Below are 72,089 nucleotides of genomic sequence, written 5' to 3'. Positions count from 1 at the left end.
GACCAAGATAGGGTGAGATACTACTCCAACCTTATGGGTAACAGATAGGGGTGATACCCTATTGTCCAGAGTTCCCTCAACGCCAGGAGCCCTCTATTTCAATTCCACACTCTGGGAGCTCAGACAAGGGAGGAAGAGTTGGCTTATTGTTCTCAATCAGTCCTACTCTCTATAGATCACAAACATATCATCGTGATCATATATGGTAATCATTATGTCTCAATAGAAAATGTCTCCTGTTCATACATGACATCAAATCAAATATCATATTAGAACATAAATCATATATATCACAAAAGGGATACCATAGTCATCATCCCTCTCAAGGAGGTGCCAACCACAAGCTTGAGCTTGTTTCTTACAACAACACTGATTCAATATATGAAGATATCTCAGTCCCATCTATATGCAGGATTCTATGCCAATCGGTTCCCATTCTTTTTCATCATAATTTCATATTCAGATCCTGCTTGGATGACTCTCTAAGGAGCTTCTTAATCCCGCCACATATCTATCCATGCTAGAAACATCATATTCAACCTCGGTCATGCTATGGACTTCTCATTCAAGATATCATGGAAGATCTCATATTAAGGCAACACTCATTTGTGCTCATTTTCGTCAATAATGATCCCAATCATCATCAGTATATCAAAGTAGTCACATATCATAGGAACATTGTCCCGTGCGACTAATTTTAAGGATGCTAGGCAACATATCAATGTGGATGAGGCGGCTCAATCATGAATTGACTCAATTTCTCCGTACTTCATGTATATATACGGATGGATGTTCAAAACAGAACATCAATGCTTCAATAAAATGTCGGTTTCCAAGCAAAGTTCAACAATATCTCTTCACAACTTCTTGTAATTCAATCAGAGTGTCCAAGTATTTTCATTTCCACTTTTCAATACTTCTTAAATAGATTCACAATATATATTTTCTTTTCCCAACTTTATAAATTGATTCATCATGCCGTGATTCATCATTTCAACCTTCAGAAGCCATCTCCCTCTTACTTTGATCATCATAGGCTCATATTTTGTCAAGATTATACCATTAGTATAAAACCAAATTCAAAATCAAAGTTGTACCTTGGAACACTTATGAATTAGACGTTTGGATCAACACATCATCTTGGCTTCACCAGATAACTGTCAATGTAGATATATCTAGATCTAGGAGCTTTCTTAATATAGTGCTCTCTGCAAAAATAATACTTTTCCGAACCATTATGATTATACTCACAATATTGTACAATCAAATCAACTAAGTTAGCTTATCAAAGTTTAGATGCCAGATCAGAACCAATATCAAGATCATCACATATCATAATATCATATTATTTAGACCAGGTGATAGGTAGAGATCTATTATCATGCCAATAAGTTGTCATTATAAATATCAATCCAAATTTCATCAAGCCATCATCATGATCATAATATAAGTCACTAGATGCAAATGCATACACCAAGGATAAGTCATGCAAGTTCCAACCATTCATGGAGATAGCTTCATACTGAATCTAAACTACCAATACTTCAACCAATGTGCTAAGAACGAGGAGGCAAATATAAAACCATTATTGAATATCAATATTAGTCATTGGAAGACCATATATCATTCTCATCAAGGCAAATAATTAGTTGTCAAATCAAATCATTATTCATCACAACAAATCCCAAATTTTCTATCATAGTGAGGTCTATAGTCCAGAACATATCTCAACATCAAGTCAAAGTTCTAAGTCATTATCAAGAATCATGCCAAAACTCCAAACACTGCTCATTTATATCAATAAACCAAATCATGTCAAACTCTTGTAGCACAAACTTCAAATGTAATGATATATCTATATGCATGTCTTGGTCACCTACAAACACAAGATCAATCTATATATATTCATATTATAGAAAATATTAAAACTTTCTTGCTCTTAGATCTCTCTATTGCTTGCTCCACATTTTTAAGACTGTCATTCTTCAGTTCTATTTCTAATTTCATGCACAAAAATTCATTTTGTGAGTAACATGCATAGTCAAACCCATAAGCCTTTCCTACAAGTGGTTGGGAGACTATAGTTGCACCCTTGGGCTTACTTCCGTGCAGCTGAGAAGCTACAGTCACACCTTTGAACCTAATTCCATGCGACTGAGGTTTAGGATAAGGGGAAACTCTCTCTTCTCATATCATAACTTTGTTTCCGATCAACAGCGTAAGATATTTTTCTATTCATGCCCATAAATCATACTTCAACAGTACTGGCATGCATCAACATATTTGTTAGATCATAAGGTAAAACATGTTCATCATTATCATATATGTTTGTAGTAACTACTTCACCATGACATCAATCTATCATAAAGGGTTAGTGTCAAAGAGCTAATAGGAGTAGATTTCAAAAATCATGGTCACATGCATTACTTCTTTGTCATGTAACTCAATACATCAAGTTAGGAAATTTAATTTTACCATATGTCATAATTACTAAGCACATCATGGTCAACAAAATATCCTGAATACCAATCTCATTGTTAGACTTCTATCATCATGGTTATCATGCTTTCCACAAAACAATCAGTAGCATCAAGTTACCATCTATTATAATCAAGGAGCTAGCCTTCTTCATGGGATCAAGATATCAAAAAAATGATAGATGATAGCCAAACATAAAGTATACCAATATATCAAAGATCAACATTAAGTAGCCTCATAGAATCAAGAAGTTCATTATGTAAGATACTTGTTCAACATCAAGTGCACCATTTCATCATAAAAATCATGAAATCAAATCACTTTCATATGCATGCATGAGCAATTTGAGAAGGAGATATTCTCATAATACCTTGGGGCTTACCTTTCCATCCAACATTATAGTTGAAACATAACATTGAAACAATATACCATGCATACCTTGTAGTATTCAAATACTTGTGCATCCTTTTGACATAGGCATTGTTGTAGCTTCCATTGTTATTTTCTTCTTATTTTCAGTTTTATCACAAAAAGAAATAAAAATCAAAAGAGAAGAAAAATCAAACCTTTGTTTAAAGGCCATGCAGGTTTAAGAGGCATGATCAAGCGATAGCTTGATGAGGATGATGAGGTGTAAGATTGAATGTTAATTAAGGCTCAATCCCTGCAGTTGACTGCAACGTGAGCATGGTTAACCACAACGTGTGGCTTAGAATCATTGCGGGGGTTCATTCTCAATGTAGTTCCCTTATATGCTTTACCCCCGTAAAGTCTGAAAGAATTGAATTATTTGTTTGATTTCGCACAAGTTAACTTGAATGGGTTTTGTTTCGGAGATCCGATGCGACGGTGTACCTGCAAGAAGATCTGGGCCGTTGATTGACAAGCCATAGATCCAATGGTAATCGCACAAGTTAGCTATAATGGTTTTGTTTCAGAAATCCAATGCGATGGTATACTTGCAAGAAGATCTGGGCCGTTGATCGACAAGCCACAAATCCAATGGCAATTGGGTGATAACTTATCAGATGCGACGGTATATCAAATGTAGTTCAAGCTTGCTGAAGTCCAGGTCAATCTCAACCATCCATCCAAAAAGATGGGATCCAACAGATATCGAGCGAAGAAATGATTAGGTTTTAGTGCTAAAGTCGGACCCGATAGATTATTAACTGGTGATATATATTTCCCATCAGGTCCGTATGGGAGTCAACAGAGCGTTGAATAGGCAGACTCAATAAGATTTATTTCAAACGAGTTTAAAATCTCATGAGTTCCGAAGGATCAGACCGTTGATTGAATGAATGATCAGACGGCTCACACACAACTAAGGCGGACCCGATGGGTTTATGAATCAAAATGTTAAATCTTTTCAGTTCCGTGGCAAACTAATGTTTCGCGTAAAATAGCCAATTCCACTGTTTAAGTGAGACAATCAGAATTAGCGGTGAATGACTAAAACATCAAACGAAGGTGATTGGCGGGGTTTTCTTGTATTTTGGCCAATCAAAACGTGCCCAATACATACATAAGCCCAGGTTCACGCACGAGATTTTGTCAAAGTTTATTATAATTAAAATGGTTTAATCATTATTAAAGCTTTTACAAAGAAACTCAGTAGCCAAAAAACAAAGCCGAAAAGCTAGTAGTTATCATTATTTTCTAACTTCCGTTACTTCTTGTTATTCTATATTCTTTAGAATGAGGTGTCTTTTAGCCTCTTTGTAATGTTTTGTAATAATTTTTACTCTAGACAGTTAGGAAAATAATTAAGCATTTTGATAGTTTTGGTGATCACCAACTCTCTTGTAATGTATAAAAAGAGGTAAATTTAGAAAGAAGAGGTTCCAATTTTGAAGAACCTGGAGACTAAGCTACTGAATTCCCGATACAACTTTTGACTAATGAAGAATCAGAAGTTTTCCTTATGTTGTTGGATATGATTTTGTGTCTTCTCTGTTATGTGTTATCTTATGTTTTCTTCCTTTGAGTATAGTAATTGAAGCTGGAGGTCTTTATTTTCCTATGTAAATAAAGTTAAATTCCTTAAAGAGCGCTCCTATACTTGAAGCTTCCGTCTCTGCAATTCTTCTAAGTTACAGATAGTATTTTCTGTATAAAACATCATATTATCTATAACTTCTCCCAGTGTCATAGATAATAGATCTTGTGTTAAACAACACATTTCCTATGACTTATTCAATCTTTCTTCATTCATCATTTATATTCAACAATCAAATGGCATTCTGATGTTATCTTGTCACCTAAGTATTGAGGATCAAGAACCATATTTCCTAGGTCCTTCATTTGAGAACACAATATATAATTGAGTGACAAAAAAGTGACAAACAAGTGACAATCTTTGTAATCATTAATGTCTTAAGCACAATTTCTATACATCCAGGAAATTGGTTTCTTAAGGTACAACATTAATTGGCGTCATTTCCAGGGAGAGAAGACAAGAGCACTTTTCCCTAGGTTTTCAATATTTTCCTCTGGTTGTTCAGTGAGGAGGAAATATTTGGCTGTTTTGAACAAAAGCAATAACTATGGCTCCAAGGAGACCCCATACAAGGTTAGATACCTCACAGCAAAAAGTTCAAGCCCTTTTAGACCCTGAAAGGCTAGTTTCCAAGAGGGTTAGAAGGCCTAAAACTCCACTTACACCAAGTCCTACATTGTCTACACCAGGCAGCAGTTCATCACATCTTTCACATTCATTTTTTATTGACCAAGAGTCACCTTTTATATCTAATTCATTTCAAGAGCCCAGTTGTCAAGAACTGTCTTTAGAGTCTATTTATTTTCAGTATTTTCTATAGTTATTCAACCTGAACCTATAAATGTATTAACAACTTTGCACACTCCATTTACTCCTCAGTCAATTTCCACATCTGCTGGTAATCAAGGTTCAATAAATTTGGGAGAAAACATGGCAGCTCCTGCATTCTTGATGAATAGATATGCACCTCTTCAACTGCCACAACCATTGAATCAAATGCCATAAGAATACCTCAAGATTCTTCCTTGCTTTACAGGGGAAGATGAACAAGCATCGGAGAATGATATATCAACATTTTGTAACTTTGCAGAAAACCTAAATGTTGAACATCTAGATGTTGTTCTAAGACTTTTTGTTCAATCCTTGGATGGAGAAGCGAGAAAATGTTTTAGGTCCCTATAATATTAGTGATTACACCATTAATATTGTAGTTGTATCCCTTATTAATATTGTTGTGCCTTTATATTATTATTGTTAGGTCGGCTTGGTTATATTGTGACCCCTTAGACTCCTATATATAGAAAGGAGGTTTTGTCATTTGTATCATCAAAGAATTGTTCATTTATGTAATGTAAAGGAGGTTGCCCCCTCTAAGAGGCTGAATTATAAGGCATTCATCTATCTTTTCTATCTTTTTGTGAGCTGGTTTCATAACATTTGGTATCAGAGCTTTGGATTCAGAGTTTCGCTGCTCCAAACAGGTCATCGTGGCATTTGCGCTATAACTTTTTTTTGCGACGTTTCAGATGATAAAACAAAAACCCATTTGGCTTAAATCATTCTAAACCTCGGGTCCAAAATTCAAATATTTTCAGGCTATATTTGTGGAGATATGATATGAGGAATTGCTCTTTTTGCAGACTCTCGAATTACATTCCAAACAGGTGACTTGGGGAAAATAGTAATAAATTTTATTTTGAGCATCGGATTAAAATTTCGTAAGAGGTTATAGAAAGAGGATAGACTGTAGTTTCCTGTGTATATTTTTCAGATCCTAAAGTCAAAAAAGTGACACGTGGCACTTCATACAAGTTCGCTCTTCTGAAAATGTATATAATCAGATCATCTTGGGAGATTGCTCATAACTCTTTCTTGGAGAATCTAAGTTTGATCAGGGTGATGGCACTGGAAAGAGGACGTAGAGGGCTACTGTAGGTTGCAATTTCAGAACCAGAAGATAAGCAATTACAGAGATACATAAGATGCAATATCGATATCCTACAAAGTGAAAAAAGGTGTGTAGATTTTTTAACTTTTTGCATAAGCTTGGTTTGAAAAATTAGTTTGAAGAAATTCAAAGGGCATAGTGAAGCATTATTATCGGTAACTAATGCCCCAAGGAAAGAAAATGCAAACACCTAGTAAGCAACCTAAAAGCTTTAGCATGACTCATGAAGAAGAGGAAGAAATGCAACATGATATATCAAAATTACGAGACCAAGTGCAACAAATGTCACTCGCACAAAAAGTAACAAAAGCTAAGATGTATGGCATGGAAGCTAAGATGAATGACATGGAAGCTAAGATGGATGATTTGAAGATGGATTTGAAGATAGATTTGAAGACAAGCATGGAAGATTTGAAGACAAATTTGACAAAGTTTCTACAAGAAATGCTTACTAATGGTGAAAGGGTAGTAAAGGAAACTCATGATGAGAAAAAAATAAATGTTAATCATGATTTCATATACTCTAACGTTGGATCGAAGAACCACCATATTCCAAAAATCGATATGAGGAAGTTTGATGGCAAGGATCCTGCAACATGGATACTACAGATGGAGCAATTTTTCGATCTCCATAATGTGCAAAACACACAAAAGGTACGTATTGCGACTTTATGTTTGGAACCAAATCAGTTTGTATGGCATCAATGGCTTCGCTCTCGTAAAAAAATTGTCACTTGGGCAATTTTTACGGAAGAAATGATAGCACATTATGAGGATACAAAAAGCAACACTTTTTTTAGCCAACTAATAAGTCTCAAACAAAAGGGTTCAATGATGAATCACATTGAGGACTTCCAAAAATTGAACATAAGGGTAAAATATATTCTAGAGGAGCATAGGATTGATGTGTTCATAGGGACTTTAAAGGATAATATCCAACATGAGGTTCACCTTTGGGAACCTGATTCATTGGAGAAGGCATTCAGGTTAGCAAGAAAAATGGAAAGCAAAATTATGGCAACTAGGAAGCCTACCATCACAACTATAAAGATGGAAGTGTTGTTGCCCCTAGCCTTCCACAACCTATAAGTTTGACACCACAAAAATTGGAAGAAAAAAGAGCAAAAGGGCTTTGTTACAGTTGTGATAGAAAATACACTAAAGGTCATAAGCGTGCTGAGAAGAAATTATTCTACATAGATTGTGAAGAGGAGGAAGGAATGGAACAAGAAATGTCAAAAGAAGAGGATATACTTCAGGAACAAACCCTAGATAAAGAAGTAATGAATCTGACCATATCTTGTAATGCATTGGCTAGAATTACCACTCCTCAAACTATCAAGATAGAAGGACATATCAAGAAGAAAAAGGTAATAGTGTTGATTGATTCAGGAAGTACCCATAATTTTATTCATTGTAAGATAGCAAAAGAATTGAATTGCTTCCTATATCTAGCACCAGAGTGTCAAGTAATGGTTGCAAGTGGAGGAACCATAAATTGCTCTAGAAAGTGCCATAATATCAAGCTATCCATGGGAGAATATGTATTGAATGGCCCAATGCTTTCCATTCCAATGGGAGGTGCTGATGTTGTACTAGGAGTCCAATGGCTACAATCCTTGGGTACAATAGCTTTTAATTTTCAAGAACTTTTCATGAAATTTTCTACGGAAGGAAAATAAGTTGAATTAAGGGGTATTGCAGAGAAACTGGGAAAGATAATCAGCTCCAACGGCATGACAAAGCTTCTAAAAAAGGAACAACGAGGTGTAATTGCACAATTATGTTCACTAGATGTTTCCACATCGAAATCATCTATTTCTCCAGATCTCCAAAAAGTCTTGGACAATCATTCCAAGGTATTTGAGACTCCCAAAGGTCTCCCACCTATTCGTGATCATGATCATGATATTCATTTGATTCCAAGAAGTGTTCCTCCAAACATTAGGCCATACAGATATCCTTATGCCCAAAAGAGTGAAATTGAACGTATGGTTGCAGAAATGCTAGAGGCTGGTATAATTCAACCTGGTCAAACTTCTTTCTCTGCTCCAGTAGTATTAGTGCACAAGAAGGATGGATCATGGTGCATGTGTCCGGATTGTAGGGAGCTCAGCAAGCTCACTATTAAAGATAAGTTTCCCGTTCCTGTCATTGATGAATTATTGGATGAATTGCATGGATCAATTTACTTCACCAAGTTATATCTTCATTCAGGATATCATCAAATCATAATGAAGACTGAAGACATTCCGAAAACAACATTTAGAACTCATGAGGGTCATTATGAATTTTTGGTCATGCCTTTTGGCCTTACTAATGCACCTTCTACATTTCAAGGTTTGATGAATTCCATTTTCAAACCCTTCCTTAGAAAATTTGTGTTATAATTTTTTGATGATATACTAATCTATAGCAAGTCTTGGAAGGATCATGTTGAACATGTTGACAGGGTGCTACAACTATTGGAGGAGAAACAATTATATGCAAAAAGATCCAAATGTTTCTTTGGAGTACAAGAGGTGGAATATCTGGGTCATATTGTATCTCATGAAGGAGTTAAAGTAGATCCTAGCAAAATTAAAGCCATTAAGGAATGGAAAATCCCCACATCCATAAAGCATCTACAAGGATTTCTCGGGTTGACAGGGTATTATCACAAGTTTGTTAAGAATTATGGGAGAATAGCAACACCTCTAACAACATCATTGAAGAAAGATGCATTTTCATGGACTCTAGAAGCAACAAAGGCCTTCGAGCATCTTAAAGAGGCAATGTGCCAAGCACTGGTCTTAGCTACACCAGACTTCACAAAAACCTTTATTTTGGAATGTGATGCTTCAGGAAATGGAATTGGTGCTATTTTAATGCAAGATGAAAGACCCATTGCTTTCGAAATTCGTCCAATCAAGGGAAAGTTTTTACACAAAGCTATTTATGAGAAGGAAATGTTGGCAATACTACATGCATTTAAGAAATGGTGACCCTACCTAATGGGAAGACACTTCAAGGTAAAAACGGATCATGATAGCCTTAAATGCTTTTTAGAACAAATATTATCCTCTGAAGAGCAACAAAAATGGGTCACGAAGATGTTGGGTTATGAATTTGAAATCATCTACAAAAAAGGGAAGCAAAATGTTGTGGCAGATGCACTCTTAAGAAAGGATGAGGATGTGGAAGCATTGTTGTGCGCCATTTCTATTATCCAACCAGATTGGATAAATGAAGCAAGGGAGGAATGGAAGAATGATGAAGAAGTGTGGGCACTTATTCGAAAGTTACAACAAGATTCCAGTACATTTGATACATTTAGTTGGAAAAATAATTCGTTATGGTACAAAGATCGCTTATATCTTTGTAAGAATTCCCAACTCAAACAAAATATTCTTATGGAATTGCACACTTCTCCCTTAGGAGGGCAGTCAAGATTTTTAAAAACTTACCACAGGGTTAAGAAGGAATTTTTTTGGGATGGCCTTAAATCAAACATTCAAAAGTTTGTGGCGGAATGTTTGGTTTGCCAACAAAATAAAGTTGAAACAATTAAGACCCCAGGTCTATTACAACCTTTATCCATTCCAATCCAACGTTGAGAGGAGGTTTCAATGGATTTTATCACATGTTTACCCAAGTCTGAGGGAAAGAGTGTCATCATGGTGGTAGTTGACAGACTTAGCAAGTATGCACACTTTTGTGTATTATCACATCCATTTAAAGCTAGTACAGTTTCTACTGCATTTATGGAAACAATTCAAAAGCTACATGGAAACCCAAAGATTATTGTAAGTGACAAAGATCCCATTTTCACTGGAAATTTTTGGACAAAATTGTTTTCTTGTTTTGGTACTCAGTTAGCTCATAGCTTATCTTATCATCCTCAATATGATGGGAAAACTGAGATAGTAAACAAATGTTTGGAAGGATATCTTCGTTGCTTTGTATCTGATAAACAAACACAATGGGTCAAATGGTTGCCTCTGGCTTAATGGTGGTATAACACTTCCTACCATACTACAACAAAAATGACCCCATTTATGGCACTTTATGGATATCAGCCACCATCCATCACATCATATTTAAGAGAAAATTCTAAGTCTCAAGCAGTGGAACATCAGAGCATCAACAACAAGTTCTCCAACTCTTAAAGGATAACCTCGTGTTGGTGCAAAATAGAATGAAACAACAGGCAGATCAACATCGCAGCGAAATATGTTTTGATGTAGGTGACTGAGTATTCCTACAGCTACAACCATATAAACAAATGTCCCTCAAGCAAGCTAAGAAGGATAATAAATTATCACCAAAGTCTTATGGTCCATACAAGGTGTTGCAAAAGATTGGTACTATGGCATACAAATTGGAGCTTCCTGCAGCTTATCGAGTGCACCTAGTTTTCCATGTTTCATGTTTAAATAAGGTTATAGGCGACAAGCTCCCAGTTCAAACAATATTTCTAGAACTTGACGAGGAAGGAAAATTTATATTGGAACCGGAAGCAGTCACAGAAACAAGAACTCGACAGCTACGAAATCGATCAATTTCTGAGTATCTTATCAAGTGGAAGAACTTATCTACTGAAGATTCCACATGGGAGGATGAGAATTTTATACAGAAGCATCCAAAACTACTCAAGCGTTGAGGACAACACTTTTTTTAAAGGAGAGGGGCATGTTAGGTCCCTATAATATTAGTGATTCCACCATTAATATTGTAGTTGTATCCCTTATTAATATTGTTGTGCCCCTGTTGTCCCCATATTGTTATTACTGTGCCCCATACAATCCCTCTATTGTTATTTTTGTGCCTTTATATTATTATTGTTAGGTCGACTTGGTTATATTGTGACCCCTTAGACTCCTATATATAGAAAGGAGGTTTTGTCATTTGTATCATCAAAGAATTGTTCATTTATGTAATGTAGAGGAGGTTGCCCCCTTGAAGAGGATGAATTCTAAGACGTTCATCTATCTTTTGTATCTTTTTGTGAGCTAGTTTCATAAAAAAATGGTTTAAAGGGCTTCCTAATAACTCTATTCCTTCTTGGGAAGAGATGGAGTGCCTATTCACCCAGAGATGGGGAGAAAAAAGAGACCATGTCTATTCATTAACGGAGTTTAATGCTATAAAGAAGAAGTCTGATGAAACTATAGTTGAATTTGTCAGAAGATTTAATAAATTGTACAATAGTGTTCCAGTGGAGATTAAGCCCCCTACTGCTGGTGCCAAAATAACTTTACAGGGGATTTTGAGCCAGATTTTGGATTTACATTGAGGGAAAGGAGATCCCCAACCCTTGATCAGATCCAAACAGATGCATTAGAGATTGAAGAAAATTTGGTGGCTGCAAGCAAAACACCAGAGACACGACCTATCCAAGACAAGGGAAAGGCAAAGACAAAATCCTCTCAAAGTCAAACACTAGAGGATATGAGTAATGTAATTAAAGCTTTGTCAGATAAATTGAATAAGTTAGAGTTGGAAAATAAGAATTCTCAGAGACAAACACAGTATAATAAGAAATTTAATCCCCCATGCAGAAGACAACCTTTGCAACTCTTGCAAAAGGAGAGAGGATCAGATCATATTCAAGCACAGTTGTATATAGAGGTAAATCTTAGTGAAGTACTTGAGCACCCTAGGGACCATGAAGATCAAATTTCTACATTATATGCAGTAGATGAAGATGAGCTTGGTGTTGAAGGAGAAAAGTATGAATATGTTGAAACAAATGCTATTTATGATGAAAATGAAATTGATGAATATTGGAAGCAATTCTCTGATTTTATGCAGGCAGAACTACACAAGAAATATGACTTGAGATCAAGGAAAAGATCAAGAAGTCAAGAAAATGAAGGTGAGCAGCAAGTTCCAGCTTCCTCACCAAAGGCGACTCCACAAGAATCTCAGCCTACAAAACCAGTAAATAAAGGAAAGCAACAACATAATGCAAATGGTAAGACACAAATACTTCAAGGTGAGTCTTCTCAAGACCAAAGTGGAAAAATTCCTTTGGAGAAGCTTGTTTCAATTCCCTTAGTAATTACAATCATGAAGAAAGGATAAGATGATAATGAAAAGAATGCTAAACAGGGCCATTTGTTCAGTCTTACTAAAGAGTTGGAGAAGGTAAGAATTCAATTTCCCCTTACAGAATTAGAAAAAACGCCATCTTATCAGAGGGAGATTGCTGAGTTTATTAATTTAAAAGAAAATATGAATATAAATGACACTGTAAATTTGTAGGAAGATAAAATAGTAGTGGTTTTTGGCCCACATGTAGAGGAAGTAGATCCTTCAACACCTCCATTTTATATTTCCTTATTGATCCATGATTCCTCTTGCATAATTGTATGTTTGATTCAGGAGCTTCACACAATCTTATGCCATTGTTAGTGATGAAGCAACTAAATCTACAAGTTACCAAACCCTATAGAGACCTGTACTATTTTGATTCAAACAAAGTCAAGTGTCTGGGGGTCATTAAGGATATGGTTGTCATTAGCCCAGATTCCAGCTAGAAGCTTGGTCATGGATGTCATAGTAGCAGATATCCTTGCTAGATTTGGAATGCTACTATCTAGGTCATGGGGGGCTAAATTGGGTGGTGTCCTGAAACTAGATTTTACATATGCTGTTATACCGACTTTTGGTGGGGATGAGAGGAGATTGTACAGAGAAACTAGATTTGTAAAAACAATTACAAAAAATGGAGCAAGTAATTCACCTGTATATAGCCAAGAGAAAGATGAATTTGCTTGCTTCATGCTGCATGATAATGCAGAGTTGGCTGAAGATAACCAGAGGTAGCTTACTTCAGCCTGTGTAAATACAGAGCTGCAAACTGAAGGAATGTGGAAATGCTTCTTTGATGGAGCCTATTCCAAGGAAGGAACAGGTGCTGGTTTTCTTCTGATTGCACCTAGAGGTAATATGTTCCCTTTTTCCTTTAAATTAGAGTTCAAAGCAACAAACAATGTGGCAAAATATGAGTCCTTGATTATTTCTTTGCAAACAACTAAACAGATGGGAATTAAGTCAATTTCTTCTTTTGGAGATTCGGAGTTGATTATCAAACAAATAAAAAATCACTGTCAGACAAAACACCCTAGGCTTAGGGCATACAAGAATGAAGTCTGGGATTTGGTTGAGAATTTTTTCGAAGCTTTTAATATTCAATTCATTCCAAGGGATGGGAATAGATTAGCAGATTCATTGGTTGTGGCTATTAGTACTTGCAGGCCTCCTATTAATCCAAAACTAAGATATGAGGTAGAAATGAGGTGCAAACCTTCTCTCCTTGATAATATTAAACATTGGAAATTTATTGAAGATGATCAATAGATTAAAGAATTTTTTACTATGGTTGAGGAATTTCAGGGCACAAAAATTGATCAGGATGAAGATGAAACAACAAAAGTTGCAGAAGTTAGTGGTTTAAAAGATTCAATAGCTAATCAAAAAGTTTTTCAGTTGAAAGATAATATTTTGCCAAAGGGTCTTGTCCCTCTTGAAAGGCTTTTTAACCCTAATGATGTGGTTGTTGACTCAGGAAAAATTTCACAGGATGAACACATTCAAGATCATAATATTGGAACTCAGGCGAAACCTAGGCTAGTTAAATTATTCAGTGGAGAGATATATTAAACTTTTCAAGGACTATGTTGATGTCCTTGGATGGTCCTATGAGGATCTAAAAACCTATGATGTAAATATTATTCAACACAAGATCCCCTTGAAGGAGGGAATTAATCCCTTTAAACAGAAGCTTAGACATATAAGTCCTATACTTCTACCATCAATTGAAAATGAGGTAAAAAATTGCTTGATGCCAAAATAATAATTCCACTCAGGTACTCTAATTGGGTGGCTAATTTAGTGCCTGTAAGAAAGAAAAATGGAGAGATAAGGTTATCTGTGGACTTTAGAAATCTCAATAGGGCTTCCTTGAAAGTTAATTATTTGTTGCCTAAGATGGATCATGTGCTGCAGAAGGGAACAGGATCTTTTAGAATGTCAATGCTGGATGGATTCTCTGGGTATAATCAGGGGGCGGTGGATAGAGAACATCAGAAGAAGACAACATTCACAACTCCCTGGGGGACCTTTATGTATGCCAGAATGCCTTTTGGGTTGATGAACGCAGGTGCTACATTTCAGAGGGCTATGGACATTGCTTTTGTGGGAGATAAATTTGTAGTAATATGTTTGGATGATGTTACTGTTTTCTCAAAGTCTGATGAAGAACATTTGGACCATCTGAAAAATACTTTTGAAAAATATAGAAGATTTGGGCTTTCCTTAAACCCTAAGAAATCCATCTTTGCTCTGGAAGAGGGAAAACTATTGGGGCATATTATTTATAGAGATGGAGTGAAGATAGGCCCAACAAGAGTAGAAGATGTGAAAAAAATACCATTTCCAAGGAGTAAAAAGGATATTCAAAAGTTCCTGGGAAAAATAAACTTCTTAAGGAGATTTGTGTCCAATTATGCAGAAATTGTAAAAGAAATTACTAATATGCTGAAGAAAGAGAATGAAGTGCATTGGACCAGGGAAGCTAGAGAATCATTTTCTAGGATTAAAGAAGCATTGCAGACAACTCCAGTCCTAATCAGCCCTGATTATCAAAATCCTTTCCAAGTTTTTTCATTCGCATCACCGACTTCAATAGCTGTTGTCTTACTGCAGAAGAATGATGAAGAGAAGGAGCAGCCTGTTGCATTCTTCAGTAAGATTCTTAGGGATGCTGAGCTGAAGTATAATATTCTTGAGAAGCAGGTGTATGCTTTGGTAAAAGCCCTAAAAGCCTTTAGAACTTATGTGCTGCAGTCACAGATCATTGCCTATGTGCCAAATGCTGTAGTAAAAGATGTACTAGTACAGGGAGATGTAGAAGGAAAAAGAGGAAAGTGGATAGCCAAGATCCAAGAGTATGACTTGGACATAAAACCCACAAAGTTGGTGAAAGGGAAAGGATTGGAAAAAATGATGACAGAGTCAAAATTTTAGGCATTGGGTATCAACTTGCTAACACCTGTGGATGAAGGAACAACTAAAGAAAATGAAGAAAAGCCAGATCCAGGTATGAAGATCAGGTATAAATTTTTATGTTCAGAATGGTACAAGCATATAATTCATTATTTGTGTTATCTCTCCTGTCCCCAATCCTTGGATAGAACAAAGTATAGAGCATTAAAGATCAAAGCACAACCATATGTGATTGTGGAAGGCAGATTATACTGGAAGGATCATGTAGGAATGTTGTTGCTATGTTTAATAGAGGATGAGTTTACAGAGGCAATCAAAGATCATCATGAAGGGTTATGTGGAGGACATTACAATTGGAAAGTTACTGCACATAAAATCCTTCAGACAGGATTTTATTGGCTTACTTTATTTGGTGGTACATTCAAGTTTGTCATAAGTAGTCAGAAGTGTTAGTTTTTTACTGAGAAGAAGAGGTTAGCTCCCTTGCCTCTGATCCTAGTCCTCATAGAGGAATCATTCAGACAATGGGGATTGGAATTTGTTGCAGAGATCAACCCACCTTCAAGTGGACATCACAAGTTAGTTCTCACAGCTACTGATTACTTCACTAAGTGGGTAGAAGCTATACCTACTAAGAGGGAAAATGATTAGGTGGTGATGAAATTCTTAGAGGAGAACATTTTCAACAGATTTGGATGCCCCATCAAAATCATAACAGATAATTCTCAAGTCTTTAATTCAAGTAAGTTTATTGATTTTTGTCAAAAGTATAATGTTATTTTGTCTCATTCAACAGCTTATCATCCACAGGAAAATGGATTAGCTGAATCCACTAACAAAACTTTGATGAAGATCCTTAAGAAAACTATTGTGGAGAACCAAAAAGACTGGGATTCTAAGTTAAAGTTTTCTTTATGGGCTGCTAAAGTGACTACAAAAATATCTACAGGCAAATCACCTTTTGAATTAGTATATGGAACTCAGGCTCTATTTCCAAGTCAACTCGTGAAGCCTGTGATTGCAATGATTCAGGAGGCGAAAGAAGAACCCAATGCTTTGATAAGAAGAATGAATAAAGTAGTGGAGCTAAGTGAGAACAGGGACAAGGTAAGAGACAACTTGATTATGTATCAATCGAAGATGAAAAGTATTTTTGACAGAAAAGCCAAGGAGATTGATTTTAAAGTTGCAGATCTAGTACTAAGATGGGATACCAGAAGAGAAGATAAAGGTAAGCATGGGAAGTTTGATCCTCTCTAGTATGGTCCTTTTAGAATTGTTGAAGCAAGGTCCAATAACACTTTCCTTCTTGAGAATCTTGATGGAGAAACTCTACAACTGCTTGTCAATGGGCAGTACCTCAAGCATTACTTCCAGTTCTAAATCATAAGCATTTTATCATTGTAAATATTGGAGTGCATTCAGTGTACAAATGCCATAGAATTTGAATTGGTTGCAATATATGACTCCATGCCCGAGGTGAAGGCACTGATCTGTGGTTCTTAGTGCTTCTGTGGCAAAAGCACTATCCCCAGGTGGAGCCAGATGTTGTAGCTTCCATTGTTATTTTCTTCTTATTTTCAGTTTTATCACAAAAAGAAATAAAAATCAAAAGAGAAGAAAAATCAAACCTTTGTTTAAAGGCCATGCAGGTTTAAGAGGCGTGATCAAGCGATAGCTTGATGAGTATGACGAGGTATGCTACGAGAAAACAAGAAACCTGAAGGTTAATTAATGCTCAATCCCTGTAGTTGACCGCGACGTGAGCATGGTTGACCACAATGTGTGGCCTAGAATCATATCACGGGGGTTCGTTCTCAATGTAGTTCCCTTATATGCTTTACCCCCACAAAGTCTAAGAGAATTGAAGTATTTTGTTTGATTTCACACAAGTTAACTTGAATGGGTTTTGTTTCAGAAATCTGATGTGATGGTGTACCTGTGAGAAGATCTAGGCCGTTGATCGACAAGCCACAGATCCAACGATAATCACACAAGTTAGCTAGAATGGTTTTGTTTCAGAAATCTGATGCGATGGTATACTTGTGAGAAGATCTAGGCCGTTGATCGATAAGCCACAGATCCAACGGCAATCGGGCGACAACTTATCAGACACAGCAGATATCAAATGTAGTTCAAGCTTGCTGAAGTCTAGGTCAATCTCAACTGTCCATCCAAAAAGACGGGATCCAACGGATATCGGGTGAAGAAATGATCGGGTTTTAGCACTAAAGTCGGACCCAATAGATTATTAACTGGTGATATATATTTCCCATCGGGTCCATATGGGAGTCAATGGAGTGTTGAACAAGCGGACTCGATAAGATTTATTTCAAACGAGTTTAAAATCTCATGAGTTCCAGAGGATTAGACCGTTGATTGAATGAATGATAGAATGGGTCATGCACAGCTAAGGTAGACCCAATAGGTTTATGAATCAAAATGTTAAATCTTTTCAGTTCCGTGGAAAACTAATGTTTTGTGTAAAATAGCCAATTCCACTGTTTAAGTGAGACAATCAGAATTAGTAGTGAATGACTAAAACTTCAAAGGAAGGTGATTGGTTGGGTTTTCTTGTGTTTTGGCCAATCAAAACGTGCCCAATACATACGTAAGCCTAGGTTCACGCATGAAATTTTATCAAAGTTTATTATAATTAAAATGGTTTAATCATTATTAAAGATTCTACAAAGAAACTTAGTAGCCGAACAACAGAGCCGAAAAGCTAGCAGTTATCATTATTTTCTAACTTTCGTTACTTCCTGTTATTCTATATTCTTTAGAATGAGGTGTCTTTTACCCTCTGTGTAATGTTTTGTAATAATTTTTACTCTAGACAGTTAGGAAAATAATTAAGCAGTTTGACAGCTTTGGTGATCACCAACTATCTTGTAATGTATAAAAAGAGGTAAATTTAGAAAGAAGAGGTTTGAATTTTGAATAACCTGGAGACTAAGCTACTGAATTCCTAATACAACTGTTGATTAATGAAGAATCAGAAGTTTTCCATACGTTGTTGGGTATGATTTTGTGTCTTCTTTGTTATGTGTCATCTTATGTTTTCTTCCTTTGAGTATAGTAATTGAAGTTGCAGGTCTTTATTTGCCTATGTAAATAAAGTTAAATTCCTTAAAGAGCGCTCCTATACTTGAAGTTTCCATCTCTGCAATTATTCTAAGTTACAGATAGTAGTTTCTGTATAAAACAACATATTATCTATAACTTCTCCCAGTGTCACAGATAGTAGATCCTGTGTTAAACAACATATTGTCTATGACTTATTCAATCTTTCTTCATTCATCATTTATATTCAACAATCAAATGGCATTCTGATGTTATCTTGTCACCTAAGTATTGAGGATCAAGGACCATATTTCCCACATCCTTCATTTGAGAACACAATATATAATTGAGTGACAAACAAGTGAAAATCTTTGTAATCATTAATGTCTTAAGCACAATTTCTATACAGCCAAGAAATTGGTTTCTTAAGGTACAATAGGCATCATGTAGCACGTACTCATCTTTTCATCAGGTGCCTCCTTATATTTTTCTAGCTCTAGATTTTCTTTCCTGCATCTAAAATTATACTCAAGAAGGATCCACTTATCATATCTCATTAAGGAGGTTAGAAACATCCATATACTTAAATAAACACATAGGAAGTATAAGTAATGATCAAAATAATAATAAGAGCTATAAGTATAAAACTAAAGACATAAAGGACCATCACAAGTCAAGAGATGCTTATCTTCAATGAGAGGTGATCCTTTCCCTCTTGAACCAACCTTCAAGAGAAACCACTATCCATTGTCCATATACCAATGTTGCCTTCAATATTTCAACCAACTTTATTTACACCGAGGCCTACTAGAGACTATCCCTTCTAGGGCTTCACCAAATCTGTCACAAGTGGTTCAACATCCTCATGTTGGCCATGTTAGATTTCATATCTCATATCTTTTCCATAAACCAGGGTTTCTCTCAAACGCTAACCTCATAATATCCATCAACCCTAATACACAAAATTTCTAAGGTTATCTTCAAACCCTAGAATTCTTTTAGGACTCCTCCATCTTCTCTTGCTTCCATTAAAGATGTCTCCATGGGGGTGATCTCCATGACTTTTCTTCAGCCCAGCTCTGATACCATGTTAATTTTCCTTAGGCTATATTTTTCTTTGCTTTGATAATTTCATTTATTCATTGTCACATTAAGTTCACCCCATAAAATCATAACATTATTCATATTTACATCATTATTCATCAACATATGAAACTATGTAGAAAGAACAATATCATCATCATCAATGCAGCAGAGCATAAAGAAATAATAGAAGAAAAAAATTCACACATAGAGACACTAAGATTGGTTGGAGACCAGGGAAAAACCCACGATGGGGAAAACCATTGCAAATTCTTCTTCTTATATTGTCATCAAATAATTCAGCAACATAGAGTACAATGATCCATATCTTCATCAATGAAACTAACTATCAAAGTAACTATAACATCCATGAAATGAACCTAACAATGTATATGTTCAAAACTCTAATTTTGAAGATTGTAATGAATGGTCACTGTCTGTAGTCAGCTGTCGAATCCTGTGGTCACTAAGAGAAATCTTCAAAAGCCTGATATTTCATCTTTTAGATCCTAGTCATATAAAGGAGGTGTCATGCGAGCAGCTATAACTGTCCTAGTCGCTCCCTTAAGCATGGCATACGAGCAAATGGGGTCATATCTGGACTGCAAAAACCCTTAACCTCCAGTCGCATGGATGGAGAGTTGTCCGTGTAGATGGGAGGCTCTAGTCACATGTATAAACTTCCATGTGTGCGACTATAGTTGAATCCTTCATATTTTGTGCCTGCAACTAGGGTCCAAAACTCTAAATCAAAGATGTGTGCTTTGGACCCTGTAGTTTCACCTCAGAGCGAACCTGATCCTCTGCGGACAAGCCTCAAACTTGTGCGAGCCAAAAAAAAGTTAGAAGTGTGTCTCATCATTGTGTCCAAATGAGGTAGAGGGAACTTGTATTTTTAGCCTTTCAAGGTGGTCCACTTCTCTTTAGGGTCGACCTTATCAAATGTGCACATGTGGGCTTTTCTTCATAAGTACAATTTCCCTTATCCATTTTGAGTGATCTTTAGGTCAATTTTGGTCCTCTCAAAAGGAGAAATTCAATGCAATATCTATATCCATCAAGCGATTTTTCCAAAGTGAAATTTGACCGTAGTTGCATATTTTAGCGCCTCCAAATTTCAAGAAATTCTAATGGTGGTATCTTGATATATAGAAAGCCCTAGATCAAGGACCATTTCTTGCCCTAGGTTTCCCTTGGCTAGTGTCTTCATTGGGATCATTTCACTCAATTATCAAAGAAAAGTAGTCCTTTGATCCTCTTCTCTTCCATAATTAGGTCAAGCCTCTGCTTGGTTGATCAACTCCATATCCTTGACCTAATTTTGGGTCCACTTGGTTTTTTGTTGTCCCGCAACTTTATAACTCTAATTTAACAAAGATCACTTAAAGGCCAATTCTCCATAAGGATTTCTAAGCCTAGAAATCATCTTTGTAAGATATATTCCCAAACCCTAGCCTTGAGCATCCTCTTAGTCCTTCCTAGATTGCATATCACCTTGCTTCTCGAGCAAGAAAGCCATATAATTAAGTCTCTCTTGTGAATGAGCCTTAGGAATCACTTCTTGTCCTCTTACCGATCCATTCATCTAGTGATTCCCCATATACTGGGTCTCCTCCCATTGGTGAAAGTCTGTAAAAATTAGGGAGCTTTAGTTAAGGTGAGAGTGGGCTATCGCTCCATATTTTCCCTTGAACTAAACAATGTAAAATTTGAAACGGGAATTGATACTGTTACCCGTTTCGTAGAGGTAGCAAAAAATTGACACGATTTTGAAAAGGGGCAATGCAGAACACACATATTTTTTTAGAGCATAGTTTTTGGCACTTTAAATAACCGATACGATTACCCGTTTTGTAGGGTTAGTAAAAACGTGACCCGATTTTGAAAAGTGGTAATGCAGAATACAATTCTTTTTTTTGGGAGCATATTTTTGACAATTTAAATTTTCTTATGTATCAAATATAAATATTTTCTTTTAAAGGTTAGTGATTTTCATGCTGATTTTGAAACGTGCTGATGCAATGTGTTGATGCAGCATACCTTTTTTTAGAGGACTTATTTTTCACACTCTAAAATTTATTATGTCCAATTTTTTTTTTAAATTATGATTACTTAACGAATTTCTAGTTGTTTTATTTTTCTTTTTTTAAATGTTGATTACTTAAAAAAACAAATATAAAAATATATATGAAAAAGACAAAAAACAAATTAAAAAATGTTAAAAAAAATTATCTCATAAGCTATAAAAGAAATTGGAAAAATAAAAAATAATATATATATATATATATATATATATATATATATATATATATATATATATATATATATAGTAAGTAAAAATAAAAAAAAATAAAAAAAATAAAACATTAACAAAAATTAGAAAAAATAAAATAAAATAAAAACAAACTAGATTAAAAAAGAAATAGAAAATTAACAAAAAAAAAAAACTAAAAAACTAGTAAAATTAATATTAAAAACATTTAAGAAAAAATAAAGAAAAACAAAAGAAAAAACTAAAATTATAACCAAAAAAAAAAACCAAAGAGATATGAAAATTTTAAAAATATATATTTCTTTTCCCAAAAAAAAATGAAGTTTTAAAGAAATATGTATTTTTAATTAAAAAAATCTTTTCTATTAAGCTTACATTCTGTATTTAGAAACAAAAAAATTAAACACTAAATATTATTATTATTATTATTATTTTTAATTTAAAAAAACAATTATTTAAAAAAACAAAAAAAAACTTTTATGGTTTATGATATATATATATATGTTTTTAAGTAATTAATATTTTAATCTTAATTTTAGTAGTTTTAATTTTTTTTTTTTTAATTTTCTATTTTTTTTTAAATCTAGTTTGTTTTTAATTTTCTTTTTCTTTTTTTTAGTTTTTTGTTAAAGTTTTTTAAATTTTTCTATTTTTACCTTCTTAATTTTATAGTTAATTTTAATGTTTATTTTTTTATCTTTTCGATATTTTTGTTTTGTTTTTGTTTTTTTCCTTTTTCTTTTGCCATTTTTTTTAATGGTTTACAAGAAATATTTTTATTTTTTTCCATTTTTTTAAATATGTTTTTTTTTTTACTATTTATTTGTTTATAATTTTTATTTTTAGTTTTAGTTTTTAATTTTTATCGTTAATTTTGTTTTTTGTTTTTTTTTTTTTTACATTTTTATGATTGATATTTTTTTTAGTATATATTTTAATTTATGTTTTGTTAGTTTTCTAACCTTTTTATTGTTTTAATTTTCTAATTTTTGTATTTTATTTTATGTTTTCATTATTGTTTTTAAATTTTAATGTTTTTCGGGGTGATGATAAAATATTTTATGCCATTATTTCGAAATGTTGAAATTTTACCCTTGAAAAAAAAGTGTTATCCCATCGTCAACACTTTTCGTTTTGAGGGTGTGTTTTGGACATTTTTTTCACAAAAAATTAGTACTCGCCGCCATTTTTAAAACATGTTGAAAATTTATCCTAGAAAAAAAAGGTGTTATTCCAGCATCAACACTTTTCATTTTTAGCATTGTTTTTGATGTTTTTATGGGGTGTTTTGGCCAGAGTTCTAGTTTCAGAGTTTACATTGTTACTAGTAGTTGTTCCATAGGATCCCTTACTAGGCCCCCCTGCTAGTTTGAGAGGTAACAAGGCCAACCCAAGTCAGTACACAACTTCATTTGTGAACTAAATGAAACAAGTCCAAGAGAGCTGCTATCATGTCACTATTATACGTGCATAGTATACATCACTTTCATTATCATAGGGCACTACACACCTTACTGTCATAGAGTCAAGTCGTACATCAGAGTGTCCTTGTCATACTACCATGTCAAGATCACTGCCATACATCAAAGATCACTGCCATACATCAGAGGTCATTGAAATGTATATCTTTGGCACATATCACTCTCTCAAATCTATAACATTTCCATGAAGATCACAGTCTCATAAGATCATTGTCATTAAGATCGCTATCACATAAGAGCGCTTACATGAATATCAATGTCACTTAACAATACATTCCTTGAAGATCCCTGTCTCATAAGAGAATTGTCATTAAGATCACCATCGTTCATCACATTTATATCTATTCATAATATTCTTTTCATATACAATACTATCATACATATCACTGCCATATTGCTATAAATATTGTTACAAGAATATGCCATGCATTATTCTCATAGAGGGACTGTTGTGTCATATCATTGTTATATAAGAATTTTCAAGTCATACCATTGCCAAGTAATATCTTTAGAACAATTATTAAGAATCTATGTTGTACATTTTAAGGATTAATGCTATTCATCTTTGTCATAGACTCCAATACTATTTCCATTCACCATGGTTATAGGAACAAATACTTATTACAATACTTCTATTTATTAATGTTATAGGCACAAGTCTTAGGGTACAATACTCTACCCTAAGTCTCCCAAAAAGAGTAGACCCTACCGCTTAGAAAATCTACAACTTCATAAAGACACATTGATTACCTTTTCAAGATCTCTCACTGGCAACCTAGAGATCAAATGAATTTGAGTACGAGTTCCTTGACTAAATTGCAGCTAGAGTTTATTCAGAGATAACAAACTTTCGTTAACCTTCTTGTAGCCTGTTACACACCATTTTGTGGGTGATATCCCTATGATAATTTTTTTCTTGAAGATGGTCTTAAGTCGACATCCAGTGGCCCCTTACAGCGACCATCTAGCTCATTGTTCCATTTCTCTTCCACTTGATATGACCATGTGGTCCCTCACCCATCTGCCATGATCGTATGTTTGAAGGTGGGCCTCCCTAACCTAAAGGTGTGCCTTGTAATTTGGTAATGGAGTATTGTAGTTTTCTTATCATGGACACTTCTGGGCATGAATTAATGGGGGGATTCAGCAGAAAAAATGGGCTAGGTCTGTGCTCTTGTCCCCTATACCCCTTTTGGATATTAACCTTGGATTCTAGTCTTGTGGGATCTCTTTTACTGACCATTTGGCTTTAGGGATGGTATTTCATGGGAAACCCTAATTTTGGTTGTATGGTCTCACTTCCTTATCCGCATATATTACCCCCTTTCCACTCATTACATACCCATTCCTCATTTCTCCCACTTGGGTCCACATTCCTCCACTGGGTCGATATAGAGCTAGCTCACCCCTTCCCCTTGCCCACACCTTGGGTCAAGCTTGGAATGATGTTCGGGAGGCTGATGCAGATATAAATAAAAGTAAAAGCATATTTGGCCACATTCAATAGGAAAATGTAGCATAAAATGCAAAATATGGTCAAGAAAAACGCATTTAGCATGTGGAAAAAAGCCAACACATGAGCTCTACCCCATCATCATGGCCATCACCCTGGTTCCTACAGGTTCTATGAGCCTCCTTCATCATATAGGAAACCATGATTGTCCTAACCCCTGGTGGGTAATGAACCGTCCTACCTTGAAAAGGGGTATTCACTGCTATATCTCATACATCATGCTCTTACCTCGTGAGTCCTGAGCAATTAATGAAAGAAAAATAATAAAAAAGAAGAAGGCCTGCGTGAAGACCCTCCGCCCAGGGCTGTGCCACCACGGGTGATAGGCGAGAGGAGGGGCCATGATTGTTTTTTTTTTTTTGTAAATAAAAAAATAGTTGTTCAAAAAAAATCAAATTATTTTAATAATTCTTTTAATTTTTTTTTTAAATAAGTTTTTTAAATTTTAAATAAAAGAATTAAATTTGTTCAAAAAAAATTTAAATTTTTTAATGATTTTTTTTTTTCTTTTATATAAGGAAAAAAATTGTTTAAATATATATATATATATATATATATATATATATATATATATATATATATATATATATAATTATTATTATTATTATTTCTTTTTTTTAAATGAAAAATGTAAGTTTAATAAAAATAATAATAATTATTATTTTTTTTAAATCAAAAATACATATTTCTTTATAAACTGGAAATGTTTTTTATTTTTATTTTTATTATTTTGAAAAGACACATATTTTACGCCATTTTCATATCTTTTGGTTTTTTTTTTTATAATTTGAGTTTATTTTTGTTTTTATAATTTTTTTTAAATGTTTTTAATATTGATTTGTTTAGTTTTTTATTTTTTTATTTTTGTTAATTTTCTATTTTTTTTAATCTACTTTGTTTTTAATGTTTTTTTTCCTAGTTTTTGATAGTGTTTTTTTTTAATTTTTCTATTTTCACTTAATTAATCTTTTTATATATATTTTTTATTTTATTTTTTTTCCAAATTCTTTTATGGTTTATGAGTTTTTTTTTTGGAACATTTTTTATTTTTATTCTTTGTCCTTATATATATATATATTAAGTAATCAAAATTTTAATCTTAATTTTAGTAGTTTTTATTTTTTTTGTTAATTTTCTATTTTTTTTTTTTAGTTTTTGGTTAATGTTTTTTCTTTTCTTTTTTTCTTTTTTTATATCATTTCCATATTTTTGTTTTTTTTTTCTTTTGCCAATTTTCATTTTTTATTTTTTATTTTTTATTTTTATTTTTTTTTATGGTTTACAAGATTTTTTTTTTTTTTTTTCTATTTTTTTAAATATGTTTTTTTTACTATTTATTTGTTTATAATTTTTATTTTTATTTAATTTTTTAATTCTTATCGTTAATTTATTTATTTATTTTTTATACATTTTTATGATTAACTAATTTTTTGATATTTGATCTCTTTTTGTCTTCTTTCTCTTCTTCTTCTTTTTTTCCGTTTTTTTTTTTTTTTTTTTAGTATATATTTTAATTTATGTTTTGCTAATTTTTTTAACTTCTTTTTCTTTTGTGTTTTTTCATTATTTTATTTTATTTTATGTTTTCATTATTTTTTTAAAATTTTAATGTTTTTCGGGGTCGTGATAAAATATTTTACGCTATTATCTTGAAATGTTGAAATTTTACCTTGAAAAAAAAAGTGTTATCCCAACGTCAACACTTTTCGTTTTGAGGGTGTTTTTTGGATAACTTTTGCACAAAAAATTGGTACTCACCGCCATTTTTAAAACATGTTGAAAATTTACTAAAAAAAAAAAAAACGGGGGGGTTTTATTTCAGCATCAACACTTTTCGTTTTTAGCACTGTTTTTGATGTTTTTATGGGGTTTTTTGGCTAGAGTTCCCATTTTGAGTTTATAGTTCCCATTTCAAAGTTTACATTGTTACTAGTAGTTGTTCCATAGGATCCCTTACTAGCCCCCCTGCTAGCTTGAGAGGTAACAAGGCCAACCCAAGTCAGTTCACAACTTCATTTGTGAACTGAATGAAACAAGTCCGAGAGAGCTTCTATCATGTCACTATCATACATGCATGGTATACATCACTTTCACTGTCATAGGGCACTAAACACTTTACTGTCATAGAGTCAAGTCATACATCAGAGTGTCCCTTTCATACTACCATGTCAAGGTCACTGCCATACATCAGAGGTCATTGTAAGTAGATCTTTGACACATATCACCCTCTCAAATCTATAACATTTCCATGAAGATCACTGTTGCATAAGTGCATTATCACATATGAACACTTTTCATGAAGATCACTGTCTCATAAGATCATTGTCATTAAGATCACTGTCACATAAGAGCACTTACATGAATATCAATGTCAATTAACAACACTTTCCTTGAAGATCCATGTCTCATAAGAGAATTGTCATTAAGATCATTATCGTTTATCACATTTATATCTATTCATAATATTCTTGTCATATACAATACTATCATACATATCACTGCCATATTGCTATAAATATTGTTACAAGAATATGCCATGCATTATTGTCATAGGGGGAATGTTGTGTCATATCATTGTTATATAATAATTTTCAAGTCTTACCATTGCCAAGTTATATCTTTAGAACAATTATTAAGAACCTATGTTGTACATTTGAAGGATTAACACTATTCATCTTTGTCATAGACTCCAATACTATTTCCATTCACCATGGTTATAGGAACAAAGACTTCTTAAAATACTTCTATTTATTACTGTTATAGGCACAACTCTTAGGGTACAATACTCTACCCTAAGTCTCCCAAAAAGAGTAGACCCTATCGCTTAGCAAATCTACAACTTCAAAAAGACAAATTGATTACCTTTTCAAGATCTCTCACTGGCAACCTATAGATCAAATGAATTTGAGTATGAGTTCCTTAACTAAATTGCAGCTAGAGTTTATTCATAGATAACAAACTTTCTTTAACCTTCTTGTAGCCTGTTACCCACCATTTTGTGGGTGATATCCCTATGATAAATTTTTTCTCCAAGATGGTCCTAAGACGACATCCAGCAGCCCCTTACAGCCACTAGCTAGCTCATTGTTCCATTTATCTTCCACTTGAGAAGGCCATGTGGTTCCTCACCCTTCTGCCATGATCGTATGTTTGAAGGTGGGCCTCCCTAACCTAAAGGTGTGCCTTGTAATTTGGTAATTGAGTATTGTAGTTTTCTTATCATGGACACTTCTGGGCACGAATTAATGGGGGGATTCAGCAGAAAAAATGGGCTCGATCTGTGCTCTTCTCCCCTAGACCCCTTTTGGATATAAACTTGGATTATAGTCTTATGGGATCTCTTTTACTGACCATTTGAATTTAGGGATGGTCCTTCACGGGAAACCCTGATTTTGGTTGTATGATCTCACTTCCTTATCTGCATATATTACCCCCTTTCCACTCATTACATCCCCATTCATCATTTCTCCCATCTGAGCCCACATTCCTCCACTAGGTCCATATAGGTCTAGCCCACCCCTTCCCCTTGCCCACACCTTGGGTCAAGCCTGGAATGATTTCTGGGAGGTTGATGCAGATAAAAAGAAAAGTAAAAGCATATTTGGCCACATTCAACAGGAAAATGTAGCACAAAATGCAAAATATGGTCAGGAAAAACACATTTGGCATGTGGAATAAAGCTAACATGTGAGCTCTGCCGCATCATCATGACCGTCACCCTGGTTCCTATAGGTTCTATGAGCCTCCTTCTTCATATAGGAACCCATAATTGTCCCAACCCCTGGTGGGTAATGAACCGTCCTACCCTGAAAAGGGGTATTCACTGCTATATCTCGTTCATCATGCTCTTACCCCTTGAGTCCTAAGTAGTTAATCAAAGAAAAATAATAAAAAGGAAAAATGCCTATGTGCAGACCCTCCTCCTAGGGCCACGCCACCACGGGCAGCGGGTGAGCGGAGGGGCCACTAATATATATATATATATATATATATATATATATATATATATATATATATATATATATATATATATATATATATTAAATAAAAAAATTGTCAAAAAAAAATCAAATTTTTTTAATAATTCTTTTAATTTTTTTTTTAAATAATCTTTTAAATTTTAAATAAATTAATTAAATTTGTTCAAAAAAAAAACTTAATGAATTTTTTTTTTAATTTTTTTTTTAATAAAAAAATTATTTAGAAAAATTTAAAAGAAGCAAGGCCTCTATACCCCGTTGCCTACCCCTAGTCGACCTTGGGAATCCATCTCCATGGATTACATGTCAGGCCTTCCTTCCACTAAGCATGGAAATGACTGTGTTTTTGTGGTCGTCGACAGGTTCTCAAAGATGGCCATTATGATGGCCTGCAAGAAGAATATCACAGCAGAAGCCACTGCTAAACTCTTCTTTGAACGAGTGTGGGTGCACTTTGGGATCCCACAGTCTATCATCTCAGATCGGGACAGTCGGTTCCTCAGCACCTTTTGGTCCAGTCTCTGGTCAATGCTGGACACCAAACTCACGAAGTCCACAGCCTTCCATCCTCAAACTGATGGCCAGACGGAGGTTGTCAATAGGATGATTGTGCACATTCTGCGCATGTATAACTCAAAGCATCCACGCACATGGGACGAGAGCCTCCCCTACGTTCAGCACAGCTACAACCGAGCTCTTCACAGCTCCACTGGCCATAGCCCTTTTCAGGTGGGTTTGGGATTCCAGCCACTATGCCCCATTGATGTGGCCATGCCACTTGCAGCTACTCACATGAATTCAGCTCATGTCCAGTCCGAAACAGATAAGGCCACCAGCTTCATTGAGCGAATCCAACATATTCGCCAGCAGGTCCATGACATTCTTGAGAAATCGAATGCCAAGTACAAGCAGCGACATGATCAACATCGGGTGCCACACAAGTTTCAGGTGGGCGACAAAGTCTGGTTGCATTTGCAAAAGGAACGCCTTACTGGAGCCTATCGAAAATTGAGACCACTCCGATATGGTCCTTACACCATTACTAAGGCTATGGGAGACAATGCATTTGAGCTCAGCATTCCCCCATTCCTTGGCCTGCACCCAGTATTTAATGTGGACCGCCTTCGGCCATACTTTCCACCATTGTTAGACACATCCGACATTGCAGAACAGCTCAAACCCACAGAATTAAATCCAGATTGCATGGAACAAGCTGCAACTGATCGGATCATGGACACACAGATCAAGAACACTCGCCAACAGAATATCCAACTGTATCGAGTTGTCAAAGCGGGCCAACTCCTTCAGCAGGGCAAGTGGCTCACCAGGGAACAAGTTCAGCAGAAGTTTCCTCATCTCATGGAGGAGCTCAACGCAATGGGGACCATTGCTTCCTAAGGGGGGAGGAATGATCCAGGTGGATATTGGTGGCCACCTGCCAAGTCCACCTGGACCCCCACCATTGTCTTTCTCAGCATTTTCAGTTTCCTTAATTGTAGCACAACTTACTATTTTTAGCAGTTTTTCGGGTCCTGAACTTCCGGAGCCGTTTTGAGGCCCTAAACGACGTTTTTTGGGAAATCTGGGGGCAACATGGGTCCATGGACCTATGTTGCCCTTCCCAAAGTGGTAGTGCTCGGATAGATCTTTCTAACGAGCTATTGTACGCGTCAAACAGAGATCGTATGCCAAAGTTACGACCCCGGGAAGTTGATGTACCAATTTACCCAAACGGGGCCCACAGTTTGGCGTTTCATCTCCTAGGGTTAGGTTTTGGAATGTTAAGGGTTGTCCATTGTTTCTCAACAATAAATAGGCCTTCGAGCCTCATTGTAACACAGTTCAGAGGCATGTAGCCATCACATCTCTTCTCAGAGATAAGCTACCATCGCCCTAGCTAGTTTATTGCCATTTCTGTTTGTAAGCATATTTCAGTATTTTCCATTAATGAAATGAAGTATTATTTCCGCTGCATCTTTGTGTATATGGTTATCTCTGTAATTTGTTGCGTTCCTGTTTAAATCCGGATCATGGGTCCACTTGTTGATTTATCCTTCACTTGTGACTCCATATATACTGGGTCTCCTCTCATCGGTGAAAGTCCATAAACAGTAGGGAGCTTTAGTTGAGGCGACAATTGTCTAAGCTTCCATTTGTTGTCATTGGTGTGGCATTTGATCCTTTAGGAATCCCCTTTAGGTCCCTTGCTAGTTTGAGTGGTAACATTTTGGCATCATTTCCGGGGACACAAAACTTGTGTTTTGTTCCCTATACGACATATTGGCATATCATTATTGGTGACTCCATTCAAAGAACAAAGCCCTAGTTCTTCATTGAGTTTCAAAGTTAATGCTTGTGGGGTGAAGTAGGGATTTATCAAGACACTTTAATTCACCCCGGTGACTTCATTATAACCCTGATATGCAAAATCATAGAAAATGGAGTTTTCTCTTGGTCATATATTTACAAAACTCAATAACCAAGAGATTCAAGAACTACAAAAAAAGCGGTGGAATATGTAAAATCTTATCAAAATGTATTAGAAGGTAGGGATATGGAATTCATGCTCAAGCTTTATAGGTCGCAAGACACACAACTTCATATTGATATTATTAATATTATGGTTGATTGTGGTTGATTTTCATATTGAGACAATCGTTGTCACAATGTGATGTTGGGCGATGGTTGACCATGATTAACCATGGTCGAGCATGGTTTATTTTAATAGTGAGACAATCTTTGTCACAATGTGATGTTGGACAATGGTTTACCATGATTGATTTTCATATTTAGAGAATCTTTGTCATAATGCAACATTGGACCATGGTTGACCACGGTTGATTTTCATATTGAGAATCTTTGTCACACTGCAACGTTGGACAAAATAAAATAATTAATTTATAGCTTATAAAATAAAATTAATGAAAAAACAAAAATAAAAAATAATTTCAAAACATATAGAAATTTTAATCCAATTCATTAATTCCAATCTTGAAATACACACTATAATAAAAGTGTATTTATATTATAAATCAATCAAACCAACACTATAAAATCTATACATCATTGAACTTAAGACTGCATCTAAATTCCCTATCCATCAACATAATCGTAATACATTATAGATCCACCACTAACCATAATATTAAAGCAATACATATTGAGTAGAGAGGCTCATTCTACAGCACACTATGATGTGTAAGAATGTCCATCAGTCATCAAAATTGAAATTAAATTAAAAAAATTTACACGTAAAGAAAATAGATCCCTAACTCATATTAAATCCGTATTTAAGATGATCTATACTGATATATCCACCATTTAAAATTTAATTTCTAAAACTAGATTCAAAATCCTATATATCATTAACTTATAAATATATTTAAATTTCATATCCCTCCACATAAACATAATACATTATAGATCCCATCAACCAGACTTGTAAATCAATTTATATCGGTTGGATTTTAATTCTTATTGACCCTCCCAAAGAGTGGTAAACCCTCATAATAGCAGGAAAAATACATCACCACAAATATTGTTTTTCGGAATTTTAAATTTTCACATTTTTAGGTTAATTTGATTCAAAATTTGACAGTTTTTTTTTTTAATTTTGAGATATTTCTTAGATAATATTCAGAAACAAGATTCTGTCGATGTCGTGTCTTCTTAAAGAAAATAAGACAGTGCTGCAATAAATCGTCTCTTCGTAAAGAAAATACGACAAAGTGCAGTAATAATAAACTTTGAGAAAACAAAACTCCAAAAGATATATGCCCGAATCTTTAATGACTGTTTTCTCGTAAAAACTATTTTAGCAGGCTGCAACTCTCTGATAGACTAGCCTCATCTCTTCTGACTAATGGACGAGGCTCAAAGTTCAGAGGTTTTTTTTTTTTTTTGAAGGTGTAGTCACAAGCAAGTAGAATAAATGTTTTTTCTCTTAAGATTTTATGATATAATTTTTTGGTAATATTATTACCTATTAAATTTAGTCTATAATAAACATAAAAATTTAATAAAAATTTAATTTTTATTATTTTTCAAGTTATTAAAATAAAGAAATTATAAAAAATTAAATGAATTATGATTTTATTTTAAATTATTATTGATTAATTTAATTATATAAATAGATGGTAAATATCAATAGGTATTAAAATATTTATCAGCCATATATTTTATGTTTTTTTATTAATTATGAAAAAAAATTATTGAGATATAATCTTATTATGCTAGATATCATAATCAATTCAAATTTAATTCACTTTAGTTGAGTTTTATTCTAGTTATCTATTGTTTATGTTTTCAATGTAATCTTATTTAATTATTTTGAAATATTGAGAAAAACAATCTGTACTCCGCATTTTTTTCATTCCTTATCATGGTATCAATCTCATTCTTTATCATGGTACAAGAGCACATCACCCTATCCTGAATGCAGAACTCATAAGGAGCTCGACATCCGCAAGAACTAATAATATATATATATATATATATATATATATAATCAAGCTATATTTAATAATTTTGAAATATTGAAAAAAACCAATTTGTGCTCCACATTTTTTTCATTCCTTATCATGATATCAATCTCATTCTTTATCATGGTACAAGAGCATATCACCCTATCCTGAACGCAGAAGTAGTAAGGAGCTCGACATTAATTTTTTAATCAGGCTTGAGAAAAACAATTTGTGCTCCACATTTTTTTCATTCCTTATCATGGTATCAATCTCATTCTTTATCACGGTACAAGAGCATATCACCCTATCTTGAACGCATAAGTCGTAAAGAGCTCAACATCCGAAAGAACTAGTAATATTTTTTTTAATCAAGTTATATTTAATTATTTTGAAATATTGAGAAAAACAATTTCTGCTTCTCATTTTTTCATTCATTATCATAATATCAATGTCCTTCTTTATCATGGTACAGGAGCATATCACCGTATCCTAAAAATTATGAGCTCGACATCAGCAAAAACTAGTAATATTTTTAACATCGCACCAATGCACAAAAAAAAAAAGTGTACTCATCAACACAAACTTAAGAAACTATGAAAAAATAGGCCACTCAGTGCATACGATATGTATAGAGAAGTGCGCTGACAGCAAGTGTCCAAATATTCTTTTCAACGTTAAATCTGCAGTGTAATTCGATCTGTTGATTAATTTTAGTTGGAGTACGCATTGCATACTTGGCAAAAAGTCATTTTTTATAAGGTATTGGTAATGAAAAAGTCAAAGATCTTCACTGTTGTATTCGTAAGCTTTCCAACCTGTATTGGTAAAAGTCATGATCACCTCTAAAGGGTTTTGTTTCATGTTAATGCCTTCGTTGAAAAGGTTTCCAGGCAACCACTCCTATTTTACAGAAGACAAAGTTGATTTGATTTATTTGGAAAATTAAGAGGAAGTTTGTTTTTATTTTAAGAAAAAGTACAAGCTTATTTTTTTTTGTCTGTATTTTGAAATTTTTCAAAATTTTAAATAAATAAAAGGTTGAAACAGAAAAAGTGGTTTTTTTAAGGGAGAAAATTTTTTTAAGTTTTGAAAAGAAGATTGTAAAGAGATATTTATATCTGCATTAAAAGAAATGGCTTTCTCTAGTTTTTGTTTGGCACAAACAAGGATTTTGTTTAGTTAAAAGGATGAATTTTGGTCTTTATGAACAAAGACATTTCTGCAAGCCCAAGAATGTTGGGATACCCCGCGGAACGGTTATATAGAGCTAACCCAAGAAGCATTAGCAACCATGAACAATAATTAGAGGAGTGTCATTGTAGAACTAATAAAGACAGAACACAAGGCCAAATGTTGGATATAGAACTCCATCGATGACTCCATCTTCGACAAGTTAAACGATGTTCTTAATTTTTCTTAGGGCTATATTGTTCTTTGTTTTGATAATTTCATTTCTTCATCAACACATTAAGTTCACCCCATAACATCACATTATTCATATTCACATCATTATTCAGTAGCATATGCAACTATATAGAAAGAACAATATCATCATTATCAATGCAGCGGAACATAAAGGAACAATAAAAGAAAATCATTCGCACATATAGACACCAGGATTGGTCGGAGACCAAGGAAAAACCCACTATGGGAAAATCCCTTTCAAAGTCTTCTTCTTATTAGATTGTCATCTAATGATTCAACAAAATAGAGTACAATGATCCATATCTTCATCCATATAACTATCCAGCTAAAACAACTACACAATATTCATGAAATGAACCAAACAATTCTTATACTCAAAACTTTGATTCTGAAGTCTGTAATGAATTGTCATTACCTATGGTCAACTTTCGAACACTGCGGTCACTAAGCGAAATCTTCAAACAGCTAAAATTCCATCATTTAGGTCTCAGTCACACGAAGGAGGAGTCATGTGTGTGACTAAGAAGCTTCCAACCAGTCTCTGGAGCCTACAAGTGAGTGACTGCACTCTGCAACTAAGATTCTAAAACCCTAGATGTTGGTCGCATGGAGGACGAGTTGTTTGTGTGACTGGAATGCTTCGGTTGCAAAGATGAGCTTGGTACCAAGCAACTGCAGTCAAGATCTCTCTGTTCTGTGTCTGTGATTGAGGCCCAAAACCCAAAAACAAAAATGCAAGCTTCAGACCTTGCAATTTTGTCTTCGAGTGAATCCATTCATTTGCGGACGTGCCTCAGCCATGTGCAAACCAAAAACCAAGAAAGAGAATAGAAGAATGTCACATGATGATGTCCAAATGAGGTTGATGTCACTTGTATTTATAGCCTTCCAAGGGTGTCCAATTTGCGTTAGGGTCGACCTTATCAAATATGCACATGTGGGATTTTCTTCAGAAGCACATTTTCCTTTATCCGATTTGAGTGATATTTAGGTAGATTTTTTTCCTCTCGAAAATAGGAATTTAATGAAATCAATAGTGAGTTTTCCAAAGTGGAATTTGACCACAGTTGCAAATTTAAGACTCCCTCTCAATTAGGGAAAATTCCACTTGCATCATGTCATGTGTTCCTATTTTCCATCATCACATATCGTCATTGTTCATCTCAATTCATCTCTTTCTTATTCCTCCTTATCTCTTGATTTCCCTTGCTCACATGATGAACATTATCGAATCTAAAAGAAGAATTTTGACATCGGAGTGGAGCTCAATCTACCAACCTCTGTCCATCGGGGAGCCACTGCTACAACTAGAAATCTCTGCCAGCGAGGAGCCCAATGCTACCAACCAGGAAACATTATTTGGGAGCTAAACATACAACCAACATCATCATCAAATACCATATCATCAGGGAGTATATATCAACCTGGAATCACATCGGGGAGCACATCTCAACCTGAAATCTCATGGTCGAGCTAAACATCTATGAACCCATATCGAGCAATAGGTGATATAAGGGAGCTACTAATCAACCCATCTCATCGCCTACTGATCTTCCCAAAAATGACCCTCAAGAGTCATGTCGTAGAACACCTGTATCATAATAAGCTTGGGTTGTACACCCTCAAGTACACTCCCAACCCATTGGCCAGACAGGAAGCGGTATTCCCATTAAGCCCAACTTGTGGGTATGATGCCAATTGGGGTATACTCTATAAATACCAAGATACGGGAGCAACATCTTCAACCTATGGGTAAGAGATAGGGGAGAAACATCTACATCCCTATTGTCTAGAGATCCCTCAACCCCAGGAGCCCTCCATCTCAATTCCTCACCCCAGGAGCTCAGACAGGGGGGAAGAGTTAGCTCAGTGTTCTCAATCAGCGATGCTCTCTGTAGATCAACAACATTTCATCATGTTCATATTTGTTAATCATCATGTCTCAATGGTAGTTGTATCTTATTTATAAAGGACATCAAATCAAATATCATATTAGAAAAGAAATACATATCACAAAAAGGATGCCATAGTCATCCTCTCTCTCAAGGAGGTGCCAACTACAAACCTAAGCTTGTCTCGTACAACAACACTGTGTCAATAAAAGTGTCATAGACTCAGCTATATGTGAGATTATTTTCCCATATGTTCCCATTCTTTGCATTGTATCTATGTCATAACCGGAACATCCTCAAACGACTTTCTAAATATCTTTTTCATCCTTCCTCATAGCTATCCATGCTAACAACATTGTATTCAACCTTGATCGTGCTTAAATCTATGAACCTCTCATCCAAAAACATCATGGAAGACCTCATACTAAGGAAACACTCATATGTGCTCATCTCGTCGATAACGATCCCAATCATCATCACTACATCCAAGTAGTCACATATCACATGAAGAATGTCTTAGTCCAAAAAATGTTCATTCCATGCAAATATCTCCAAGGGTGCTTGGTGGAAACTCTATGTGTATGAAGCAACTCATATATGGATGGGTGTTCAATCAGAACATCAATGCTTTAATCAACCATCAATTTTCAAGTTGAGTTCAAAAATATCTCTTCACAACTTCTTGAAATTCAATCAAAGTGTCGAAGGATTTGCATTTCCACTTTCCAACACTTCTTCAATTACTTCACAATATAGATTTTCTTTTCCTAACTTCAGAAATAGATTCATCATGCCATGATTCATTATTTTTAGCTTCAGAAGCCATCTCCCTCTTATTAGAGGCTCATTACCAGTCAATAATAGACTGTTAGCATATAAAACCAAAACAAAAATTAAAATCATACATTGGAACACTTCTGAAGTAGAGGTTCGGATCAACACATCATCTTGGCTTCACTAGATAACTGTCAATGAGAACATATCAAGATCTAGGAGCTTGCTTCATACAATGCTTTCTACAAACATAACACTTTACCAAACGAATATGTTTAGTCTTACACAAATCAATATTGTACAATCAAATCAACTAAGTCATCGTATCAAATTTTAGATGTGAGATAAAAAATAATATCAAAATCATGAACGTCACAATATCAGATTATTTAGAGTAGGTGGCAGGTAGAGTTTTCATTTTTTTATCATGTCAACAAGATGGCATCTATTCATCCTCATGATCATAATATAAGTCACTAGATGCAAATGCATACACCAAGAATAAGTCATGCAAGTTCCATCCATTTATTGTGAGATTGCTTCATACTAAATCACAATTGTTTATATCTCAACCAATGTGTCACAACTAATGATGTCAATGCATAAAACCATTATAAATCATTAAAATTTTCTATGCTCATATAAAATTGTCATCAAGGAAAATCATCAGTTGTCAAATTAGTCATCAGGTCAAATCCTTCATTTTCTATTACAAAGAGATTTATAGCCCAAAACATATCTCAACATCAAGCGAGAGTTCTAAATTATTATCAATCATCATGTCAAATACTGCTTATCTATATCAATTAGCCAAAATCATAATGACATATCGACATGCATATCCTGGTTATAGCTGAAGACTTCACTCAACAGGTTGCCTTGATCATTGTCACATGGGAAGTTTCCCTCCAAAAATACAATCAATTCAGGCAGCAAATGACCACCGTTGTTCTTGAGTTGGGGCCTTCGTTTTGAAAAGAAGGACAACAAGCAGAAATGGGAGCAGAAAACACCTAACAAATGGCAGAGGAGACAACAGGGGAATTATCTCATTAGCCGATAGAACCAGCGCAACCACCCATAGAAGTATCTACAGAGACACGAACAGGACCCGCGAAGCTCGAAATGAATTGACTCTGGGATAAGTCAAAGACTTGTGGTCAAGGCTTGTTGGGGTCTTTGTTTCGATTTTGAAGGATTTTGAAAGATTTTGAAGATACAAAGAAGAGGAAATGGGTGGTGGCAGCAGTAGTCAGGTTGCGGAGAAGACAACTTCAGAGGAAGATAGGAACAAGCAGTTGCAGGATGGTTGTGGTGAGGTGTCAGTATAAAGTAGGGGCAACTGAGCAGATAAGGCGGATGAGAGGCATCCAAAGAAAGAAATAACCGAGCGAGTACTGGCAGTGCAAGCGGTAGAAGGAATACAAAAGGAGAAAGTCGCAAGAAGAAAGGGGTTGGTTATGGTTTGATGGGTTGGTTGAAGCGTTCTAGTCATGGACGAGCAGCGAGGAGGATGCGAGGTCTCAGACCATCCAAATTGAAGACTAGAGTAGTAGCTGAGAAGTGGGCTAAGTCTATTACAGGCAGTCAGGTCATGTAAGCAGGTATTTCATGTAGTTATTTGTGGCTGAGGCCAATGTATCATGTAATGATATCCTATTGAATTAAGATGAATGAAGAGCTAGACTAGGTTCTTGGTATGATGTGTGTATTTTCTTATGTTATAAGGACCCACTAAAATTTTGAATGCATTGCAAGTCTATGCACATGGTAGATTCCTTGTACTGATTGATATAATGTTAGCCTGAGTATATGCATAGACCCACTTATAGATTAATGGTTAATATATCCTTGACCCTATGTTGAACCCTTCTTACTTCAAGTCATGGCATGCCTCGGGTGAGATTCCTTATCCCTTGGGGTAAGGTGAAAATGTTGGTGTTGTCCTAGACTACAACAAACCATTGTTGGCCCCTTTGCGCCTGAACCCAGGGTCTTTCCCTGATGTCACTTTTGTGCCAACGATGTTGGTTATGTATATGTTTTATGAAAGTAGCTATGTATGGCTCTCATAATGTTTCTACTTGTAAATGAATGAAAAATGTATCTATGACCTAATGGATGAAATAGAAGTTAATGTGTTAAGGCATTAATGCTTCTTTATGACAGTAACTATGTATGGCTCTCATCATGTTTATACTTGTAAATGAATGAGCAATGTATCTATGACCTAATGGATGAAATGGTAGTTAATGTGTTGAGGAATTAATGCTTCTTAGTGATTCTAAACTAAGTATGAGATCCCTATGCTTAGATATGTTATTTACTCTTGTAGATTACATATTTGTGATATGTTTGACGAAATTCCTGTCATGGCTAGTAGGGGTCTAGTTAAGGTCTTATTCAAGTAATTGTATTTGTACTTTCATTTCCCTATTATCTTATTGTTCTGAAGGTGTCATTCAATTTTGTGTAGTGACCTAGGCTATGGGCCTGAAAAAGTGGCTCAAATCTCGGGGACACTGGCACAACACTGAGAAAAATAGTCCTTGGACGTTGGAATTCCTTGTCATGAGAGTGTCCAGAGCCTCCTGGATACTAACTGACCTATAGCATGGGAGAGTTTGGGGGTCAAGTGGTCCAAAATCTCAGTGGGACCCAGGGGCTAGTTGGAAGAAAGTTTGGGATGGTTCTTGAGGGTCCTAATGTTGATGTTGAAGGTCTGTATGGTATTTTTATGTCAGTTCCACTTCATTAACGTGACTTAGGAGGTCAAATCATATCATAGTGGCCTCTTATCACATTTTTACCCCGGTTGGCTAGTTACAGGGGTAGATGTGGGAGGAGGGTGTTATAGAGTGGTATCAGAGCATGGTTCACCCCTCAAACTAGATGGGTTGGGTGTGTTTCTCATGCATTAATTTTGGTTGCATGTGTGTCTCTTATGCTTGTATTCCATGTCCTTGTTGCATTTGCATGGTGTTGATCATGGTTGTAGTGATGTCACCGTGTTGAAGTTGATGATGTTGTTGTTGAATGCATCGTTATGAGTGTATGACAGGTTACATGTTGTTATATTTCAATTACATGTATCATCCTTTATGCTTGGTTACATATTTCTACCTGTTGTTACAAGTATTATTCATTTATGCTTGATTATATGTGTTTATGTGTGTGTGTGGACCATGGTTATGATTGTGTGATGTCCGCATGTATGTTGGTGTATCGTCTACATTTACAGTTGTGCATTATCCACGTACATTGGTATGGTTGATGTTGTCATGCATGAGGTCATAATATGTTTGGTTGACAGGGTTATGCATCGGTGACTGGACTCTTGCTAGAATGATGGTTGCATGGTTATATTCTTATGTGTTATGTTTCTATATGTTGTCATGATTATGTTATACATGTATCACACTGATTTGTTGAACTTGCAAATGAGGCATACTCCCCGAACTATAGTAAGGTACATTGGTTTATTTTGATTTGGTTTAGCTGACATGATATATCTTGCAGGAAGAAATTTCAAATGGCTAGCAATATGGTAGATTACAAAGACTCTCCCTATGGATCAGATGAGAAGTATGGTGTTGGAAATTCTCCCAATTTGGCAGATACACTGAGGATATTAAAGGAAGAAATAACGAGTTGTAAGGCAGATAATGACATAATCATATAGGCATAGGAGAATCTAGCAGAGGTAAATGTAGTGATACTTCAGAGTTTGTCATATTTGCAGTGACAGGGACCACTGCGGATCAGCCATGAGTAGGAGGACAAAACTAATGGGGCATATAGTAGTATTTCGCATGGTGGTCATAGGTAATATAGAGATGACATGGTCAGAGATGGTAGATTGTTGGACACTTTGGATAGGAGAGGGGATAGACACAGGTACCATTCTAGTTTTGGTTCTGACAGGCATGATGATCGATATTGTTATCATCCTTACAGGAGAAGTCATCAGGGGTATTTTATTGATGAGTTTAAGAAAGCAAAGGAACCTACATTTGATGGAGAAGTGAAGAAATCACAGAATGCAGAGGCATGGTTGCTTGGTATGAGGAAGTTCTTCAGGTTGCATGACTATTCGAAAAACATGAAAGCCAGAGTAGCTACATTCATTAGGGGAATTTCGAGGTCTAAAATGACCCTCCTAAGAAAAAAGTAAAACCAAAATAAACTTTGTAAGAACCAATAGGATTCAAGATGATGATGTAAACCATGGGGGATGGTTCACCATTTCTGGAGTAAAAAAGTAAAAAAATAATAAAATAATAAAACTAATTTTTCAACTCATATTTTGAACTTATCTCCATAAGGCTTTACTCAAATTTCGAGTGGGAGTACTAGTTGGATGAAAAAATTAATTCATCATCCAAGGAGTATCCATGTTGCATACTTTCGATGGATCGTAATAAACCAAAAAAGAGAAATATATGAAAAACGTGATTGCAATCACGGTTTTTCATGTATTTCTCGTATTTTGTGTATCAGGGTCCATTGAAAGTATGCAACATGGGTACTCTTGGATAAGGAACAAAATTTTTCATCCAATGAGCATTTCCGCTCGAAATTTGAGTAAACCCATAGGGAGATAAGTTGAAAATACAAGTTGAAAAAATAGTTTTTTTCATTTTCCCCTCTAAAAATTGATGATGTAATCTAATATTATTTTATTATTTCTACTATTATTTTATAATCTCCTTAGGAACCCTATTTTAGACCTCAAAATTACCCTAATGCAGTCTCAAAGGTAAAGCAGACATTTGGTGGGAGGATGTGAAGAATACCAGAGGTATACATGAGGAAGACTTGACTTGGAGTGAGTTTGAGTGATTATTCAAGAAGAAGTATCTATCGGAGAGATACTTTGATGACAGGGAAAAATAATTATATGAGCTAAAGATGGGATCTATGACAAATGATGAATACAATAGTAAGTTCTTGGAGCTACTAAGGTATGTGCCTTAACTCAAGGAGGAGAAGGCCAAGATTCAAAGATTCACTAGTGGGTTACCAATGGCATTCAAAGAAAAAATTGAGTTCGATGAGCCTATATCATTGGAGGAGGCCATACAAAGCCTTCTATGAACAATCGAAGTGCATATTCGAGATTAAACCAGACTAGAAAGGTAATGCAAAGAATAAAGGAAAATGCGACAAGAAGCGAGTAAGACCTCAGGGCACAGGTAATAAAGAGAATGCAGCACCATCAAAGAAGTTCAATGCATCTTACGGAGGATAGGGATTTTGATTAAAAGAAAAAAATAAGGATGCATGCTAGAAACCTATAGAGTGTTGGACTTGTGGCAAGGATCATCGCAGGAGAGCTTTTCTGTAGAATTAGGGTGGTAGGCCATATATATATAGTGCACAAGACACACATATTGTTGGGGTTGTTGGTCATAGCATTCCTCGTATCTATGTAACATTGGATGACAAAAAGGTAGACCATCAGACATCTATCATTAAGATGGAAGATAAGCTTTGTGATCAATTTATTTCTATTTTGATTGACCCTAGATCTAATTATAATTATGTGAGTCTTGGCTTGGTGGATAAGTGTGGTTTGAGTAAGGAATTGCATTTAGAATATTGGTTAGTGCAGTTGGCTACAGGTACAAAGAAGCGAGTTCACCATTGGGTAAGATCTTGTGCATTTGATTTGAATCATATGCCTACCATAACACATTTGAATGTATTATAGTTTGGATCATATAGTATGTTGTTGGGCATGGATTGGTTATATATTCATAGAACCAAGGTGGATTATTATGACAAGGCCATTGAGTGCTTGGATGACAATGGAGAACCAAGAGTCTGATAGGGAAAGAAGAAATCCACATTAGTTAGGATGGTAATAACTATGTAAGCAAATCATAGTCGCATGAAAGGGTGCATGCTATTCACAGTGCACATTTCTAGTGACAAAGGTAAGGAGGTTGAGGATCAAATGTTTTGAGAAGGTACCCAGTTCTACTGCTATTTCAGAATGTATTTCTTGAGGAAATTTAGAGCTTCCACCTCACAGGGAGGTAGAATTTTCTATTGAGTTAGTGCCAGGGGTAGCTCCGACATCAAAGGCACCTTACAACATGAGCACACTTGAGTTGGTAGAGTTGAAGTTGCAGTTTAAGGACATGTTGAAAAAGGGATACATTAGGCCAAGTGTATCACAATGAGGCTCACCGATCTTGTTTGTGAAAAAGAAAGATGGTACTCTCAGATTATGCATTGACTACAGGAAGTTGAACAAAGTGACCATCAAGAATAAGTATATATTGTCGAGGATTGATGACTTGTTTGATCAGTTTAAGGGAGCAACAATGTTCTTGAAGATTGATTTGAGATCCAAATATCACCAGGTATGCATCAAATAGGAAGACATTTACAAGACAACTTTCCGGACTAGGTATGGAAATTATGAGTTTGTTGTAGTTCCATTCATTTGAATAATGCTCCAACTACATTTATGTGCTTGATGAATAGTGTGTTGCATTTGTACTTGGATAAGTTTGTCATTGTGTTCATTGATGACATATTGGTATATTCTAAAAATGAGGAAGAACATATCGAGCATTTAGCAGTAGTGTTGAGGCTGTTGAGAGAGCATCAGTTGTATGCTAAGCTCAATAAGTGTAGTTTCTTTCAGAAATATGTACATTACTTGGAGCATGTTGTCTCCAAGGAGGGCATTGTAGTAGATCCAAAAATGATAAGGGCCATCATGGAGTGGGTAGCTCCTAGGAATGTAGACAAGGTGAGGTCTTTCATGGGGTTGGTAGGTTATTACAAGAGGTTCATCAAGAAATTCTCACAAATCACTTATCTTATTACATCATTGCAGAAGCAAGGCAAGAAGTTCAAATGGACAGAGGAGTGTGAGGCTAGTTTTGAGTAGCTTAAGTAGTTTTTGACACATGCGCCAGTGTTAAATATTGCATATCTGGACAATGAGTTTGTAGTATGCACAGATGCTTGCAATAAATGGCTTGGTGGAGTTATTATGAAGGATGGACAAGTGGTATGTTATGAGTTGCAAAAATTGAATGAAGACGAGCAGAACTACCCCACACATGATCTTGAGTTGGCAGCGATCATACATGCACTGAAGATGTGGAGACACTACCTTCTGGGAACGAGATTTGTGTTGATGAGTGATCACAATGGGTTATACTATCTATCTCACTGACTGATCCTAAATGGTAGGCAGGCTCGGTGGTTTTCCATGATTAGTGAGTTCGATTTCGAGATCATATATATCGAAGGTAAAAAGAATAGGGTGACAGATGCTCTTAGTAGGCGGATATAGGTAAATCACTTAGCAATTATGAGCTCCTATGGGAAAAAATTACAAGATAGGATCTTGCAGGTAGGTCAATATGATGTCACATATATGGAGATTATGCATAGGTTGCAATAGAGCATAGGTACATGTGGTGGTACTGGTAGTATGGGTATAGGTCATAGTATAGGTACATGTATAGGTACAGGTATAAGTACAGGTAGTAGTACAAGTACATGTACATGTAGTACTACAGGTTTAGGTACAGGTAGTGGTACAGGTGTAGGTGCACAGGATGTGGATTATGGCCTTACAATAGATGGAGTGGTTCGATTGAGAGATGGGATATATGTTCCAGATAACAGTGAGCTCAAGAAGGTGATCTTGATGGAGTTTCATGTAAAACCATATTCGGGTCACCTAGGCTATCAGAAGAATTGACTGCAATGAAGAGAATTTATTATTGGTTGAATCTGAAGAAGGATGTAGTAGAGTTTGTGTCTAGGTGTTTTTAATATCATTGTGTGAAGGCAGTGTAAACATCCAAGTGGATTGCTACAACTAATTGTGATTCCTAAATGGAAATGGGAGGTCATTTCCATGGACTCCATCACAGGGTTGCTGAGGATAGTGACACAACATGATTCCATCATGGTTATTGTGGATAGGTTGACAAAGATTTCTCACTTCATTCCAGTGAAGTCTACATTCTTAGCTAACAATGTAGCATAGGTACTCATCAGAGATTTGGTTATATTGCATGGTGTTCCGAAGAATATTGTGTTAGACAGGGATGCAAATTTCAGTTCCAAGTTTTGGAAGGAGTTGTTTACAGGTTTGGGCATAGAGTTGGCCTTTAATACAACTTATCATCCACAAACAAATGGATAGAAAGAGAGGGTCAATATTATATTGGAGGAAATGTTGAGGATAAATATGATGCATCAACAATGAAAGTGGGAAGGGTATATTCCAGTGGTAGAGTTCGCTTACAGTAATGGGTGTCAGTAATATTTGAGGATGATTCTATTTGAGGCATTGTATGGGTGGAGTTGCAATAGTCTTATCAGTTGGAGTGATCTAGTTAACATGGTGTTGATTGGACTGGACATGTTGGTGGACATAAAACAAGAAATGCATGTAAAAAAGAAAAATCTAAAGGCATCATAGGATAGGAAAAAGAGCTATTCATATCAGAACAGGTTGTTAAAGGAGTTCTAGGTTGGGGAATAGGTGTACTTGTGCATCAAACCAAAAAAGAGCTCCTTATAGATTGGATCATGTGACAAGATGGCACCCCAGTTTTGTCGACCCTTCAGTATTATTGAGACGTTTGGACCAATAGCCTATCGACTCCAACTGCCTCTGACAGTGAAAGTCCATGATTTTTTCCATGTGTCATTACTTAAGAAGTATGTTAAATATGTTAATCATGTGAGTGACTGGTTTGTATTTCAGGTGGAGCTAGATGGAGAATTCCAGCCACAGCCTCAGTGTATATTTCATAAAAAGGTGCTCATGTTTCAAAACCGAGCAATTGAGCAGGTTAAAGTGCAATAGAAGCACTTTGGGCCCGATGAAGCTATATGGCAGATGACAGGTCAGATGTGGGCTATGTATCCTTCTTTATTTGTTAGTTGAGGCAAAATAATTTTGGTATGGTGAATTGGTATATGTCTTGGTATATGTTTTGTTACATGTTTTGGTGATGTTTGGTATATGTACATATGTATATGGATGTAAATACTGCCATGAGCTATGTTATAAATCCGTAATAAGAAGTATGGGTGTCATGTCATTATGATGTTATGTTTGTTATGTTTTCATATTGGTTTTCTTCTCAGCAGGTTGATCATTGTAAACACTGCAACAAGCTAAGTTATAAAACTCCATCGACAGCATGTTTTGCCTACAACAGTCTTGTGGTTATAGGTGTTGTTGAACACCGAGGACGGTGTTCCTCCAAGGGGGAGGGTTCTATAATAACCTTGGTGAAAATTACATGTAATAAAAGTTAATAAAGGAAAAATAATAACCACGATCTATGGGACACCTATTCCAAACGAAATTTTGGGAAAGACATCCTATTGTGGGTGTTTATTTGGTTAGTAATGGCTAAGTAAATTGGCAATGGAAATGGCTAAGGATTTGGAAAGGAAAATGACATTTTTGGCACATTTATTTATGAAAATATTGAAAATTAGGAGAAAAGGGAGGTGAAAGGTCACATGTTGCATTTGAGGAGGAAAATGAAGGAAAATAATGGAAAATGAAGAAAGTAGAGGCCTCATTCATAAAAAGGATTCCGAGGACAAGTACACAGACTTTTATCATTTCAGTTTTGGAGCTCTCTCATTATTCTCTCTCTCTCTCATACTCTTGGATACTTAGATTTTTCTTGGAGCACTCTTGGAGGTGTGGCACACTTGGATTTTTGGAGAAATAAGGCAATGGAAGAGTAGGAAAGTGCAAGAAGATATCAGGATCAACAGCTACCATTGATTTTTCTTGTAGGTATCGAGTTGCATGTATGTTTTCCTCATTAGTTTTGGCATGCATGGCATATGCATGTGGTTTATTGGTCACGATTTGTCATTGGCATGGAGGATGGCCAGGATTGACAGTGGATTTTCCTAGCCTTGCCATTTCTTTGATAGCCATGGTGATTATGGATTTGTTTCCTTGTTTCGTTTTGGTTGGTTCTCATGTTTTCTTAGCTTGGGTTGAGTTACTAGTATTGGAAGCCTTGGTTGGAAAAACGCTTTGGAAGCCCTATAACACCTTTGGTTGAGTTACTAGTCCTGGAAACCTTGGTTGGACAAACACTTTGAAATCCATTGGTGGGTTGAGTTACTCGTCCTAGAAGCCCTGGTTGGAAAAACACTCTAGAAGCCCAAAATAAGCTATGGGTTGAGTTACTAGTCCTAGAAGCCTTGGTTGGAAAAACACTATGGAGCCTTAGAAGGCTTGGATAGAGAAAAATCTGATGATGGTTTTGTGATGTCCAACCGTGAGGTGGAATCACTTTTTGATGGGCTAAGGTGGATGGCCTCTTGAAGAACTGGGTGGTTTTGGATTGATGTTTTCTATGAGATCCCACATTCATGCTTGGAATATGGCACGGGGGTGAATGGCTTAAGAGAGATTTGGCTCAACCATTCTGTGGTCTAGTGGAATGTGGAAGTCCCATCTTGGGTTTGGATTTTGCATCATTAATATGAGGTTATTCCTCCTTGTATTTCTATGAGTATTATACAAGTTTATGTGTGGATTATATGGTTATGATTTCCTAGGTATTTCCATTGCTATCATTATGGTTATGTATATGTCTTATGACAGTAGCTATGTATGGATCTCATCATGTTTCTACTTGTAAATGAATGAATAATGTATCTATGACCTAATGGATGAAATGGAAGTTAATGTGTTGAGGCATCAATGCTTCTTAGTGATTCTCAGCTAAGTATGAGAACCTTATGCTTAGTTTGTTATTTACTCCTATAGATTACATATTCATGATATGTTTCACGAAATGCCTATCATGGCTAGTAGGGGCCCAGTCAAGGTCTTGTTCAAGTAATTGTATTTGTATAGTCATTTCCCTATTATATTACTGTTCTGAAGGTGTCATTCAATTCTGGGTAGTGACCCAGGCTCTAGGCCTGAAAAAATGGCTCAAATCCTGGGAACACTGGCATAACAATGAGAAAAATAATCCATGGATGTTGGCATGCCTTGTCATGAGAGCGTCTAGAGCCTCTTGGGCCATGGAAAATTTTAGGGGTGAATTTTCGCCCTTGGGAGAAATTAAGGGGTTTTAAATTTTCATTGGATGAATATTTTGTATTATAGCACATTGTTACAAATCAACTCAAATTTATTTTATAAAAAAAATAGGAATGGAGGTTAGCCCACCTTATTTTAGGGGAGGGTAAACAAGTAAATTTAGCCCTTTAAATTAGGAGTAACAACCTTCCATTTGCCCTAATTTTCACGAATAGGTATTTATGATAGTTATTTTTCCCTCCCCATTCAATGTAAAAAAAGGTTTGTTTCTTTCATTCGCGTGTATTTCATGGTATTGGGATTAATTTTGAGAAAATGACCCTCATTTTTTGGAACAAATGGTCATAAAAGAATAATTCATTTTTATTTAAAAATTCAAGTCTCTTATTGTCATGTCTATTTAAATATTGAATAGTGCTCTTGCCATCTTCCAAGTTTGCATCTGTTTAGTCATAATCATATACGAGGGTTGTTTGCAAAGTTGTAGAATTTGAATTAAGAAGTCAAGATTGAGAATAGTGGTACAGGGTTGTTCGCAAAGTTGTAGAATTTGAATTAATAAGTCAAGATTGAGAATAGTGGTACACGGTTGTTCGCAAAGTAGTGAAATTTTAATTAATAAGTCAAGACTCTGTACAGGTAAGTCTGTTTTTTAATGGATTTTTGGTATATATAATTATTAATTTTCTGATATATACTTGTCATTTTCAAATATTATTTAGATAATATATATTTTTTGAATTTTCAATCCTGTTAAAATAATTGATATTTGATTCTTGCTTTTCATCTTCCACCCATCGTTAAGTCAACATCTGTGAAAAATTTAAAAATCTCTATTCCAAAAAAGTAATCCCTTACGTTCCAAAATCAATACAACCCAATTTCCATCTTATATTTTGTTACTTACCCTTTATCTTCAATGTACACTCTATGTAAATTACTTTTCTATGAAGAAATGATAAAGTAGTTGTTACTATTTGAATACCAATGTGTTAACAATTTGATTGCTATAAGACACCCTATTAAAAATCAAATTTCACTAAATTGTTTAAATTTTATCGATTACGTTTTTACTAGGAATTGATAAAGTAGTTGTTGTTATTCTTGGAATAGTAAGGTGCTAGCATTTTGAAAAATTTAGTTGAAACATAATTGAATGGATGTTTAAAGACATGTTATTAAAAAAAATAACCATATATATTTCAAATATATGTATTATCAAAACAAAGAATGAAGAAAGAGAGGTATACACAGGTTCACCTTGACCAAGATGCGTATACATGCAGGTTCACTAAACATAAGTAGCGTATATGTACACACACACTTTCATAGAAGGAAAAGCATGTATATCTTGGAAAACTAAGTTTTTGACCCTAGGTATTTGGTCCAAGGTATTGGTCCTAAGTGGTTTTGGTTCGTAGTATTGAGAAAGGCCTAAAACTATATAAGAAGGAGAAGATCATTAGGCCATGTGTGCAAGTATCGAATATCTGATGAAGTGTGAGATCTAGTATGCAAGTTATTGGCTTATGGTGTTGTGATTAATCTGAACCAAAGATGAACCTTAGTAGTTGATGAGGGATAAGATCCAATGATGGATTGGGACCTTAAGGCTTGAAATGAATTATCATTATGTGGTTTGATCATGTATAGTCTAGATATGAATACTGACACATGAGTTATTCTGTAAATATTATGATCTGGGTATAACTGAAGTCTGGAATAGTTGCAGAATTATGAATTAATATTTGCAGATGTGTACGTTGGTTGGCTTTGATAAAAGCGCGTATACATGCTGGTTCGACACATGGAAGTAGTGTATACCTTATAAATTATGATGTTGTTGATGGATCCAGTCTGAAAATTTATGAAACGTGGTCCTTGGAGGAAGAAATAAGGTCGTAGCCTTCTGTAGGTCACCGCCTATGTACTAGTAAACATATCTGCTAGTACAAGAGTTAGGGGGTTGTATCTCCCTTCCAGTAGAAGCTGGAGAACAAGAGAAGGTTGTAACCTTCTGTAGGTAGAAGCCTGCATACTGGTATGAGTCTGTACCAGTAAAAGATTGTAAACAATTTTTCTTATTATTAAAAGAAGACAGAGACGATAGCAGTAGGTGGTTTTCACCCACATTGGATTTCCACCTTATATCTTGGTGTTCATGTGTGTTGCTTATGAGTGATGCTTTATTATGCTTTTACTGCACTGTCTAATAAATCTCTGATATACTGGTTAAAGTTCAATGCATGATAAATTGGTTAAATCAAAAGTTCTTTGCATATACGCTGGTTTCTTTAAGTACAGTCGCGTGTACACACTAGTTCATTTAGCTGAAGTAGCGTATACAAATCTGTTTGGGAAATAAAATTATTGATCTGATAATACTGTTTCACCCCCCCTCTCAGTATTATTTCCAACATAATTAAAAGTAAAAATGTTCCAAGCGATATGTATTTTATTTAATTGTTAATATAAAATTAAAATGCAACATTTAAAAGTATATAATTAATGATAAAATATTCAATGTGGCTAATAAATAAAATATTTTAACATGGAGGGTTAATTAATATTGAAATGTATTTAAAAATTAATCAATAACATAAAACCCATTTTAATGTGAAAAATATATTCCATAGATGAAATATTTCAGGAAAAATATTTAAATGTGTATATATTATATATGATTAAAAGAAAACTATAAATTCATTATAGAAAGCAATTGAAAAAAATATTTTTTATGGCTAAAACATTTTAAATAGTCTCATTGTAGCCCTTTCTTAAGAATATTTTTTGGTCAATTTTGTTTGAAATCAAGCAAATATGTGTTAGAATTGCAAGTTTAAGCTATGTAATTTACACAATCCAAGCTCTCAAGAAATGTTTGAAGACACTGAACTTATTTTTTACATTCAAAAATATAATTTAAACAACGAAAAAATACACACACTCTCTCTCTCTCTCTCTCTCTCTCTCTCTCTCTCTCTCTCTATATATATATATATATATATATATATATATATATATATATATAGGTTTCTAGATCTGTTGTGTGCAAATTTTTTAGTCAAAATTTTCACTGTAAAAGAGGTTTTCCTTGGAGCTACAAGATTGTCTTTCTCCCTCGAAAAAATCCTATATACTCTCTCTCTAAGATTGAAATCCAATCTAAACCAACACAAACATGTACATGTACATTGATTTGATCATGTGTGCACAAATTTGTTGTTAGTTCCAAGTATTGCAATTAAGTTTCTAATTAAAGAGTTGATCCTCATATCCCACGGATGAAAACATACATGCAAACAAAAAAATCACCGTGATCACTCTCAATAAGAATTTGAGGCATTGTACATATGTATTTTTATCTAAAATGCTCAAGAAGCACTTGGAGAAAGAAAAATCTTCATGGATAGCCTGGTTTTCAAAACCCTGGGGTATAGAGGAACTATGCCTTTTGGAATTTTCCCTTACACAATTATATTTTATATCTAAATTTTTGTTACATTAATTTTAATAAAAAAAATTATTGAAAATGGCCTATATTCGTTTTACCTCTATTTTGGTGCATAACAAGTGAGTTCTTATTTTAATCAAAAAATATTACAAGGTAAATTTTATAATTAAGTAGACGAGACAAAATATATACCTCCAGTTTTATGCATAACATTAGCAAAGAAAGCATACGTTACATCCATAATTCCTTATTACCTAGTGGTATCGTATAACCATAATATTGATTCACATAGCATGTTCATCACAAGCTATAACGCTATGGATGTTTACTGGCACATTCACATCCAAAAATAAATAGAGATAATGATACTTAGTAAAAATGTTGTACCATCATATAAAATTCCATTTACAAGAAATACATTGGCACATATAACATTGATTTCCCATTATGAAGAAATAATAAAACTATAGCAATATTCAACATTCAACAGTCAAATACTAAAATACTCCAACAAAGTGCATTGTATTAATCAATTGAACAAACAAACTAAAGGAAAAACTTATCTATTTTAAAGTTGAAGACCAAAATTAACTTAGGTAGATAAATGTTCCACCCAACCATACACTCTATTGCGCTATTATTTTTATACTAGGCCAACCCAATTGAGGCTATGATATCACTAAGGAAAATTAGAACATTTTTATGGAAACAATTCTACCTTAGGACAAAAAATTACCTATCCCATTGTCTCACCACTAATTTTTTTCTTGGAACAACAAAAATATTTTGGTGACACATTGCTTTCCTTACATAGAAAAAAAAAAGAATACCTTCCTTATCTACTCAATATTCCCTCAAAAATCTTTGAGCTCTCCATCTATGTGTGCATAGAGGGTCTAGATAATATCGATTAACTCCAACAACATCTACTTAGTTCTTCACCTTTTTCAAGTTTTAAAGGCTTCCTTGCTTGGTCGTTCAACCCACACTATGCTTTTCTCGTTAGATTCTATCCATGCCTTCTCCATCACATAACTTGATATATTTCTTGGATCCCTTTCCAACCCAATTTTTTAATCTCTTTATGCTCTCCCTCTCTAGAATTCACTTCTTTTGCAAGGAATTAGCTTCTAACCATTTGAATCTCTTCCATATCTATTTTCATAATCTATACATATTTTTGTAGTTCTCATCACATGAATTCAAAATGGTCTCTATCATTCCTTGATCAGCCTCCTAGTATGAATCAATACCTCTAAAAACACTTTCATGGATGTTAGCCTCAACAAAAAGAGAGAGAATTTACCTCCCCCTCTATTTATTTCTCTCTTATAACATACTTCTCTTCCATATGATTTTCCTTCTCTATTGTGTCAATACCCATGCATCTCTCTTCAATATTCTTTGCATGAGTTCATACTGGTCACACACCATTCATGTGAATGTGAAATGGCCTCCACCATTCACCTTAGAACCAAAATTTATTATGTCATTTAGGTGATCATTGTATTGTACTATGTTGCTTGTCTTAGTCCAATAATGACCAATATTGAATCATTTTTCTCCCCTACAACTATTTACATACATGCCTCTAAGACTACATGAATCATTTCCTCTCTACAGTGAATTTCCTACATCGATTTGTGATTTTGTTCCCTCCCCATCAACCACATGTGTGGAGGGTATAATGATGAATGAATCAATCAAAAAATCACCTTGTCCCCAACACCCCATGAGATCTCATTTCCCCCTTATTGTGGGGACATGATTCTTTTCAAAGAAAATGTGAGAAAATGTAGGTTTTACCACTCCTCTTGCAATTCCCATGATGAAGGTACTTATCACCTTGATTTCATAATTGTGGAAGGTGTACATCTCCACAACCACCACATGCATTCCATGATTGGTTGTTAAGGTTTCTAGATTTTTAGTAATGAAGATGGTGATGAAGGAAAAAAAAGAAAGTTTGGAAAAATGGAAAACTAAGGATTATTCAGCATGTAGAACCCACTAGTACCCTCTCACCTTTTCCATCTCCTCCTATCATAACCCCTTTTTTATGTGCTCCTATCTCAGGTAGCTCTATTATATTATTAAATTAAAGAAAGATTATACTTACATTATTCAATGTACCATGAAATTACTTCTTCGTGGTGTAAATAATGCATGGTAATTAAAATATACATGCTAAACAAAATTTAACATTTAATCATAATTAAGTATAGTTGATCATTGGGATTCAATACTAGGAAATTATATCATATCCCCCTTCGAATAACAAAATCATAAATATTCTCTTCTCATTAACAATGCTTCTTTTCCTCATTCTTTAGTTGTATTTGCAGTGCCATCCTATTCACTATCTTGGTATACTACCAAACTTCAACATTCCAACATATGCCTAGATTAGTAATCAAGTAAGCCTACATATTATAGCAATTATCAAGAAATGCTTATCTTATGCACAAAATTTCTCAATTCCATGATGTAAGCATCTATTCAAATATATGTATGTATTTTTTATTTAATACTTATCTCTATGGAAATAATTGATTTCATTATCCTTTCTAAATCATCCACAAGATTCCAACCACCATCCCACATGAGATTTTAAGTTTCTTACTCCTTGATACACTCACCCTCTAGGCTTAGATGCCCCATTTTCTACTAAACAATCCCTTAGGTGATCCATCTTGTCATGGATTTCTCTTGTAAGGAGAGCACTAACTTACTACTAGACATCAACTAGTAGTATATAATGCATGGCAATCAGAGGGTTCCTTTATCATAACAATGGCCTTTTTTCGAGGGTTTCCATATTCGATAGCCATCATCTACCATGTATCATACACATACAGTTGCCATAGATATATTCATAATAATAAAACTTATAAATTCCAAGTCTAATTCATAAAGAATATCATATTTCATAAGTATGAGATTCCTTCTCATAGTGTTTGGCTCTTGTGTGTTGTAGCACCTAATATTTCTTACATAATTACACTCATTTTCATATTTGAGACCATTATACCTACAACCTATACTTTTCAATCAACCAAATAAAAGTGAGTATCTATGCATATAATCCTTTCTTTCAATAATTACTACCATCCTATGATGCGTTCTCAGAATAATATTAACAAACTACTAATTCAATCACTATTAGTTGTTAATCATACTCAATGAAATGGAACTATGATTCAATGTACATGGGTTACTTAACATACCTACCATTACAATATGAAACTAAATATTTATTCCAATAAACCAATGTGTCAATACTCATGATCACATCTACTCAATCTATCTTTGTCGCTTGATATCAAAATACTACATTTCTATACCATGTATTCCACCATCATCAGTTGGAAGGTCTAGCCAACACCTCAACACATCATCTAGTCACCTCCCATCTATACCTTAGGAATACTACAAGTAACTTCCCTTCTCTACTCTATATTACCTTAGGAACCCTCTCCTATATAGGTGTTCCTCACTATTTGCAAGAAGGTTAAATTCTACCACACCAATATAAGAAGGGAGACAATTGGACACTTGTGCAGTACTATATCCTTCAATATCCATTAACAATATGATCTCACATATTAGATATATTGGCATTCACTTTCATGTGTCATACAAATTCATAACATGATTATTTTACCCATTCACTCATTGTCATGTGACTCAATCATGAGATACCAATCCATGGTTGAATCAAAAGGATTATAACAATCTTGCCATACGAAAAGATTCTTCCTTCACTATATCTAACCTAGGTATAATTATCATACATGCATTCCGTCATAAACAGATAAATGAATATATAAAGTATTGCTAAAGGAATCCTTACTCTAATCATTTCAAGTCATATATGTTGGCATGATTAATTTTCATATTTGGATAGTTTCCTTCAGTGTTCTTGACATTGCTTGGTTAGTTGATACCTCATGGAAACTCACATGATCCCTTAATCAAACTATTGACAATAAGCTTATCATATTTATCCTTTTCACAAGGTTTTCTATCATAGGCCACTTCATCATCAACATTTTCAACCATTGTTGATATATTTTTTGGAATAAACTGTGTGTCAATATTTGAAATGCCCAATATTTAAGTGGACACCCCACCCATCATCAATGAAAAAGAAAGAAAGAGAATATAAAGGTAACGGAAAAGAGTTAACCATGAAAGAAGAAAATGGGTTCCAAGGAATGGAAAAAATCTTTAAATCGTATAAACAATAATGTAGACATTACGAGAAATTTGAGGCATAAGATATATGTGTGTGTGTGTGTGTGTGTGTGTGTGTGTGTGTGTGTGTGTGTGTGTGTGAGTGTGATTATTTAAGGATTTTTTTGGTTTCCTTTCACTTTGTGGTGTCACAAAAGAATCTTTGCCTTTTAGAATCTACTATGTTTATTTTATATTTTCTTTGAAAATACTTATTTTTTGTTAAGAAAGGAAAATGATATATGCTTAGTTAAATGAAGAGAAAAATGCTCTATGTGCTAGGATCCTATGTGTTCATCACAGGAGTCCTATTATCATGAGACTGACATTCATCTAACGCAATTATACTTTGATTCCAATACAAAAAAACATCACATGTTATTAGATGAGAACGATATACTGTTTAGTGCACTACCATTATTGAAGTGAAAAATCCCTTGATGATGATTGTTCGTGACATATTTTTCCAAGTAATGAACATGTAGAGACTATTGTTTATATTTGTGTTATATTTTTTAACCCACCAATTGTAGTCTTTTAATGAGTTTATGTTATTACCTTCTTTCTTTTTTCATCGTGTAGGAAATTAAGTTTTAGTACATATTTATCTTCCAATCATTTTCATTTTTCATTTTGTGCGATTTCAAATAATTATTTATGAATTCAACATTATTAGAGTTGTCAACTGTAGAATAAAGTGCAACAACTACTACAATAGTTATGATCCAAAAATTAGGTGAAAAACCTACATATGACGAGGAAGCACCATATTTTAAAGTTGTTGGTTTATTTGAACTCGAGGAATTGGAGAAGTATCTACCTTTTAGAAAAGCGATGTATGAGAAAACAAAAGAATTTGATGTAAATATTCATGATTTTGATATAGCTATTCATAGACCTTACTTTCATGTGAAGCCTACATAATATGAATTATATTAATTATGATTGAGTTATCTAGATGCATCAAAAAAAAGTTTGAGAAAAATAATTTCTTTAGTTCAACATCACACACCTTTGGGGGTGCCTTTCCAACTAGTTTCCCCTTGGGATGTGATAAGACCTTTGTGGTAAAACATGATAAAAACATGCAAAAATATTTGCAATAGTGTATAATAAGAACCTAGAGCAACATTACTCACAATATTTCTTTTCCAAAAATGAAGAATTAGTATATTATAATTTAACTAAATACTTTTCTTATTATTATATATATATTTATATATTATCAAGGAATCACCAATATTTTACATTGTTTTCTATTTTTTTAGAATATTAGCCAAGAATTTGCAATACCATATAACCTAGTGAAAAATTCTCCAAGATTTAACAAAATTTTATAATTGAGTGAAAGATTCGCCAAAAATTATATATGTGTATTATATCAATGAAAAAATATCCTATACATTTTTCTATATACCATGGGGATTCACCCATTTATTATGCATATAAGGTTGGGGGGTTTCTTAAAATTTTCCTTGTCCTAGATGCTAGCAGGCCTATAGCATGGGATCATCTGGGGGTCAAGTGGTCCAAAATCTCAGTGGGACACAGGGGATAGTTGGAAGAAATATTGGGATGGTTACTGAGGGTCCTAATGTTGATGTTGAAGGTTTGCATGGTGTGTTTCCATTGGTTCCACTTCCTTAAAGTGACTTATGATGTTGAATAATATCATAGTGGCCTCTCGTCTCATGTTTACCCCAGTTGGATGGTTACTTGGGTAGATGTGGGAGGAGAGTGTTTCACTTATTGTCTGCTCCATGTCTATAGGAGTGACCTCATTCACGTGAAATTATGATTTATGCACAAAGATTTACTTTTGTGACCTGTAGGCATAGTCACCCCCATAAGCCTTCCCTCCATGCGGTTGGGAGGCTACAGTCACACCCTTGATGTTACTTCCATGCGACTGAGACTTAAGTAAGGGCAAACTTTCTCTTTTTAGATCAGAACTTTGCTGCAGATCAATAAATATAAGATATTTGTCTATTCATGTCCATAAGTCATACTTCAAAAGTAATAATATTTTATACATATAATGCAAATGATAATAGGAGTAAGGATCTTATGGAGAGATTCTTCCTCTGAATGGGAATCCACTTCAGTCCTCTTCATTCATTACATCAACCTATCTATAATGCATCAACAAATCTATTAGATCATAAATTCAAACTATATCATATATTTATCATGGTCATATCATGTTATCATCAACTAATTCACCATTACATCATGACATCAAACTTTCATAAAGGGTTAGTGTCAACTATCTAATAGGAGTATACTTCAAGAGTCATGATCACAACATTACTTCTTTGTAACATAACGCAATCCATCAAGTCAGGGCCTTCAATTTTACCATATGCCATAATTACTAAGCACATTTAATCATAACCACGATCAATATAAATATCATTGTTATACTTCTATCATCATGCTTACCTAATTCTTCATTAGATGATATATTAGAATCTCCAATAATTAGTATACAAAAACCTTGACCTCTTACATTTTTAGCAGTTCACAAAAACTATCAATATTATCAAGTTACCATTTATTAGAATCAAGGTGCTAGAATTATTTATGGGATCAATATATCTAGAATGCTCGGAGTTAGCCGAACATCAAGCATAATATATCATAAATCAATATTTCCAAGTAGCTTCATAGAATCAAGAAATTCATTATGTCTAAAATGAAATATGCTTGCCAAATATCAAGAGTATAAAAAATTAATGTTTCTATGTATCTCTACCATGACTTAACTAAATACATCATCTCATCATGAGTACCATGAATCAAACTTTCATATTCATAAGCCATTTGTGAAGGTGATATACTTATCATACATTAGGGCTTACCTTGCCATTCATATCGAAACAACACCACACATAGCTTGCAGTGTTTAAATACCTATGCACCTTCTCATTTTACGTAGGTAACTTGTAGCATTTTGTCACCTTTTCATCAAGTGTCTCTTTACCTTTTCCAATGCTAGTTCATTAGAGGAATTTTGAGGTCTAAAATAGGCCTCCTAAAAAAAATGTACAACCAAAATAAACTTTATAAGAACCAATAAGATTCAAGATGATGATGTCAACCATGGGGGATGATTCACCATTTTTGGAGTAAAAACATAAAAATATTAAAAACCAATAAAACTACTTTTTCAACTCGTATTTTTAACTTATCTCCCTAAGGTTTTACTAAAATTGTGAGTGGAAGTACTCGTTGGATGCAAAATTTAATTCCCCATCCAAGGAGTATCCATATTTCATACTTTCGATAAACCTTGCTACACAGAAAATGAGAAATATATGCAAAAACGTGTTTGCAATCACGTTTTTCATGTATTTCTCATTTTTTTGTGTAGTAGGGTCCTTCGAAAGTATGCAACATGGGTACTCCTTGGATGAGAAATAAAATGTTTCATCCAACGAGTGTTTCTAATCGAAATTTGAGTAAACCCGTAGGGATATAAGTTGAAAATATGAGTTGAAAAAGTAGTTTTTTCTTTTTCCTTCTAAAATTTGATGATGTAATCTAATCTTATTTTATTATTTCCACTTTTATTTTATAATTTCCTTAGGAGGCCCATTTTAGACCTCAAAATTCCCCTAATTCTTCTCTTCCTGCACTACCACATTTCCTGGATCTCAGATGATCCTTAAGAAGGATCCACTTATCATATCACATCAAGAGGTTAGAGGCATCCAAATAATATACATGCGGGAAGTATAAGTAATAATAAGAACCATATTCAGATCCATAGGTAAAAAAAAATAAAGACATCAAGGAGCATCATAAATTGAAAAATACATATTTTCAATGAGAGGTGATCATCTCCCTCTTGAACCAACCTTCAGAAGCCATCACTGTCCATAGTCCACTTGATGCCTTCAATATATATTCATCAAATTCATTAGAAACCAAGCCTAATAGAAATTATCCCATCTAGGGTTTCATCGAATTTGTCACAAGTGTTAGAGCATCTTCACATTGATCATGCTAAGGTTTCTCTCAAACCTTAACCTCATAATATCCATCAAAAACTACTACATAGATTGTCTAAGGTTATATCCAAACCCTAGTTTTCTTTTAGGTCTCCACCATCCTCTCTTGCATCTGTCAATGGTGCCATCATAGGGGTGATCTCTATGGCTTTTATTTAGCCCAACTTTGAAACCATGTTAATTTTTCTTAGGGCTATATTATTCTTTTCTTTGATAATTACATTTCTTCATTATCACATTAAGTTCACCCCATAACATCATAACATTATTCATATTTACATCATTATTTAGTCACATATGAAACTATATAGAAATAACAATATCATCATCATCAATGCAACAGAACATAAAGGAACAATAGAAGAGAAACATTCACACATAGAGGCACCAGGATTGGTTGGAGACTAGGGAAAAGCCCACTATGGGGAAAACAATTCCAATTTTTTCTTCTTATTATATTTTCATTGAATGATTCAGCAAAAGAGAGTACAATGATCCATATCTTCATTCATACATCTATCCAGGTAAAACAACTACACAATATTCATGAAATGAACCCAACAATGCTTAAACTCAAAACTTTGATTCTGAAGCTTGTAATGAATTGTCACTGTTTGCGGTCAACTGCTAAACACAACGGTCACTAAATGAAATCTTTAGACAACTGAAATTCCATCATTTAGCTCTCGGTCACATGAAGGAGGAGTCATGCGTGCAAATGGGAGGCTTCCAGTCACTCTCTGGAGCCTATAAGCGAGCGACTGGAGTCTACAACTGAGATTATGAAACCCTAGATGTCGATCACACGGATTAGATTGGTAGCAAGTGACTACAGTCAAGATCCCCCTATCATGTTCCTGTAAGATTTAGACCCTACAATTTTATCTTTGAGTGAACCCATTTCTCCGCAGACGTGCCTCAGACCTGTGGGAGCCAAAAACAAATAAAGAGAATAGAATAATGTCTCATGATGATGTCCAAATGAGGTTTAGGTCACTTGTATTTATAGCCTTCCAAGGGTGTCTAATTTTCTTTAGGGCTGACCTTATCAAATATGCACATTCCAAGGGTGTCTAATTTTCTTTAGGGCTGACCTTATCAAATATGCACATGTGGGATTTTCTTTATAAGTACATTTTCCCTTATCTGATTTGAGTGATATTTGGGTCAATTTTGGTCCTCTTGAAAAGAGGAATTCAATGAAATCATTATTTCCATCAAGTGAGTTGTCCAAAGTTGATTTCAACTGTAGTTACATATTTTAACAAGTGCATCAATAGAAAAAGAAGCCTAGGATATTTTGAAAGCTGCATATCAAGGTAATGATACATCGAATACTGTTAAATTACAGACATTAGGAGCTCAATTCTAAACCTTGAAGATGATTGACACAGATAATGTGGACTAGTTCATGATTAGAGTCATGGTCATATTCCATCAAATAAAACTCATTGGTGAAACCATTTCAGATCATAAGATTGTTGAAAAAGTCCTTCAAAGCCTACCCAAGAAATATGACATGGTTGTAACAACCATTCTAGAATCCAAATATTTTATAACTTTCTCAGTAGAACAATATATCAGATCACTTCTGGCACACAAAACAAGACTTAACCTGAAAGAAGATTCCATCGAACAAGCTTTCAAAGAAAAACTCTATTTCAGCAGAGGCAAAGACAGAGGATATAGAGGAAGCAACATGTGAGGTAGAGGCTGAGGCAGAGGAAGATTATAACATCACCATGCAACAGAGCAGTTGAGACCTACACAAAACCAAACATAGAGAAGAAAAACATGGAGAAAATATAATGTCCAATGTTATTACTGCAAGAAATTTGGGCATTATGAACATGAATGCAAAAAGAAATAGTCATATTAGCAAAGAGGCAATTTCCATCTCTCCAACAATGAAGGAGAATCCTCTGAAACAATGTTTCTTTCCTGCCATATTTCTGAAGACCGTCAAAGTGAGGACTTTTGTTTCTAGATAGTGGTTGTAAGAATCATATGATGGGTAACAAAAAAAACTTTCTTGCATTGATGCTTCCATAACATCTAAAATTACTCTTGGAGTTTGTTCCCATATTAAAGTTGAATGGAAAAGTATTGTCATTGTTCTTACCAAATAGAATCAACAGAAATACATACATGATGTTTATTATGTTCCACATCTGAAACATAACCTCACTAGTGTAGGTCAATTGATGGAACATGGTTATGATGTAACACTCCAAGGGAACACATGGTATATCTATGACAAACCTCCCAATAGAATATTGATAGCAAAGGTTGAAAAAACCAAGAATAGGATGTTTCCATTGACTCTTAGAAGTTGAAATATTTCATAGTCATTTCCCCACAATGCGTCAAGAAGAGATGAGTCTAAACTATGGCATTCTAGGTATGGGCATATTCCATTCAAGGGTCTAAGTCAGCTTCAGAAAAATTCAATGGTCATTGGTCTACTTGTTATAAATGAAAAAGATTGCAACTGTGAAATTTGTATTCTAGAGAGAGCACAAAAGAGATAGCTTTATGTCATCTTCCACTAGAGGAAAAGAGCCTTTAGAGCTAGTCCATATAGATATATGTGGGCAATGCAAACACAATCTATTGGTGGCAGTCTTTATTTTCTGACATTGATTGATGATTATAGCAGGAAGATATGGGTTTATTTTCTCAAAAATAAATCTGTTACTTTCTCAATCAAAGAGTTTAAATCAGAAGCATAAAAGTAGAGTGGAAATCCTTTAGAAGTCATCAAGTCAGACGAAGGAGGATAATACAATTCTAATGACTTCAAAGATTTTTTTCAATAGCAAGGAATCATCATGAAGAACACAACAAGATATACTCCACAACAAAATGAAGTAGCAAAAAGGAAAAACTAGACAATCATGAATATGGCTAGATGTATGTTTTGTGAGAAGAAGTTGTCTAATGACTATTGGGATGAAGCAGTTTTGACAACAATATATGTTCTCAACAGATCTCCAACAACTAGTCTCCAAGATGCAGTACCTCAAGAAGTATGGGATGGTAAGAAGGTGAATGTATCTCATTTTATAATTTTTGGATTTGTAGCATTTTCACATGTTCCTGAGAAGCTAAAAAAGAAGCTTGATGATAGGAGTAAAAGATATATTTTCGTAGGCTATAGTGAAAAATCAAAGGCCTCTAGGATTTACAATCTAGTTACCAAGAAGTTTGTTTTAAGTGGAGATGTTATTTTTTTTAAATTAAATCTTGGTTTGATCATATTGATGAAGCTTTAAATCAATTTTTTTATCCACCACAACGACCAAGATTGCAGATTGAAGAAGAGCCATACCACTCTGAAAATGGTACGTCTTCCAATAGTGAATCCACCAGTGATTCAACATCTTCAAAAGACAATCAGAAAACAAGAAGCACCAGAGAAATATATGAGCATGAGCATGAGCATGAGTTTGATCAACAGAATATGTTTTCCTTTCTTTCATCTCAACCATACCATTTTGAAGAACCAGATAAGAAAAGAATTGGGTTAATGTAATGAACCAATAAATTGCTTTCATAGAGAAGAACCAGATATGGGAATTAGTTGATCTCCCAAGAGACAAAACGAAAATTGGTGTAAAATGGGTAGATAAGACCAAGTTGAATGAAAAAGGAGAAATTTAGAAACATAAGGAAAGGTTGGCTGCCAAATGATTCTCACATCAGTTTGGTGTCAACTATGGTGAAACCTTTTCTCCAGTAGCAAGGTTAGGCACTGTCATAACTATTTTATCTAGAACAACTCAACATAAATGGAAAGTCTATCAACTTAATGTAAAATCTGCTTTCTTAAATGGTATATTATAGGAAGAAGTTCATGTGGAGCAGACTCTTGGTTTTGAAGTTCCATGTGACAAGAACATAAGGAGCATAAGTTGAAGAAATAATTGTATGGCTTGAAACAATCTCCCTGAGCTTGGTATAGTCTCAACGACACTTTTCTCATCAAAAGTGGTTTTTACAGAAGCAACTATGAGCCAATGATGTATACCAAAACTCACGAAGGTAAAATTCTCATTGTATGCCTTTATGCTGATGATCTTCTTTATATAAGAAATATGATGTTAGAAGAATTCAAAGCAACAATGAAAACAAAGTTTGATATGACTGATCTAGGGGTCATGAAATACTTCTTAGGCATTTAAATTCAACAATCTGGTAATGGCATTTTTTTTTATCAACAAAAATATGCTACTGACATGCTCCAAAATTTCAGAATGACCATTTCAAACCAGTTAATACGTCAGTTTCTCAATGCACCAAGATGACCAAAGAAGATGTAGCACCACTAGTTGTTTCCACATTGTATAAAAGTCTAGCTGGTAGTATGTTGTATCTCACTGCAACTAGACCTGATATCATGTTTTCAGTTAGGTTTGTCTCCGAGTTTATGCAATCACCCAAGATTTCTCATTGGAAGGTTGAAAAAGGGATCTTAAGATATATTGTAGGGACCCTAGACTATGGTTTATTATACACACACTCTAAAGATTTCATACTTTCAAGCTATACATATAATGATTATGGAGGTAGTTTAGATGATCACAATAACACCTCAAGGTATGCATTTCATCTTGGAACCAATCTGATCTCATGGGCATCCAAGAAATAGTCAATTGTTTTAATATCTTCTGTAAAGGCAGAGTATGTACCTACAAATTCAGTACCTTTTCAAGAAGTGTGGCTAAGAAGTTTATTGAAATATTTTCAAATGTTCAGAAAGAACTAACTCCTATTTTTTATTTTTGGTCAAATAAGAGTGGAACCTTCTATTAACTGCAAGATAGATTTCATAATTTACAAAGCCTCACAAAATAAGGACCAGAATAGGCTAACATAGGTTTTTATAGTTAACTGGATATAACAAATAAAGATGACTCGATACCCTCAATGGGAGGCTTACAAAAATCCATCCAAGATTTTGTGAAAACTGACGGTCATAAAAAATTATCAGAAAGATAACAAGCATCCCTATTAACTAGAACACGGACTCGAAAAATGAGAGAGAGCAAAATTTTAATCAAAGTCCGGCTTGACACTAAAGTTACGAGCACTTTTTGAGCCCGATACCGTATGATCCGGCCCCTGAAGATCTGACGCTTCTCCATGATATCGGAGCGAAAAGTTGCACATCCTTTAATTTTCTAATCAGACCCGAAAAGGAATATAAATCCCCAATCTATAAAGCATTGGGTTTAGCTTGACACTAAAGTTATGATCACCTTTTGAGCCCAATACCCGTACAGTCTAGCCCCTAAAGATCTGACTCTTCTCCATGATTTCGGAACAGAAAGTTGCACGTCCTTTAATTTTCTAATTAGACCTGAAAAGGAATGTAAACCACCAATCTATAAAGCATTGGGTCCGAAAATGTGGTTATCCTCTGCTTACTTTTCCACCCAATATCCATTTGATTGCACAGGCAGTTGTGATCCACAGTCAACGCCTGGTAAAGGTGCCTACTGTTTATCCAGAGCTTTTCTCCTATGGAGAGCTCTTTTTCATGCCATTTTCTTCTCTCTCTGCCTACGAAAGGCTTACACTTTTGCTTTCTCCAGTTTCCTCTGGTCTTCCTTCGTGTTCAGTCCTGGTGGTGTGGAATTCTTCCATGTCTTTGTCCGCCTGTCTTTAACAATCCTCTTGCAATTTTCCCAAGGGTGTTGAATCCCACTTATATCTTTGTAAATGTCTTTGCATACTAGTCCTTCATTCGCCAGATGATCAGCTAGCATATTTTCTTTTCTACGCACATGTACAAGTCTGGCTGGTCTCAGGGTTTGTAGGTGGGAATGTATGCGTTGAAATACCTGCAAAGTTGCCACTGTGTGGAAACTTTTTCAGGCACTTTTCCGTTGCAGAGCTACTTGGCCACTTTAATAACCAATTCTGAGTCAGCTTCAATAATGACATTATGAGAATTTTCCTCAATCAGTATTTCCAGGCACTGCTCTAAGGCCATGAGCTCTGCCATGTTGTTTGTGGCTATGCCCAAATAACTATGAAAGATGTCCTTTATACACCCTTGCTCATCTCTGATAACTCCGCCAAATCCAACCATCCCTGGGTTACCTTTAGAGGCTCCATCTATGTAGATTTTCAAGAAACCATGTGGTGGAGGTTGCCAAAAAAACTTTACCAACATTTATCTGTCTAACATCCTTATGTGTGCTATGGGGAACAAGCGATCGGAGACCCAATCGTAGCATTATACTATCGTCTTGGGCCCGATTCGGTGCCTTAGTAAGTCCCCCTAACATGGTACCAATAGTTTCTTTGAGATGTCTTAAAATCTGTGCAATAATATTTTGGGTTGATAAGTTTTGCTTTTGAAAATGTTGCCATTTCTTTCTTTCCAGACATTCCAGATTAGGAAGCCTAGAACTAGAGTTCAAGCATTGTTTATGAGCTCATTGCTCGAGAATTTTCTTCTCCACATACTCAAGAGTGTTAGTAATGTTGAGGCCATCCCTGTCAGTTTGCCTGAAAACTGAGGCCACCCAATCCCATAGGGTAGAGGCGAAAGTGAAAAGGTTGAGTAGGTGTTCCATCGTCTCCTCTTGTATGCCACACAGATAGCATTTGGAGGGGCCAACAAAACCTTATTTTATAGAATTTTCTTTTGTTGAACCAACCATATGAAGATCTTTATTTTCATCCAATGCGGGCCTTGCCAAAGGTTCTTCCAGGCCTCATTTAGGTACTGATAAGCACACCCTATGTCTATTTGCTTGGCTTCTTTGAGGTTAAAGTTACCTTCTCTGTTCCTTCCCCATCTTAGTTGATCAAACGAACTTGAAACCAAAATCTTTCTCTGTTCCAAATCCATATCCAGACAGTGTGCCTGAGCTTTCAAAGCGCTCTCTTCCTTGTAGCCTAGATCCTTCCAAGTTCTCCATTTGTCATTGCTCATATCCTGATCCTAGAAATCCTTAACCAGATATAAACCTTTGTTGTCAGTGTCATTCTTGAGATCGGTTAGTTCTTCCCTAAACAGGTTTGGTTCTTACTGCTAGTTATCCTCGCAAAATCTTGCCAAGCTCCCATCCCATATCTCCCAGAAACTATGCTTCTGGATAATGCTTCTATTTTCCCAAGCAAGATTCTAGATGTGGGAGCCCTTGATAAGCCCTTGCATTCGAATATGATCCCTCTCCTGCCAATTTTGTGCATATTATTGTTTCCAAACCTTTGCCCAAGGGGATATCGATTCCTTTAGCCATCTCCACCAGAGTTTTGCACTTGAGACTCTGGTAAGGGTTTCGGGCTCATGAAGCCCCAAACCTCCATGGGTTTTAGGTTTGCAAAGCTTATCCCAAGCCACCAATTCCCATTTATTTTTCTCCTCCCCATTTCCCCAAAGAAAATCTCTTTGCATGTTCCTGATCTTCTGTATAACTCCTTTAGGGGCAGGCAAAGCTGACATCATGAAGATAGGTATGGCCTAGAGAACAACTTTTGTAAGCACAAGGTGCCCTGCTAAATTCAAAGATCTGCAGGTCCACTTCCTTATTCTATCCTGAAGTTTGTTAACAACCAGCTCCCACACTTCCCTGCTCAGGGGTTTGTCTGTAAGGGTGATACCAAGGTATTTAGAGGGTAACTGATCCCTTTCAAACCCTAGAATTCTGGTGAGGTTTCCTTGAATAGAAATGTCAGTGTTAAAACATAAAATATTAGATTTGTTCAGGCTTACCTCTATACCAGTCACCATGGCAAAGGCATTCAGGATTTGTTTAAAAGCTTTGGCTTCCTTGACCGTGGAAATTCCCTACAGCATAGTGTCATCCACAAATTGTTGGTGAGTTGATATCTCACCATCTATGGTGAATTTTAAACCCTGTATTATTCCCTCAGCACTTGCCATTTTTATCCCTCTTCCTAGTCCTTCCATCATGAGCACAAAGAGGAAGGGGGAGAGTGGATCACCTTGTATTAGTCCCATAGAAGGTATGAAAGTTCTTTAGGGCGAACCATTGAGAAAGATTGAGAAACTAGCTGGTGAAACAAGGGCCATGACCCATATGAACCAATTGTGGTCAAAACCATAAGCTTTCAACATTTCTTTGATATAAGACCAGCTTAGCTTATCATAAGCTTTTGCTAGGTCAAGTTGTATGATCATTCCAACTTGCTTGTTGCCTTTCAAGGAGTGGACCATCTCATGTGCTTATATGATATTGTTGAGAATCTGTCTTCCTTTCACATAACCAGTTTTCTCCTCAGATATGAGATTTGGAAGGAGTGGCTTGAGTCTATTAGCGATCACTTTGGATATAATCTTGTACACTACATTACATAAAGCTATGGGTCTGAATTTTTCTGGTGTGATGGCTTTTTCTTGCTTCGGAATTAAAGCAATGAAGGAGGCATTGCAAGCCTTCAGGACCGATTTGGATCTTCTTGAGTCTTCCACTACATCCAAGATGTCTTGTTTGACTATTTTCCAGTAGGCTTTGAAAAAATCTACATTAAAGCCATTCGGGCCAGGGGCTTTCCCATTTTCCATCTCGTTGATAACTTCCCTGACCTCATCTTTAGATATTGGTCGATTGAGATTATGATTGTCTTCCCTCATTACAAGATTGGGGATGTACCTTGTGAATTTCTCAATAAATTGTGACCTGTATAAGAGCGGCTCCGTAGCTATGATAAGGAAGTGTTGCACTAGGAGAGTCTCCATTTCTTTGTGGGTGACCAGCTCTTTCCCTTAAGAATCTCTGAGTTTCAAAATTCTGTTATGTGACCTGTGACTTAGAGTTGACTTGTGAAAGAATTTTGTGTTTCTTCCCCCCTCTTTGATCCATTGAACTCTTGATTTCTGTCTCCAAAAAATCTCCTCTTGTCTGCATCTATCATCCTATTCCTTCTGAAGAACAACAGATTGTGAATTCCTTTCCTCTATGAAGCCATCTATAATCATAATCTGATTGATCTCCTAGATTTGATGTTCAAGTTCTTTTTTGGCTTTGAAAATGTTACCAAACTACTTTTTGTTTCAATCTTTGAGTTTGATTTTGATGTGTTTAATTCTTTGTTGTAGCATGTACATTTTAGCGCCATGAGAGGGCAACTTTTCCATCCACCATTTCTCAATGTTGTTAGTGAAGTCAGGGTGAGAGAGCCAAACATTTTCAAATATGAAAGGTCTTTTCCTCGGTAAGCCAATAAAAGTGGCTTCAGGCTGGACATGCCAGTGGTCTGATCCTCCAAATCAAAGGATAACAGCTGACATGTCAGGGCTTGTGAGAAAAAGGTTCTCCAAGATTAAGAATCTATCCAGTTTAGAGGCAACTTGAGAAGCCCCCCCTCTCTTGTTGTTCCAGGTGAAGATGCCATTTGTTGTTTCAACATCCACTAATCTCATGTTATCAATGAAGTTTTGAAAGGTGGCAGAGTCTCTTCCTAGTGTTCTAGTGCCACCTTTCTTCTCAGTAAGAGATTTGATCATATTGAGATCTCCTGCCAGAATCTAGGGTAGATCGGGATGTCTTCCTCTGAGCTCCTCAAGGGAGGTGAAAATCTTGAGTTTTTCCTCTAGTGTTTGAGGTCCATAGACATTTGTCATCATGTAATTTTCCTTATCACCCACAAGCTGTATTACCATCGAAAGATAGTTCCTGGATGCTTCTGCATCTAAGATGCTAAGTTTTTGGGGGTTCCAAAGCATTAGAATCCCACCTGTCGAGCTGTTTGCCTTAACTTCTAGATACTCAAACATGCTTAACCAATTACTATGGACTCCTTTGATTTTATCCATTGAACACTTTGTTTCCTGAATGAACACCATGTCAGGTTTTTCTTCTTTTATTCTACTGCTAATATTTCTTTGTTTCCTTTTACTTCCTAGACCCCTGATATTCCATGTTGTAAACTTCATTAAGATAGGTTTGTAAAAGAGTAACTGGTGAGATCTTTCATCTTACCTGAGTTAATCATGAGTTTTCCACATTCTTTCAGTAGCTCATTCTGTTTTTTCCTTCCTCTTTTCCTACATGAGTTCTTGGAGGATTGTCCCTGTGTTTCTTCCATTATCTTCATCCCTTTACTTTCCTGGCTATCATGTTTTCTTTTGACTCCAGAATTATTCATCTATGAGCACCATAGGAAGAGTTGTTGAACCCTATTAAGCTCTTCCTTTGGCAGGGAGTCAACTCCTTTGGTAATACCCTATTCTAGAAATTTTTCCAGATCCAGGTTTTCCTTCTCAAGAATCTCCTGTAGTTCATGTTTCTCTGTTCCTGCCTCACTTGGGGTCATCTCATGGTCCCTGTTGAGCTCCATAAATCTTGATGTATCATCCTGTAGCTGGCTGTCCTCCATATTAGTCTCCTTGTCCTTCCCATCTGTTTTAGTTTCTGATCCTTGGTTTTTCCCTTTATTTCTTGTATCTTCTTCTAATATTTCGAAACTATTGTGGCTCCATTGTTCATTCTCGTTTATTTTCTTTCGATTCCATTTTCCTCCTTTCCCCTTTCCCGCTACCTTGGTCAAACCCTCGGGATCTTTACTTGTGGTGGTGTTTTTGTTGTTTTCGACTTTATTTGATGGGCAATCTCTGTAAAGGTGCCCGTGTTCATGGCATTTATGACATCTAAATGGTACGTGCTCATAGTCTACCGTCTGTGCCCATTCTTCATCATAAACTTATAAAATGATCTCGTTTGGGAGTGCTCCAGATAGGTCCATTTCCACATAGATTCAGGCGAAAGAAGTGTATTTGCCTCTTAATGTCACATCTGATATCTTAATAAAATGACCTAGTTTATTGCCAATAGCCTTCAATGACTCTGGCAGCTAATAATATAAAGGGAGCGTCGTCTTATCCATACCGGTACTAAGGTGAACATTTCTCATTTGGGGACAAAATTTATCACCCATGGTCGCATGTAAAGGCTTGTAGCAATGTAGAAGTATGGTCCTCCCTCGAACACTCTGTCTTTATCTTCTAAGCTCATGAACACCACCGTAAAAAAGCCCTTGGATCCAAGGTGCGGGTTTATTTCCCCTTTGGGTTTTTAGTGGTTTCTTGTCCATGCATGTAAAGCTTTCTCCGTCGGCCAGATCCCCATAAATTTGCATATGATCACATGTTCTGTCATGTGATATCTATGTACCTGTAGCGTTGGGTCACTCAAAATGACCCTAGGACTGATGGTCGTCTTGGGTTTGTAGATCCCTTTCACCCTTAAGGGTGCATCTTTCTGACTACCACCCTATTTCCTCTTCTCCCTGCTATCTTCCTCATGATTTCCTCTCTGTTCATGATTCTTGATATTTCCTGTATTGGTGCCCTCAGTTATCGCCTCCGTTGGTTTCTTGAAGTTGTGTAGATCCTTTTCCTTGCTTCTGTTCGTAGCTATTTGACTGTAGCGGGGAGCTGAACTCCCTCCTCCATGATCCACCATGGTTACCAGCACCAAACCCTACCTCAAAACCTATTTCTTTGTCCCTCCTCCACTCTGGGGCACCAAAAAAAAAATCTTAAACTTCGGAACTAACTCCTATTTATTGTGATAGAAATTCTACAATTTCTTTATTAAAAAATCATGCCTTTCACAAAAATAGCAAGCACATTGACACATGTTTTCATTTCATCCATGAGCTTGTCAATGATGGAGACATATTCCTTCTTTTGTGGTTCTAAAAACCAACTTGCAGATATTTTCACAAAGCCATTGAGCAAAAATGTATTTGAATTTCAAAGATATCAATTAGGCATTGTAAGCGCCACTACTTGTAACAATTGTGATTAGGAGGGGATGTTGAGATATTAATCTCATTGTCTACTAGGTGTCATCATATTTTATTCCATTGTCTTATAGGTGTCATAGTTAGTTCAAATTTAGTTTTGCTTAGTTGAGTTTCACTCTAGTCATCTATTGTTGATGCTTCAAATGTAATCTTA

This window comes from Pinus tabuliformis, chromosome 4_2 (assembly GCF_031772625.1).
Source record: "Pinus tabuliformis cultivar Carrire ecotype Pingquan chromosome 4_2, CPIR1, whole genome shotgun sequence".
NCBI lineage: Eukaryota > Viridiplantae > Streptophyta > Pinopsida > Pinales > Pinaceae > Pinus > Pinus tabuliformis.
Note: the sequence above shows the minus strand (reverse complement) of the source record.